At 49.8% G+C, this 50,529-nt stretch overlaps 1 protein-coding gene across 2 annotated transcripts; it reads right to left on the bottom strand.

Moving 5' to 3' along the window:
• Positions 1–30,116: 30,116 nt before the first annotated feature.
• On the bottom strand, positions 30,117–41,104 carry Pmvk (phosphomevalonate kinase). 2 transcript variants are annotated; one of them, XM_028890846.2, is made up of 5 exons: positions 40,776–41,104; positions 38,264–38,327; positions 34,522–34,674; positions 31,689–31,818; positions 30,117–30,613 (listed from the first exon to the last, which is right to left on the bottom strand). In XM_028890846.2, exons 1-5 carry the CDS (start codon positions 40,868–40,870, stop codon positions 30,477–30,479), a joined length of 579 nt encoding a protein of 192 aa, XP_028746679.1. In that variant the 5' UTR covers positions 40,871–41,104; the 3' UTR covers positions 30,117–30,476. The 2 variants fall into 2 exon arrangements, with proteins under 2 accessions (XP_028746679.1, XP_037062697.1); XM_037206802.1 differs by lacking the exon at positions 38,264–38,327 and having other exon boundaries at positions 40,776–40,844.
• Between the last annotated feature and the right edge of the window lie 9,425 nt (positions 41,105–50,529).

Raw genomic sequence — 50,529 nt, 5'->3', positions numbered from 1 at the left:
GGTTCAATTCCCAGCTCACAGCTGTCTACAATTCCAGTCTCAGGGGATCTGATTCCCTCTTCTGGCCTCTATGGACATTGCACACACATGATGCATGAACATACATGCTGGCAAAACACCCATACACATAAAAATTAAAAATAATAAATAAAGTACACCTAAAGTCTTCAAAAGTATACCCACAATGACCTGCTTCCTCCAGCTAGGCCCCACCTCCTAATAGCCCAGTTGGCTATGAACTCATCAATGGACCAATTGTAATTGATGAGGTTAATACCCTCATGATCCATTCACCTCTCAGGGTGCCTCCTCCTGAGACCAAGCCTTTGGTGCACTCGTCTTTGGGGCTGGGAGAAGACTTCAGATCAAACCACTGCAACTGTGAGACATTAAGTTCTTCCTCCTGAAACCAAGAACAAGCCATGGTCCCACTTTCTGCTGTCCATCTACTGCATGGACAGTTACAGCCACACAACAGGAAAAGAGAGGGCAGCTGGGGATGCAGCAGTAGATACCTATAACAAGAGAGAGAGAGAGAGAGAGAGAGAGAGAGAGAGAGAACAAGAGGAGGGAAGGAAGAAGAGATGGAGGGAGGGAGGGAGGGAGGGAGGGAGGGAGGGAGGGAGGAAAGCAAAATGTCCCCAAAATTCATGTGGAAGTTTTATCTATGTGGAGATCTTGATGAAATTGTACAAAAGGTTGTTGTGGAATATTTAACTGTGTAAAGATGTGCTACATTTGTTTATGCTGTGGAATATTACTATAACTGTGTAAAGATATGTTACATTTATTTATGCTGCAGAACATTACTTTAATTGTGTAAAGTTGTGTTACTTTTGTTTATGCTGCATTTGTTTAACAATGTAAAGATGTGTTGCTGTTTCACCTTGCCTGCCGAAGGCACCTAATTGGTCTAACGAAAAGCTAAACAGCCAATAGCTAGGCAGAAGAGGGATAGGCGGGGCTGGCAGGCAGAGAGAATAAATAGGAAGAGAAATCTAGACTCAAAACCTGCCAGCCAGGCAGCTACCAGACAGACAGATGTGGAAGAAGCAGGAAAAATAGGACATACAGAGAGAAAAAGTAATAAGCCCCTCAAGCAAAAGGTAGATAAAGAGAAACAGGTTAATTTAAGGTAAAAGAGCTAGCCAGAAATGAGCCTAAGCTAGGCTGAGCATTCATAACTAATAAGAATTCTCTGTGTTATGATTTGAGAGCTGGTTAGTGGCCCAAAAGAAAAAGACTGCTACAAAAGATACTAGAATGATATGTGAAATTCAACATGGTTAGAGGATACCAGATCAATATACAAAAATTGAAATAAGATCAGGCATGGTGACACATCTTTAATCCCAGCACTCGGGGGGCAGAGGTAGGTTGATCTCTGAGTTCTAGGCCAGTTTGGTCTATAGATGTAGTTCCAGACTAGTCAGGGGTATGGAGAGGAAGAGAGAGAGAGAGAGAGAGAGAGAGAGAGAGAGAGAGAGAGAGAGAGAGAGAGACCGTCTCAAAACTCAAATAATGTCACAGACAACAACTTCAAAAATATAAAATTGGTAAATTTGATTTTTTAAATGCACATTAAATATCCCTGATAGGCTCATGTGTTTAAACACTTGCTCCCTTAATGGTAGTGATATTTGGAAAGGTTTTGAAATCTTTAAAACAGTGGTTCTCAACCTGTGGGTCATAACTCCCTTGACAAACCTCTGTCTCCAAAAATATTTACATCACAAGTCGCAACAGTACCAAAATTACAGTTATGAAGTAGCAATGAAATTAATTTTATGGTTGAGGTCACCACAACAGGAGGAACCGTACTAAAGGGCCGCGGCGTTAGGAAGGTTGAGAAGTACAGCTCCCACTTGAGGTCTCTCTTAGTTACGGTTTCTATTGCTGTGATAAAACATCATGGCCAACAGCAACTTGGGGAGGAAAATTCTTCCCTTTCATCTCACATCTTAAAGTCATCACCCAGAGAGTCAGGGCAGGAACTCGCGGCAGGAACCTCGAAGCAGGAGCTGACACAGACGAGGCCGTGGAGGGGAGCTGCTTACTGGATTGTTCATCATGGTTTGATTTTTTTTTTATGGCACCCAGGAACTCTGGCCTAGGGGTGGGTGGCACCATCCACACTGAGCTGGGCCCTCCCACATCCGTCGTCAGTCAAGAAGGGGCACACAGGCTTGCCCACAGGCCAGTCTGGTGGTCGTGTCTCCTCCTCTGAGGTCCCTTCTTCCTGAGTGACCCCAGCTTGTGTCAGGCTGACATGAAATGGCCAGCACAGGTTTTCCAGTCTGACTTTGCTTCCTGCTTGCGCTCTGCTTCCAGGACTATTGACTTAAGGTGACAGCTGGCCTGGAGCTCCGTAAGCCAAAATAATCCTTTCTTCCCAAAGTTGCTTTTGTGGTATTTGCTCCCAGCAGAAACTAAACCGGGACACGCCCTGAGTTGGTCTGTAGGTTCAGTTCTAACTGAAATCACAGTGGCCTTTTTTGTAGAAATGCACTATATATAAATGCACTACCTAGAAGTACAAAACATTATGGAGCTGGGTACGGCGGCACATGCCTGTAACTCCTGCCTTTTGGGAGGCTGAAGTAGGAGTTCTTATCAGAAGTTCAAGTCCAGCACGGGCTACATAACAAGGCTGTCTCAAAAAATAAGACACTGCAGCTGGAGAAGATGGATCAGTGGTTAAGAGCACTGGCTGCTCTTGCAAAGGACCTCATAACCATCTGTAACTCCAGTTGCAGACCTGATGCCCTCTTCTGACCTTGGCAGGTACTGCACACACAGGCCACACAGGCATGCATGCAAAACACCTGCACATAAATAACTCTTGGAGGAGGAGGAGGAGGAGGAGGAGGAGGAGGAGGAAACAGAGTAGTGGAACCAAATGGTCCAGAAATAAATCCATACAAGTCAACAACTAATTTTCAACCAAGTTGCATGTAAAGGTAATTCAGCAGAGAAAGGATGCTTTTTCTTTCAGCAAACGATACTAGAGGGGTTGGTTTTGCATCTGCAAAGAGACTGCCTTTGCTCCACACCTCACACCATATCTAGAAATTAGCTTATGATGTGTCCAGGACTTAATCTCTCTAAAAACCTATTGTCAGAGACTACTACATACATCAGTGCAGAGGACCCAAGTTTAGTTCCCAGCACCCACTTCCAGTGGCTCACAACTGCCTGTAACTCCAGCTCCAGGGGACCCAAAGCCTTCTTCTGGCCTCTGAGAGCTCCTGCACCCACACCCCCATACACACCGCTACACATAAATAGGAATAAAAGACATATTGTGGGGTGGAGCCACACCTGGTAGTCCACACCTGCAATCTCAGAATTCAAGAGGCTGAAGTGTGTGTGTGGTGTGTGTGTGTGTGTGTGTGTGTGTGTGTGTGTGTCGGGGGAGGGGGGAAAGGCGGGTGGGGGAGGTGTCACAGCAAGTTCCAGGCTAACCTTGTCTACATGTTGTGTTCCAGGCCAGCCAGGTCACACACTTGTCTCTAAACAATCAGTTACATAGTTAGTTAAATACTCTTTGGGACCCACTTGCACATTGTAGCAGGCACACGTTTTCATGAGACAGATTGCGCCTCAGTTTCAAGGTGAAATTTTGCTCCACATAATCTCGTCTTTTGTGCCTACACTAGCTGATTCAGGAAGGAAAGATAATACCAACCTAAGCCAGCCAACACACGGATTCCCTCGGGCAGGGGAGATAACTCGAAACTTCTGGCATCTGCTCCTTCTCTGTCCATTAACTGCAAGGATCAGTATGCTCCCTGTTGCTGCGGGTGGTGCTCATCTTGCCTCCCACATAGGAACCAGCCCAAGGATAAAGTCAACACAGCAGAGAATGGATGAGTTCAGAGAAGGAACAAGAAAACAGCCAGAAGCCTGGTCAAGCCATGCCCGAGCTAACGGCAGTTCCGGAATCACCGGTTATCTGAGGTATGGGTCCTCCTTATTGCTGAAATCCACTTGAATTGATTTTTCTCTGTTCTTTGCAATCAAAACTAGCCTATTAACGTAGAACACAGTGCACCAGCCAAGATGACTCAGCCGGTAAAGGGGCTTGCCACCAAGTCTGACAACCTGAGTTCGATTCCCAGCACCCACATGGGCATGGCAAGCGAATGCGCGGGCAGGTGCACCCACACAATAAGTAAATAATGAAAACTGATCTTAATACATGAGCACAAAAGGTCTCCAGCAGGGAGAAATCACTTGAGCTTTGACTGATATGGTATGAGATCATCAGCAAACAGGAGAAGCAGGAAAGATCAGGGTTAGACTCTCAGGCATCTGGGCAGGCCCTCCGTAACCCCTGGTGACTCCTAAGGCAGCCAGGGGACTCCCAGGCTGGCTCACGGCTCCTTTCTCTGGGGCTCTCCCTTCTTCACACACCAGCACTTTCTCACCCCTGGTGCTTGGGGGAGATACCAAGAACAACTCGTTCTGCCCAGAACTGGAAAGAGCCCTGGGGAATTCGCTAGAGCAAACCTGCTAGGCCGCAAAGCACACCCAGCTGCCGGGTCAGCGTTGGCATTGAAGTCACACAGGGCCTTCAGAGTGCCTCTGGAGCCTGTGAAGGGACTCCACCCCACTGGAGCCCGGGCACCAGCAGACTTGGAATTTTACCAGCTGGGCAACACCTCAGCCCTCTTCCGGGGTCCCGAGAGCCTTTCATAGCAAAAGTCCTCATCCTTTGGAAATGGTGAGGATTTCTTGTGAAGGCAGTCCTCTGCTCTCGGGCTCACGTGGAATCTGGCCTTCGGCGTGACCTGCTAGCTGGCTTCTTCCACAGCTGCTTCTTTCCTACATGTGCAGCTCCGGCGGGTTACCCGGCTTGCTCAGTCCCGAGGCTAACACCCAGCAGGGACAAGACTCAAGCACAGACCTTTGGGGCCCATTTCTGCACCCTGTGCCACCTCTATTCTCATAAGAAAACTGTCTTCACCCGGCCTTCCCAGCCTCCATTCGAACAGCAGCAGCCCCCAGCCAAAGCGATTTCCACCCATCTGGAGACTCAAGGATCCACCGCCACCAAAGTCATTCGTGTGGGCCTTGAACCCCTGCCCGTGAAACGGCCATCAATTGCCTCACCAGCACCTGGACCAAGCACGAGCAGGTTGGCCTTCAATGTCCCGCCAACTGGGAGCCATGTGGTGGGAAACAGCCTACACACCCTCAAACCACACACACACACAGAGAGAGAGAGAGAGAGAGAGAGAGAGAGAGAGAAAGTGGAATAGGTGTGGGAGCTGAAGGGTCTAGCTAACCCCACACTCAGCTGGGACCATAAAAAAGCCTCTCATGGAAGAAAGGGTTCAGGGGAAGGGCAGCTTCCTACCTGCTCCCTGGGAAACAGAGCATAACCTCCCCAGGGTCGAAACCTGTGCACCACACTCAGAGTTTCCATCCTTCTCACAGGCTCACAGCAGCCACACTTCCTTTCCCACGCTGGTATCTCGGCCCAGCACCTACCACCCAGCATCAGCAGAACAATAGAACCGAGAGGCCTCCTAAAATTAGCCAGCCTGCCTCCGATCCTGCCAGGGCAGATCCAGCTAGGCCCCTCTGCCACTGCCCAGGGCTACCAGAGGACTTCCTGAGCTGGGGGTGGGAGGTCCCTCTCTTGGTCCGCCTCCTTCATCTCCCTGAGTCAGCTTCCATGGAGGACGCAAGCGTCAATGAGCAGGAAGATGAGGGTGGGAGGGGGGCCTGCAAGTGGAATGGAAGGTTTCCCTCTGAGAGGAAAGTTGGAGATACGCCACATCTGTCCCCAGCAGTGCCGCCGCCGCAACTTCTGAGGAACAGACATTTCTCCAGTCCACAAAGTCACAAGAAGTATGTTCCTTCTTCGGAGCGCCTCTGTTTCCCTACCACACCTGATGGTGTCACACTAATGGCCTTGCTTAGTAATTATGAGCAGGAGAGATGGCTCAGAGGTTAAGAGCACTGACTGCTGCTCTTCCAGATTCCCAGCAACCACATGGTGGCTCACAACCATCTGAAATGAGATCTGACACCCTCTTCTGTATACATACATACATACATACATACATACATACATACATACATAAAATAAATCTAAAAAAAATTATGAGCAGGAAAGTGCACTCTCTCAGGACGGCCCCCCCCTCCCTGCCACCAAGCCTACAATAAACCCACATCAAGGCCACCTGCAGCTGGGTGCCTCAGACCTCAGGAAGCCTAGGATACAGAGGTGAGACCCTATCTCAAAACAAACCAGCAAAGCCACATGTCGATGGTCGGAATGCACTGTCCCTATAAGGCTCATGTCTCTGAATACTTGGTCCCCAGGTGGTGGCACTGTTTGGGGAGGTTCAGATACTGCAGCCTCAGTGGAAGAGGCAGGTCACTGAGGGCAGGCTTTGAGATGGAAAATGCCTCACCTACTTCCGTGTGCTCTCCCTGCTTCCTGCTTGCGGATCAAGATATGAGCTCTCAGTGCCTCCCCCTGCCGTCACGCCTGCTGCCTGGGAGTCACCTTCGGAATTTCATCATTCCTTCTGGAACCGTAAGCCAAAAGAAACGCTTTCTTCTACAAGCTGTGTTTATCATGCCAACAGAAAAGCACCCAATATAGCCAGGTCCTCTGTTCTCTCCTAGGTTAGCAGTGCCACTCAGGCCCTGGCCCCATCTCTTCCCCTTCTCAACGACATGGCTCCTACCCACTTCCCTTCTCCTGTAATCAGCTGCTCCTACCTCACAAATCTGATGTCTGTATGTTCACCAGGGTCTTCCCGGCTTCAGACGCCCTCCCTGAGTTTCCTATCTCCTTCCCCACCCACCACCACCACACCGACCACCACCATCACCACCACCCCTGAGGCTCTCCTCCTGCCCACAGTGGAACCAAAGGAGAGCTGAAGGTCTGGGTTTCCACCTCCACCAGCGCATGCCCTCTCTACGACACACTCCGTCTCCTGAGATTGCTCAGCTGGAGTTGGGATCCTGCGCCTCAAACCAGAGGTGACCCCTCCTCAACATGTGGTCCCTCCTCCGTACCTTGTTGCCTGGGTCTCTCTGAGCCCCTTTCTCTTCCTGAGCCCTTATCTGTCCACAGCCCCTGAACACACCCAATCTCAGCTGGGTCCTTCCTGCTCCCTTGACCTCTACAGGTTGGAGGACCTTCACACTTCTTCCCGGGACCCTTATCTGTCACTCCCTGCGGGGATCACCTGGCCTGGCGCTTTAACCATGTCCTGGCTGCTGATGGCTGCAGACCTACACTGACGGTGCTGACCTCTGTGCCTCTCTGGAGTCCTGTGCTTGTCTATCTGATTGTCTACATGGCAGCTACCAGATGTGCGCAACTGATCCACCTGCATCTCGGACATTACCTTGAGTGCAACAGAACCCTGGCTTTCCTGTTCCTAAACCCAGGCCTCCCTGAGCCTTCCTTATCTAAATAATACTCCCATTGGCCTAGCTACACCATCCAAAATCTGTGTGTCCTGCGTTAGCCCTGGCCAGCCACCATGGACTCTCCAAATGGGTCTCTCTGGGCTCCCTCTCTTGTCTGGCTCAGTTCCCTGTTTGTCCAGTGAGCACGCTCTCCCAGATCATGTAACCCAGATTAAATCCTCCAAGCTTCCCAGCACATGAAAACTCAACCCTCAGGCCCTGGCTGTACCTCTACTCCCACCCCACTCCCTAACAGGCCCCCTCTCCAGCCTGCTCCTACGGTTTTTGTTTTTGTTTTTGTTTTGTTTTGTTTGCTTCTTCACTTGTTTATGGTCTGTCTCCCAGGATGAGACTCAAGCTCTGCAATGGCAGAGACCACATCACTCTTGTTCAGGGCTATGACCCCAGTGCTTAGGACTGCACATGCGCAAGGCTGATAGTCACCAACTATTCGTGGATTGGATAAATAAGAGGCCAAGACTGTCAGCCTTACTTCACTTTGTCAAAAGAGCTTGTTTGCTTCTGTGGTTCTGAGACTCAAACCCAAGACTTGGAACATACTGGGCAGCTGCTCTCCAATGAGCCACCTCCGACTGCTCCTAACGTGGTTTTTTGTTTGTTTGTTTAATTGGCAGAGTCAAAATTAGAACTTAGTAATCGAAATGATAAGGATGAAAAATGAGGGGAAAAAATGGGCATGGAGGGAACTTTCAGGGGGTGATCCAGCAAAGAGGGCTGGAGAGCCTGCTGACCAGACCAGTCAAGACGGCACAAACCCACCAGCGCCAGCACTACGAGGTTAGCCCAGCACCCTCGGGAGCCAACGAGAACCCTCCGACCTTCTGATGTGCCCTTGCATCTAGAAATGAGCCATCTTCATAGCTATCCCGGGATACAAGCAGCCAAGAGGCTGCAGGCGCGGCACACTGGGCTGCACGATCCTCTTGGAAGGGAATTTAGTACAAGTCAGAGACACGTGAGGCAGGAAAGGCTTCCCACACAGTTTACCCACGTAAAATGAAGGTAACTTTATCAGATAGCCTCACCCGGCTGCCTGTGGTTGCTGTTTGAGACAGGGGATCACAATCCTGGAACTCACTCTGTAGACCAGGCTGGCCTCAAACTCACAGAGAACTGACTGCCTCTGCCTCCCAGGTGCTGGGATCCAAGGCCTATGCTGCTACCACCTGTGTGCTTTGCTGGCCCCCTGTCCATGAGGTCCATTTAGAATTTTCCACTTGTGGCATTGTGTTGAGCCTCAAAAGGTTTTGGTTTTGAGTTCTTAGGATTCCAGGTTTTGAGAATGGGGGTGTTCAACCTGTAGTATCTACTGAAAGCAATCAGTGTTTGCCAGGCATAGATTTGCGAGCCTGTGATCCCAGCACTGGGAAGACCAAGGCAGGATTAGGGGTTCAAGGTCAGCCTGCACTATGAACTCCAGGTCAGCCTTGGCTATACACAGGTCCTGTTCCACAAAATCCAAACTAAACTAAAATACTGAACATTTCCACATCTGGAAGTTTATTCTGGAAAACTCTCACAGAAGCATGAAGAGATAAGTATACAGAAACACTCTTTCAGCGTTCTTTATGAGGGCAGAAACTTGGAAAGGACCCAAATGTCCATAAATAGGGGACTGGTTACATAAGGAATTACCCAGCCCCACAACAGGCCATACACTGCCCCTGGAGAGAAGGCCACAGATACATACACACGTTTCCAGAAAGAACCCACTGCATGGGGGTCAGAGGAAGACGCTGCAGGGTGGGAAGTATACACATTTTTGTTTTAAAACAGAAATAATACAGATGTGTATGTACTTTTTTAGAAGTATACACATTTTTTTTTAAGATTTATTTATTTATTATGTATACAATGTTCTGTCTGCATATATCCCCACAGGCACCAGATCTCATTACAGATGGTTGTGAGCCACCATGTGGTTGCTGGGAATTGAACCCAGGACCCCTAGAAGAGCGAGCAGTGCTCTTAACCTCTGAGCCATCTCTCCAGCCCCCACATTTTTGTTTTAAAACAGAAATAATACAGAAGTGTATGTGCTCTTTTAGCAATATGCACCAAACTGTTGATGATACCTGCCCTGGAGGATGTGGGACGGGGACTCCCTTGCAGTGTTTTGTATTCCTGCAGTGCTGGTGTTTGCGTGTCTGTACATCGCTCCTGTGATCAGAAAGCACAGGGGGCAGTCGAGGTGATGAACACTACCAGGTCAAGCAAGGACGGTGAGGAGGAAGGAGGTGTAGAAGGAGGGAGGGGGCAGGGGTAGAAGCTGAGATGCTGCAATTCACAAATGTGCCCGGGAGAAGCGTAGGCCCGGGGCTTGGAGGCTGACGTGGGTCTACAAGAATGAGTGCCTTGCCACAAAGTAAAGTCCCACCTCATTTCAATGCCCGTGACACCGGCATTGACACGGGACACCGTGACAGGTCTTCCCCCAGGTGGCAGCCCCCACTCTGGCCCTGCTTCTGGCCTTTCGGCTCCGGTGTGACAAAAGCTCCTTTTTGGTCATTCCCTACTGCATAGCCAAGGTCTGCCGGTGTCCCCATGAGCCAGAGCAAAAGGAAGAAGCAAAGCCAGAGCCAAAGAAAGGTTAATTTGTCAGATCCTTTGAAATAGCACTACAGAGCCTTTCTGAGGTCTTTTCTCCCGCTCTCCTGATTGGGCCATGGCTGTGTGAGTATTGCTGAGTTGGTAGAGCGTGCTCAGCACCTGCTCACAGTGACCGGAGGATCACTGGGCAACCACTGCCTAGTACTCTTAGGTCTGCGCACACGTGGGTCCCGATAAGATGCAGAAAGCCTGGCCCTGCTTCTTCCCACTGGTGAACTCGAGACACAGAACTCTAGAACTGGGAATAATTCCAGCCTTATATGTGATAAGACTGAAAATCTCAAGAAACAAACTTCCAAATATTGGCTCTCTGCACAAATTTTGCTCCAACTTTTTTATGTTTGATCATCAGTGTTTTTGCTTTTTTTTTTTTTTCCTTTTGAAGAAATAAGTTGATGTCTTTGGGCATGTAGGCTGGTAAGAAAACGCCTTAGATTTAAATATAAATGGGTAAATTTACAAACTAGAGAAAGCCAGGACTCATGATTCTAGAGGTTGAGATATCCACAAGTAAGGGAATAGTGAAGGAATAGTGAATAGTGAAGCTTGTTCCTTTTCAGATGTCTTCATGGGGCGGGAGGGTGAACAAGCCCTTCGAGTGAAGAGGAACCAGAGGTTCAGCACACACCCATGCCAGGAGCACGTGAGTGTGCCAGGAGCACACGAGTGTGCCAGGCAAAGTGCCACTGCCATGTCTATAGCCTGTCTCTGCCACCTTCATGTAATTTCACTTCTTTCATTTGGAGTCTTGTTTCACTGAGACAAGGTCTCTCCATGTCTCTCTGGCCTCAAACTCACAGAGATCCACCTGCCTCTGCCTCCCAAGTGTTGGGATTAAAGGCGTGACCACACCACGCCCTGCTCCCTTTTCTTTTGAAATGACATTCATGTGTTCGTCTGGTGTGTTTTTGTGTGTGCCGTCAGAACACAGCTGGTTTTCTCTTCCCACCATCTGGATCCCTGACTCGGGTTTCGCGTCAAGCCCTGTCCTTCATCACTGAATCCCATCCTGCTGTCTCTTAGACACCCCAGGCCAACACAACACAAATCAAGTGAACATTTTTTTAACCAGATAATCTGTGTTTTGTTAAAATAAAGACAAAAGAAATTAGTCTTGTTAAAAACTATATAATTTATTGATGATATTTGTCTTTGTTGCTTATCCAGTCATTCTTGGTCCGTTAAATAAGGCCCAGCATGTATAATAATAATTCATCAGTTTAGATATAATGGTAACTTTATGCTGCTTGCTTGATAATTTCATCATTACAAAAGCATATTTACCAAGGTCAACTTGTTCTATTTAACCATTTGTAGCTTATTTATAGCATTAAGATGTGCAGAAGTCTAGCATGCAAATCCTCAAATGTGTGAGGCAGGTGCCTTCCAATTTCGCTAAGGGGAAAGAAAGGAAAACAGCCCAGCAGCAAGCCCCCCCCCCCCTGCCAGAGACTGCCTCCAGGACCATCTCCCAGCAAGGTGCCAGACCCTGCAGAAGCGGATTCCTGACCCTGCCCACTCCCACTCCTTTCCCGGGACCATGGGCCCTGCTGGAGAAACCTGGCCCTGCCAACAGAGGGCAGTCTTGCTCCATGGCCCCAAGCACAGCAGTCCACACTGTTCACCAGGCCGACCCTAGCCCGGAACAGCATGAACTAGATAGACACGGGACAGGCACCCCCCTCACGCTGCCCAAGAGTCCCGAGAAACTCAAGTGGGGCAGCACCAAGTCCAGGTGACTGTGGAATGGGTGGCTTTCCCAGAGCGAGGTGTGGGCTGGTCCTTTGAGTCCTGCCAAAGTCACCTCGGGCCTCTGTTCCCCACAAACTGCTGAACCCACAAGAGCACCCAGATCCACAAGTTCAAACAGCCGCCTGTCTGCAGCTTGGAGTCCTCGAAATTCAAAAGTTCCAGAAATAGCTCTCCTTAACACAACGCCCTAAAGTGACAGTCTCAGAAACAGAGCTGTCTCAACGTACACAAGAGTGTCACCAACACACGTCTGGATCAAAACCAGGGCACGCAAAGAACCAGGACGGCACTTTCCCGGGCAGAGAGGACGACAGCCCTTAGCCTGTGTCACGGAAGGGCCCTGTTCAGTGCTCCTGAAGCAAAGGACTGCCTGGACTGGAAGGGAATTCAGAACAGCGCCTGTCTGCCTGCCTGCCTGTCTGTCTGTCTGTCTGGGTGTTTGTTTCTTGTTCTTTTGTTTGAGACAAGCTCCCATGTGGTCCAGGCTTACCTCACACACCTGATGAGGCCACGGTTTCTAAAGGAATTTAAACTATGTGTAGGTGTGTGCATGCCTGCATACGGTCTGTGCGTAAGTGCAGGTGCCCACAAAGACCCCAGTCGTCAGATCCCTGGAGCTGACTTACAGATGGCTGTGAGCCCCTGACAGGGGTGCTGGGAACCAAACTCGGGTCCTCTGGAAGAGCAGCGAGTGCTCTTAACCACGGGCCAGCTCTCCAGACCCCTAGGCCACCATTTCTAAATTTTAGAAGTTCTTTCCACTTTAATTTTTTTTCTTGTATTATTAGTGGGGGAGTACTGAGGGGTGAGGAAGAGAGGGAGAAAGGAATGGGGAGAAAGAGTGTAAATGCAGGTGAGGAAGGTCGGAGGACAACTTTTATGGGTCAGTTCTCTTCTGTATTGCTGGGACGGAGTCTCTCCTCTGATTTGGGCTACACCAAGGACTCCAGGCTAGAAGGCCCAGATAATTCTCCTGTCTCCACCACAGGCAGCTCTTTTTATTTCTTTTTATTTTATTTTCTAATCTATTTTCATTATTATCATCATGTGTGTATGTGTGTGTGTGTGTCTGTCTGTCTGTCTGTATGTATGAGTATATACACACATTTGTATGCCAGTGCCTGGGGAGACCAGGAGAGGGAATCTGACCCTTTGGTGCTGAAGTTACAGGCATTTGTGAGCCTCCTAACACCACTACTGGGATCCAAATCCAGTCTCATGACAGGGCAGCAAGAGCTCTTAACCACAGAGTGGGCTCTCCAGCCCCAGCAGCCAGCTTTTGTTTTTTATTTATCAAGAATACAGTGTTCTGTCTGCATGTATGCCTGCACACCAGAAGAGGGCATCAGATCTCATTATAGAGGGCTGTGAGCCACCATGGTGAAAGACCCTAGCCCTTCAGGCTTACACCCCCAAGTCTCAGGAAAAGAGAAACTTCAAGCACCAGGAAATGAGAAACTAAAAATCTAGTTCCAAGGGCAACCTGACTTAGCCATTGTTCAATTTCCCCTGCAACCATATAACAATGTAAAGAGATTTCTGTTAGGAGATGTGCTCAACTGTGACTGGGATAGTTGCAAGTGTTCCAGGAAGGACCACTGTGACCTTTGTGTAAACTCCACTCCCGCCCTGATACCCCCCTTGAGGTTTCAGGAAGAATGTACCTGTTGACGTAACTGTACCCCCTCTGTGATCACTCTGTACCCAGATCATGATCTTGTGAAACGAAATTGTATGGGAATTGTAATCTTGTGGTTTTTGTGGATTTTTCCTTTATAAGCCCTTATGGGGCTGCAGTAAGATGCGGCTCTTGCTCTTAGGAGCAGAGTTTGCCCTTCTATATAGAAGCTTAAATAAAAAACCTCTTGCTATTGCATCAACTGGACTGGAGTCTGGGTTCTTGGGGTGCCCACTTGAGACCCCCAGATTTTGGGGTCAAACAATGGGGTTGCTGGGAATTGAACTCAGGACATCTGCAAGAGCAGTCAATGTTCTGAGCCATCTCTCCAACCCCAGCAGCCAGCTTTTTAAAAGTGGGTTTTAGTTCTGGGCCTAGTGGCCCTCACCTATAGGGTCTCTGAGTTTGAGGCCAGCCTGGTCTACAGAGCAAGTTCCAGGATAGCCAGGGCTACACAGAGAAACCCTGTCTCAAAAACCCACCAAATAACAATAATTATAATAAAAAAAAAATAAAGTGGGTTCCAGCACTGGGCATGATGGTGTACACCTTTAACCTAGCACTTGGGAAACTGAGGCAAGTTTCTCTCTATGAGTTTAAAGCCAGCCTGATCTACATAGTGAAAAGGCAGAAGAAAAGTAAAAAGCAAGATCCCTGAAACCTCCAAGGTGGAGAGAATCCACTCCTGAGAGCTAACCTTTGACAGTGGCTCCGGTGGGCAGGTACACACACACACACACACACACACACACACACACACACACACTAAATAAATAAATAAATAAATAAATAAATAAATAAATAAATAAATAAATAAATGTAATCTTAAAATAAAAATAATAATAATAAAATAAGAAACAGCCCCTGAGCTGGCCGTGGTGACTCGTACTTGAAATCCCTGCACTCGGGAGGCTGAGGCAGAGGAATTGCTGCAAGTTTGAAGCCAGCTTGGGTTATATAGTGAGTCCCAAGTCACCCAAGCCTGGAGAGGCATAGCAACACCTTTCCTAAAATAGCTGTCCCAATGTGGGGTCTGTAAAGAATATCTGACTCAAAGCAGAGGCAGGCGGAGAAACTTGACAGGGCTGGTCGTTGAGGCCAGTGCACCAGAAGAGTCGGCCGGGGAGAGCCGGGAGCAGAGACTCCACCACAGAGACAGGAGGACCTGAGGAGGGTGGAGTTAAGAGAGGAGATGGGGGCATGAGCTGGGGTTTAGCTCCTCTGGCTTCTGACGCTTGCCTGGAGTCCAGCATGCTCACAGCACGTACCTGGAGGGTCCGAGTGGTGGGGCTCATTTGCCCCAAACAAGTGGTCATTTCATGATCACGGGCTTCTGACCACTCTCTAGTTCACCTCCTATCTCCACGGAACTAAGAGGGTTAGGGGAGAACAGTTAAGTAGTTTCAGGGGGGTGGGAAGCCTAGATAGCCAGTGCTGTGGACTTGCACAGCAAGGGCACTTCGCTCTTGAGAGGGACAGAGGAGGAATAAAAATCAAAGAAGGCAGTGGTGCAAAAGCAGAGAGCCAAAGCAGGATGAAGAGTGGTCCAGGCAGAACCACAGGGCTGCAGTGGTCCAGGCAGAACGGCAGGACTGCAGTGGTCCAGGCAGAGAACCACAGGGCTGCAGTGGTCCAGGCAGAGAACCACAGGGCTGCAGTGGTCCAGGCAGAACGGCAGGGCTGCAGTGGTCCAGGCAGAGAACCACAGGGCTGCAGTGGTCCAGGCAGAACGGCAGGGCTGCAGTGGCCCAGGCAGAGAACCACAGGGCTGCAGTGATCCAGGCAGAGAACCACAGGACTGCAGTGGTCCAGGCAGAGAACCACAGGGCTGCAGTGGTCCAGGCAGAACGGCAGGGCTGCAGTGGCCCAGACAGAGAACCGCAGGGCTGCAGTGGCCCAGGCAGAGAACCGCAGGGCTGCAGTGGTCCAGGCAGAGAACCGCAGGGCTGCAGTGGCCCAGGCAGAGAACCGCAGGGCTGCAGTGGTCCAGACAGAGAACCGCAGGGCTGCAGTGGTCCAGACCGAGAACCACAGGGGCTGCGGTGGGCAGAGAACAGCTAGAGTGGGCAGAGTATACAAAATGAAGGAAGGGAAATCAGAGCCTGGCAAGTTCCAGGAAACGGAACCAGAAAGCTCAGGGTGGGCAGGCACAGTGGTGAATGTCTACAGTCCGGACACTGAGCCAGCACTGAGATGGCGGGGGGGGGCAAAGGATGGTGAGCTCAGGCACATCTGGGCTACAGAGTGAATTCCAGGCCAGCCTGGAACACACAGTAAGATTTTTGTCCCAAAAGAACAAACTAGGACCAGTGAAATGTCTCAGCAGGTAAAGACACCTGCCACCAAGTCTGAACTTAAAAAATCTTAAAGAACAAAACCATGGGACCTGAGAGATAAGTTAAGAGCACTGGCTGTTCTTCCAAAAGTCCTGAGTTCAATTCCCAGCAACCACACAGTAGCTCACAACTGTCTATTACTGTAGTTCAATGGGATCTGGTGCCCTCTTCTGGTGTGTACAAATGCAGACAAAATACCCATATACATAAAATACATTGAGAGAGAGAGAGAGAGAGAGAGAGAGAGAGAGAGAGAGAGAGAGAGAGAGAGAGAAGAAGAAGAAGAAGAAGAAGAAGAAGAAGAAGAAGAAGAAGAAGAAGAAGAAGAAGAAGAAGAAGAAGAAGAACAAAAGCAAAGGAGTTCAGGACAGGTAGGGAGCCAAAATGGCCAGCAGGGGAATGAAAAGAAGCCACAGGAAAGGACATATTTCACATATAAAAACACTCCCTCCCCCAAACATAGGAAGTACCTAATTATACCTACAGGCCTCCAGAGGTCATTACATTCTGAGCCGAAAACAACTGACTAGAAGTCATAACCCTTGAAGCAGCTAACAGTGGTCCTGGGGTGTCCCAAAAACAAGATAGGAAAGTGACCATCTGTCTGGCCAGGACGGGGCTGTCCCTAGGAGGAAAGCGGAAGATGAGGCCCCAGCACACCAAGGAAGAGAAGAATCAGGGCACCTCCGAGGGATGCCGCTTGCCATGCCAAGCTCCTTCATCTCCCCTCAGGCCTGGAGGAAACGTCCTCCTATTGGTTCTCAGGAGAAGCACAACCAGCTTCACAGGCTGGAAGTCATTGCCCCCCTCCCCCCTCTCGCCTACCCTCTGGCTCCTGATGGCAGTGCCCTAGGTAAGATCCTTTACATCAGCAGCAGTACACACCGGGGTTGGTATTTTCTCCTTGCCTCCCCCAGCTTATCTGGGAACTCACCCAAGGGAAGAACTGGGTTTTGTTCAGACTTACAGATCTCGATCTGTGCCCAATGGGTGGTGGATCCTTCAAGTTCCGGGCAGGTTTTAAGCATCCATCCATCAATGAGCCCAACATTTACTCCCATAGAAGTGCCTGGCCCTGGAGGGCCTGCTTGTGCGGCATGTCTGGGCTAGTAATGCTGCAGGGTAGGGGACATAGGCATGGGGAGGTGTCCCTGGCAAACAGCCTGAGCAGGGTTACACGGATTTCTCATTACATTGACTGCCTTTTCCAGAAAGTACCAACTGTATTCACATGTTTCAAAGAATAAGACACAAAAACCTGAGCATAATAGTGCACATCTGTAATCCCAGGATTTGGGAGGCTAAAGCGAGAGGATTACCTCATATTCCAGACTGAGCTGCGGAGCGAGAGCCTGTATAAAAGGAAAAGGGATGGGGGCAGGCCTGGAGAGATGACTCAGCGGTGAGGAGCACTGGCTGCTTCTTCAGAGGACCTGGGTTCAATTCCCAGCACCCACATGGCAACTCACGACTATGTCTAACTCCAGTTCCATGGAATCCAATGCCCCCTGCCGGCTTCTTCGAGCACTGCACACACGTGGGCAAAATACCCTCACACATAAATATAAATAAATCTCAAAAAGAATTAAACAAAAATAGGAGAGAGCATTGGCAAGATGGTTCAGTGGGTACAGGCACCTAGTCAGCCCGGCAGCCTGCGGCCAACCCCCAGGGCCACAGAGGGGATGGAAGGACCGGACTCCCACAAATTGTCCTCCGGCTTCTGCAGTGTGTGGTGGAATGTGCGTACACCATGAATACATACAAAGGTACACATGCAAAGAGAATTAGAAAACTGGAGACCGGCGAGAAGGCTCAGTGGGTAAAGGCACTTAACACCAGGAACCTATCGAGGTGGAAGGAGAGAACCAACTCCCCCAGGTCATCTTCTGACCGTGCACACACACACACACACACCAAAAAAAAAAAAAAAACATGGCATGCACATACACACAAACAAAATAAATAGGTAAGTATTTTAAAAACTTAAAACTGGACTAGAAAAGAAATTCACTTCCAAGCCCTATCGGCATGGTTTAAGGGGAAAGAGAATGAATGGTCCCATGGAGCTAACGCTTACACTGCACTGCCTGTTACCACATGCCCCACACGTGGAACTGTCCTCAGTTCACGAGTGGGACCCACGGCTCAGTAAAGCAACCGAATTTGCACACTATCCAGACAAGTCCTGACGGGTGAGAATCCAGCCCAGCTGCCAGGGGCTGTGAGCAAAGTCACCTCGCCTGACTGTGGCCCTATTTCTTCCGTTTTCAATGGGAACAGGATTGTAGCTGCCGCTACATTCGGGGCAAACACACACAGTAAAACATAGATATGCCAGCCATGTGAATGTCTCCTGTGCCCACGGTGCCCCTGTCAGCCCTGCCAGCAAGGTTCTGGGGCCCTTCCTTTGCTCTGGTTCTCTCTGAGAGAGGACAGGTGCTGACGATGACTTTGACCTTGGCTCACTGCCCTGCCTGGCTTGCTTGGCCAATGCTCAACAGGATTTATAACGCAGTTCCTGGAACATCTAGGATCTACTTGGACAATGCCAATCGGAGGCAGCTGTCCAGAGGCCTCCCCTCCCCGCTGCGGGACCAGCCAGCCCTTGGGGAGACTTGGAGTGCCACTGGCTCTGATCTGGAAGTGCCTGGAAGCTTACCAGAAGCAGAGGGACATTGCTGGGAATGTTCCCACTCAGCAGACACCATCCACACCCAGATGGCTGGCAGCCACGGTGAAGGGTGGGGTCCAGCTCAGGCATCCCAGCCTCTTCCTCAGTGGAGCAGCAAGTCCAAGGCTGTGCCCATCCGTTCAGGGAAGTGACTGTGAATTCTTCATCTTGGTGCTACTTAATTCTTCTGATCAGGACAGATGGCATGGCCAAGTGGCCTAGTCTTCTGTGGGAAAACTGGGAAATCCCAGAAAACAAGGGTGGCCCCAGCTCCCAGAAACTCAGATTGGGCCTTCTCTGCCATCCTCGGACAGAGGGCACAGGTGTGTGCCCCCCAGTGATGCCATCATGGTGGAAGGACTCTGAGTGAGGACGCAAGAGACCTGGGGGCCAAGTCCTGTCATCGCCAAAATTACTGCCTGTCCGCCTGTCCTTGGACAGACCACTTCCCATCCTGCGCTTCGGTTTCCTTACCCTTGAGCAAGGGGTTTGCAGCTAGAAGGTGGAGGTCTGCCGTGATGCTTGGGACCAGTGACCTCATGTCCAGGTGGGGCCAGAACTAGTAACCATTCCAGAGAAAATCACAGAGTAAGAAGCAAGCGACAGGGCCACCTCTCAGCCGTCACTGCAGCAGGCTGAGCACCCAAGGAACTTGCCTTGGGCGGGATGCTCCCAAGACTTACCTGAAAGGAAAGGGTTAAACCTAAAGCCGCACAGGGAGGACTCACCAGGACACTTGGCTGTCACACAAAAGGGACTATTCAGATCCAGAATCAGGCCAGCAAAGTGACAGCTCCTGATCCCATATAATAAACGTTGCTAAATTCTAAGCCTCAAGTGAACAAGACCAGTGCCAGCATTCACCTCAGAGTCAAGGCCAGCAGGGTTGCTTAAGTGAGTGTATGAGTAGGTGACCCCCGGGTCCTTCCCTCCACGCCAAAGAACAGGGACCTGGGCGAAGCAAGCATCTGGCCGCCTTGTGCTGTGGCACTTCAGACAGGGGACTGCAGCCGGACACCAAAGCCAGGCACAGAAAAAAGCTTTGACACCGTGGACCTTGGTCTCTAGACCTTGTAAAATGAGAATTCAAGTAATCATCAGATGGTCACAGTGGGTTAAGTGCATAGGACATAGGTCCACGCAGTAGGGACAGTAAAAGGTCACCTGTGAAATAGATAATGGATTTTTATCGTGGTGGGCTGGGCGAGCTCGACCTGGCTTCTGCTGTTTGCTAGCACAGATTTTCAAGTAGTCAGGAATTTTTCTAGTCAGTCAGTATCAGACTGGGAACTTGAATTTTCCCTCGGTAAACTGAGCAGACCTATAATTCCAGTTACTTGGGTGACTGAGGCAGGAGGATCTCAAATTCAAGGCCTGTCTGGACTAGAGTAAACTCAAGGTCAGCCTGAGTAACTTGAAGTCTCTCTCTCTCTCTCTCTCTCTCTCTCTCTCTCTCTCAAAAAAAAAAAAAAAAAAAAGAGAGAGAGAGAGAGAGATGGGGAATCAGTGGCTGAGCACCATCTAGTTCCAGGATCAATCACCAGCAGCACAAAAAAGAAAAAAGAAAAAAAGAAACTAAGGCCCAGGGCGGCGGCTCAGTGATCAAGGCTCTGGCCACCGAGCCTGAAGACCTGAGTCTGATCCCTGAAACCTACATGGTAGAAGTGAGAACCAATTCCCACCAATTGTCCTCTGGTCTCCACTCCCCTCCCCAGAACAAAAAATAAATGTAATGACAATTTGTCTAAAAGAGGGAGAGATTGGCCTTACTGGCAGTATTTCTACCGTAGACATGGCCAAATGCTACATGTCCAGGCTCCGGGGCTTTTATAGGTTCCCGGAGAGCTGACTGTAAACATTTACAGTGTCTACATAAGACATCCAGTCAGCCTGATGTTGCTTCAAACCCCAGAACTTCCTATGCCCGCCCCCGAGAGGGGCTTCCATCTACTGTTCGCTATACCCATTTTCCCGTTTTCAAAAGCATTTGTTGAGACCTATTACGTACTAGGACCAAAGACTCAAAAAAAAAAAAAAAATCTCTTAATTGCTCCCAGTGGGTAGAGCACTAGGAAATAAAGACAGGGTGTCCTTGCTTTCTTCGAGTCACAGGGTTCCAAACCAAAGCATCCAGAAAGGGCACTGCAGCCGGAGTAACAGTGAAGGTGTGGGTGTGGCAGCGAAAGAGGAGTAAGTACTGTGCGGTGTTGTGCTGAGATAGCAAACTGGTAGCCCAGGCTGACTGCAAACTCTCTCACGGTGATTCTTCTGCCTCATTCTCCAGAGTGCTGGGATTACAGTTCCAAACCACCACACCAGGATAAAGGCAACTTTTTTTTTTTGGTTTTTCGAGACAGGGTTTCTCTGTGTAGCTTTGCACCTTTCCTGGAGCTCACTTTGGAGACCAGGCTGGCCTCGAACTCACAGAGATCCGCCTGCCTCTGCCTCCCGAGTGCTGGGATTAAAGGCGTGCACCACCACCGCCCGGCGATAAAGGCAACTTTTTAATTGCCTCTCTATGCCAGGCATGGCACACATGCCTGTTATCCCTGGACTTAGGCAGTATGGCCAGGAGGGTTGAGAGAGAGTTCAAAGCCAGCCTCCTCTACATAGCAAGTTAGATGCTAGCCTGGGCTACCTCTCTCAAATAAATAAATAAATAAAAATCCTTATCTAAGCCAACCTGATGGTAAATTCAGTTGTAAACCCAGCACTTTGCAGACAGATGCAGGAAGATTGAGAGTCGAGAGTTAGAAGCCAACCTTGGCTACATAGTGAGATTCTATTAAAAAATAAAAATAAACAAAAAAGACCCTGTTTCAGAAATCATTCACCTAACCATGTACAGAATCCAAATTTGATCTCTAGGAAAGAAAGAGAAAAGAAGGGTTGGGGGAGAAAGGGGAGGGGAAGGAAACGATCCTAGGAATTAATTTCGGGTAAATTTTAGTTGTGTTACGTTACAGGCAGGCTAAAAAGTACATCAGCCCTTCACCACAATTTAGCACCAAATTTCCTTTTGCTTCCAAAACCCAAACCTATGCTAGGGAAAAGGGAACTTGCAACATCGCTGAAGCCAAGTCTTGAAATCAAAGCGGAGCTCTCAAAGACATTTGAAGAACAGCCCGAAAAGCCAATGTGACAGATTCCGGGCCAATCAAACCTCCATCTCATTACTCACTGGTGTTTTCCTGGGGACAATGAGCAGCCGTTTTCCCCTTAGTACATGTCCGTGTTCTTTCTATCGTAGAGAATGCCAGGATTTGAATCTCAAAAAAGAAATCCAAAAGCATCCCGGCAGGGAAATGGGGTTACCTTCAAAAGAACAAAAGTCAACGTGTCCTTAAGACTCCTAGCAGACAATGGAACCAGGTCGTGAATCCCGTGCCAGCCAAGTCACTGCGCACGTACAGAGCCAACAGAATATCATTCTTTCACGTGCATGGGTTCAGAAACCCTGTCACCCCATATTATTTACATCTATTTTTTATATGTGTGTCTGCCCATGAGCACATGGAGGTCACAGGACAGCTTGTGGGAATCCATTCTCTCCTTCCACCATGTGAGGGCCAGGGATCGAACTTAGGTCATCAGGCCTGACCAGAACCTTTACCCTTGGAGACATTTCAGTGCCCTATTTTAATTTCCCATTGTTCATTAATAACAAATATAAATACGTGGTTTTTTGAAACAGGGTCTTATGTAGCCTCTGCTGCTCTCAAACTAGAGAGCTTCCTGCCTCAGGCTCACAAGTGCTGGGACCATAGGCATGTGCCCCCTAGCCCAGCTTTACAACTGATTGTTGCTTATGAGAGAGTTTCATTACATGGCCCAGGTTGGCCTCAAACACATGGCAGTCCTCTGCTTAACTTCCTAAGGATCCATTTACTGGTTCAAGTAACTTCTCTTGGATAGTCCATCAAATTTTTTTATTTTCTGCTTGTATGTATAGACCAGAGCTCGACCTGGGGTGTCTTTCTCGATTGTTCTCATTGTTTTTTCTACTGTTACTGTGTGGATGCTGTGTGCAGTTGCCAGGTGCTGGTGCACACCTTTAACCCCAGGCCTCGGGAGACAGAGGCAGGCATCGGGGTCTCTGAGTTTGAGTCCAGCCTGGTCTACATAGTGAGTTCCAGGACAGCCAGAACTACATAGTGAGACCCTGTTGAGGGGGGGGGGAGAAAAAAAAAAGAAGAGAGAAAAGAAAGTGGGGCCTGAAGAGAGGGCTCAGTGGTTAAGAGCACTGGCGGCCCCTGCGGAGGACCTGGGCTCAGTTCAGAACCTACGTGGTGGCTGACAGCCATCTGTAACTCCAGGGTCCACTCCCTCTTCATCCTCCGTGGGCACTGCACACACATGATGCACAGACACACATGCAGGCCGGACACATACGTCAAATGAATAAATATTCGGGGGGGGGCACTTTTTTCAAGATAAGGTTTCTCTGTGTCTCCCTGGCTGTCCTGGAACTCACCTAGTAGACCAGGCTAGCCTCAAACTCATAGAGATCTGCCTGACTCTGTCTCCCCAGTGCTGGGATTAAAGGTGTACACCACCACCGCCTGGAGAATAAACAATGTTTAAGTGTGTGTGTGTGCGCACATGTGCTTCAGTGAACAGCTTTGTGGAGTTGGTTCTCTCCTTGCACCATTTATGTGGGTTCCAGGGATCCAGTACAAGGAGCCAGGCTTGTGTGGTGGGTACCTTTGGCTATGGAGCTATTTTTCCAGCCCTCTACAGTATTTTTTGAGACAGTCTCTACTGAACCTAGAGCTCACTGACTGGCTGATGAGAAGGTACCAGGTCTCTGCCTGTCTCTGCCTCACTAGCACTGGACTACAGACACCCACTGCCTCACCCCATCTTTACCTGGTGCTGGGGACGCCACCTCAAGTCCTCTGGCTTGCACAGCAAGCTCTTGACCAACCACACTGCCTCCCAACTACTAACGATCTGCCGATTCTTATGTATAGATGATCAAGTTTTTCCAGACGTTGCTGATTCCTTTTATAAATTTTATCACATTTATTTATTTATGTATTTTGGGAAGCACACACATCCTGTTGTAATTGTTTTTGTACTCCTTTATTCTTTGGGGGCCACCACCCAGCTCCCAAATAAGCACAAGGAGGTTTATTCTTACTAATGAATGCCCGGTCCGGCCTTAGCTTGGCTTATTTCTAGCCAGCTTTTCTTAAATTATCCCATCTATCTAAAAGCCTCTGGGCTTTTACCTTTCTACATACCTTTCTTTATTTCTTACTCTGTGGCTTACTGTGTAGCTGGGGGCTGGACCCTGGAGTCCTCTCCTTCTCCTTTTGGTTCCTCCTTCTTCTCTTCCCAAATTTCTCCTCCTGTTTATTCTCTCTGCCTGGCAGCCCCGCCTATCCTTTCTCCTGCCTGGCTATTGGCTGTTCAGCTCTTTATTAGATCAATCAGGTGTTTTAGACAGGCACAGTAACACAGCTTCACAGAGTCAAACAAATGCAACATAAAAGAATGCAACACATCTTTGCATCATTAAACAAATGTTCCACAGCATAAACAAATGTAATACATCTTAAATAATGTCCCACAACATCTCACGGCACAACTGTGGGGGCCAGAGGACTGCTGTGGGATGGTCTGTATGTCAAATTGCTCTGATTGGTCAATAAATAAAACACTGATTGGCCAGTGGCCAGGCAGGAAGTAGGTGGGACAAGGAGAGAGAAGAATTCTGAGAAACGGAAGGCTGAGGCAGAGAGACACTGCCAGCCACCGCCATGACCAGCAGCATGTGAAGACACCGGTAAGCCACCAGCTACGTGGCAAGGTATAGATTTATGGAAATGGATTAATTTAAGATATAAGAACAGTTAGCAAGAAGCCTGCCACGGCCATACAGTTTGTAAGCAATATAAGTCTCTGTGTTTACTTGGTTGGGTCTGAGCGGCTGTGGGACTAGCGGATGACAGAGATTTGTCCTGACTGTGGGCCAGGCAGGAAAACTCTAGCTACAGAGGACAGCATACACAGGAGTCCAGTTCCCTCTTTCCATCATATGGGCTCTAGGGATCTAACTCGGGTTCTGAGCCTTGGTAGTAAGCACTTTATCCACTGACCCATCTCACTGCCCCAGATGTTGATTTCTTTGTCTTGTCTTACAGCACTGTCTAGAGCAGTGGTTCTCAACTCTCCTAATGCTGTGACCCTTTCATATAGTTCTTCATGTTGTGGTGACCCCCATTGTAGGTGGACTTTTCTTTCCCACCTGCCAGTTTCCAAATAACTGACATGGAGACTTAAATTATAAATGTTTGGCCAATAGCTCAGGCTTGTTACTAACTAGCTCTTACAATTTAACCCATTTCTGTTCATCTATGTATTGCCACATGGCTCGTGGCTTTATCTGTCCTCCAGCATGTCTTGCTCACTCTGCGTCTCCTGGTGACTCCTCTGACTCTGTCCTTCTTCTTCCCAGTGTCCTTAGTCTGGTTTTCCCATCTAACCTTTTCCTGTCCAGCTATTGACCTGTCAGCTTCTTTATTAAACTAATCACAGCATAATTTACACAGTGTACAGGATTTTTCCACAGCACCCAACCATAAAATTATATTGTTGCTACTTCATAACTAATTTTGCTACTGTTATTAGTCATAATATAAATATCTGATATGCAGGACATATGATATGTGAAAGGGTCATTCAACCTGTTATCTTCAGGTTTGGAGGTTGTTTTTTATTTTGTATTTATTTTATGTGCTTTGGTGTTTTGCCATAGGTGTTGGGTTCCCTGAAACTAGAATTACAGACAATGGTGAGCTGCTGCCATGTGGTTGCTGGGAATTGAACCCGGGTTCTCTGAAAGAGCAGTCAGTGCTCTTTACCACTGAGCCATCTCTCCAGCCTGGAGGATTCGTTTTTTCTTCCAGAAGTCCCGAATATTTTGTTATTTGTTTTTGTTTTCATTTTTTGAGACTAGGCTCCCAATGAGTCCAGACTGGCCTAGAACTCCCTGTGTACCATAGCCAGCAGTGGTGGCACACACTTTAATCCTAGCATTGGGAGCAGAGACAAGTGGGTCTCTGTGAGTTCAGGCTAGCTTGATCCAAGTGGAGTGAGCTTAGAGTGAGCTCCAAGACAGCCAGAACTATAGAGAGACTCGGTCTCAAAAAAACAAAAAACAGCCGGGCAGTGGTGGCGCACACCTTTAATCCCAGCACTCAGGAGGCAGAGGCAGGCGGATCTCTGTGAGTTCGAGGCCAGCCTGGGCTACCAAGTGAGTTCCAGGAAAGACGCAAAACTACACAGAGAAACCCTGTCTCAGAAGAAAAAAAAAGAAAAGAAAAAGAAAAAAAAACAAAAAACAAAAAAACCCACCTCACTATGTAGCCAAGGCTGACCTTGAACTAGTAACCTTCCTGCCTGCCCCTCCTGTGTGACGTGTCTGCAAGCATGTGCCATAACACCCCCTGTTTCAGTAGAGGGCTGCTTTCAGACTAAGGACATTTCCTTCTGTTTCTGGTTACCCAGAGATTTCGTCAAATATGAACATACAAATAAAATGCCAGCGAGGTCCTCTTTTCTGGCTGGAACTATGCAGGCCTTCACAGAGGAGAAAAAGAATGTTCCTGCTGTGCCAGGAACCTTTAGAAAAAGCAAAGAAATTTTGCCAAGTTGAAGGTCAAGCACCTGTAAAAAGAAGTTTCCTCAAAGGTTGCTTCAAGGAAGACAAGGGGGAAGCTTATCTTTGGAAAAAATCTAAGCACAGGGCTGGAGAGATGGCTCAGTGGGTAAGATGACTGCTTTTCCAGAGGACCTGGGTTCAATGCCCAGCACCTACATGGTGACTCACAATTCCGGTTCCAGGGGATCTAATGACCTCTTCTGGCTTCCACAGGCGCCAGGCACACACATGGTGCACAGATACACACGCAGGCAAAGTACCCACACATATAAATTAAATTAAAGGACAAAAAGAAAAGAAAAGGCTAGCCACTATCACAAGGAACACAGGCCAGTGTGCGGAATTGAGATCCGAAGAGCCGGGATGGCAGGAGATGCTGACTGCTTCTGCGTGCCGGTGTAGCCCAAACTGGCCTTTGTGGTCAGAATCAGAGGCATCAGTACATGAGCCCAGAGGTCTGAGACATGTCGCAGGTTCTTCATTTGAGCTTGATCACCGCTGTCCAGCTCAACAAGACTCCAGACAACATGCTGAGAATTATGGAGCCACACATCGCCCTGGGTTCTCCAACTTGAAGTCAGTAAGCGAGGAAATCTGCAAGCGTCGTGTAACCTCGATAAGCAGATCGCCTTGACAGGTGCACTGGATTGCGTGGTTTCTGGGTAAATGTGCCACCGTCTTCATGGAGGATCTCACTCGTGAGATCTAGACTGTTAGAAACGCCTCAAGGAACCAAGGGAAATCCCGGGGCCCTGTGAGCTATCCTCCCCAGGAAGCAGAACAAAGGTGGAGAGGCTGGCAGCAGGAGAGAGCAGGGGAGCAGGGGAGAGCAGGGGAGAGCAGGGCAGCAGGGGAGAGCAGAGAGCAGGGGAGAGCAGGGCAGCAGGGGAGAGCAGGGTCAGGGGAAGGGTGGGCTAAGTATTTCCCACAGTGCGTTTGTAATCTGGTCAGTTAATGAACAGTGGCTGCTCGGCAAATTGGAGGAACATGCCAGTGAGAGATGCCCCAACTAGATGCTATGGGCATGAAGGGATATATGTGGCATGATGGGCATGTGTGTAATCTATGGGCATGATGGGCATGTGTGTAATCTATGGGCATGATGGGATATATGTGTAATCTATGGGCACGATGAGACATGTGTGTAATCTATGGGCATGATGGGACATGTGTGTAATCTATGAACATGATGGGACATGTATGTAATCTATGGGTATGATGGGGCATGTGTGTAATCTATGGGCACGATGGGACATGTATGTAATCTATGGGCACGATGGGGCATGTGTGTAATCTATGGGCATGTGTGTAATCTATGGGCATGTGTGTAATCTATGGGACATGTGTGTAATCTATGGGCATGTGTGTAATCTATGGGCATGTGTGTAATCTATGGGCACGATGGGACATGTATGTAATCTATGGGCACGATGGGGCATGTGTGTAATCTATGGGCATGTGTGTAATCTATGGGCACGAGGGGGCATGTGTGTAATCTATGGGCATGATGGGGCATGTGTGTAATCTATGGGCATGTGTGTAATCTATGGGCATGTGTGTAATCTATGGGCATGTGTGTAATCTATGGGCATGTGTGTAATCTATGGGCACGATGGGGCATGTGTGTAATCTATGGGCACGATGGGGCATGTGTGTAATCCCAGCACCTGAGTGGTAGAGACAGAAGGAGGGGAAGTTTAAGGCTAGCCTCAGCTACCTGGAAAGGAGGGAAAGGAGGCACCAGCACACACCTTCCCACTGAAGGCTGCCCCCGGGAGACAGCAGTAAGCGCAGGCCCGAAGTCACTTGGCGTCCAGGATCCACTGGCTCTACCCTGTCCAATTTGTCCTCCTGGGCTTCTTCACTGGAGAACAAATCCTCCTGTGGCAGAGCCCAGGCCTGACTAACAGCTGCATCCTGAGCTCCTGGACCCACACTGGCCTACGTGGGTGCCAGAGAAGTTCACGCGGGAGAATACACGAAGCTATGCTACACAAGCCAGGCTGAGCAAAGGCGTTCATCCGATCATGTGTAGGTGCTTCTGGAAGTCTGACTTGGATCCACCCAACACCTCTGCTCCTCTTTGGAGCTGATGAGAATATGCCTTGACTCCCAGGGGGCTGTCAGTCACCCCCATCTACCACACAGACACCGCGGCTCTCCCCAGCCTTTATTCCTTGCTCAGAACCTTATGACAGCCTCTTAGCCAGTCCATTTGCATGTGTTCCCTGTACCTGTCAAAAGCATCAATGTTGCCCTTCCCGTCGCTGTTGTAGACTATTATGTCAAGATGTGTTACTTTTGTTTATGCTCTGGAACATTCGTTTAATGATGCAAAGATGCGTTTGATTAAATAAAATTCATCTGCGGTCGGGAGGCTGAGTCAGCAACTAGCTGACAGGAAGTGGTAGGGAGGAGCCAGGTGGAGAAGGGTTTATGAGGGGGGGGTGCAAGGAGAAGCATGGGGGGCGGGGGTAGGGAGGGCAGGGTTGGGGGGAGGACGTGAGCAAGGAGAGGTGAGCTACTTGTTATTCAGCCTCTCTGAGGAGCAGAATTCCACCTCAACCTTTGAATCTTGAATTCTTCAGAGGGACAGAGATTTAGTTAAGTTCCCTTCCTAGCTCAGAAAGAGCCAGAGCCTGAGGGAACAGAATTCCCTCAGGCCGCGGCTCCCGCAGCCTAAGGCTGCTGGTGGCGGCAGAGTTACAGTTGCTGATTTGGACCGCTGTGGCTTGAAAGGCAGCAGCAGTTAAATAAAAGGACAAGACACCTCTAGTCAGATACTCAGTCTTCCCTCGCAGGTCCACTGCCCCACCCCCACCCCCACCCCATCACAATGACTGGCTGGTCCCCTCCAGGGGAGCCGGTCTTCCCTGTATCTCAGGCTGTGCCCGAGGGTCAAGTAACCCTGTTCTCCCAGAAGCACTGCCCCTCTCTCTTATAAAGCCCTATCTGCCGCCCTTAGACTGTGCCCCATGGGAGAGGGGTCCTCCTTGAGGCCAGAAAGTACTACTGACCCACCATGCTAAGAGAACATTTTTCTCAATGACAAGTGCCAGTGTTTAAGTCCAGTGAAGGGTCTCTGAAGTGGCTGCCCAGGCGTGAGGGTAGGGTATGGACTCCCAAAGGTCCCAGGACCTATAGCAAACATGGCTTTCCAAGAGGACACTCCAGCTGGCGGCGGGCGCAATCCAGCTCTCGAAGTTAGTAAGCGGTAGTCTGGCCCTCTGCTAAGGGACGGAGGTTCAGTCTGGAGAGACAAACCCACCCCGCAGCTGGAAAAGGCTAAGACCCATCCTTGAGGTCAGGTGCCTCTGTGTCTTGATTTCACGACTCTCGTGAACACCCACGCCCAATATACAAGAGGTCCCCACTGGGTGTGACCTGTTTGTCATCTTTAAAATGAGGTAAGGGATATAAAAATACCAGTCTAGCTGGGCAGTGGTGGCACATGCCTTTAATCCCAGCACTTGGGAGGCAGAGGCAGGAGGATCTCTGTGAGTTCGAGGCCAGCCTGGGCTACAGAGTGAGTTCCAGGAAAGGCACAAAGCTACACAGAGAAACCGTCTCGAAAAAACAAAAAAAAAAGAAAGAAAGAAAGAAAGAAAAAATACCAGTCTAAGCCGGGCAGTGGTGGCGCACACCTTTAATCCCAGCACTTGGGAGGCAGAGGCAGGTGGATCTCAGTGAGTTCGAGGCCAGTCTGGTCTACAGAGTGAGTTCCAGGACAGCCCTGACTATTACATAGAGAAACCCTGTCTCAAAAACAAGAGGGAGAGGGAGAAAGGGGGTGGGGGAGGGCTGTCCTAGGCTTTAGGCTCAGGTCAACCTCTGCAGGATTCATTCTAGCCAGGTGCAAGGCAGAGCAGGGACCCACACCTATCCCGGCACCCCCAGCGCTTCTAAGATACAGGGAAATAAGAGGTCTCCATCTTTGAGCTGTGTTCCAAGGAGGTTTATTAGGATTCCAGGGCCGAGAGCACACACACAGGGAAGCAAAACCATCACAGGCCTGGTCATCCACGGGCATGGGAATGCTCCTGCCTCAAGTAAAACCAACGCACCCTCCTTTGCCCTGAAAGCGTCCTGAAGAGGAGGGCATCCCCTCCAGGGGAGCCAAGCACACCAGAGGTTTCCAAACTTGCCCACTGCTCACAGCATCCTTCCCATACCTCTGGAAATGGAGAGCCAGACTGTCTGCTCTCCGACCTCAGCTAGGACTAGGGAGCCGCATGTGGCGGGACCAGCGTTCGCCCAGTGCAGCCGTCTCTGCTCGCCCCTGACGTCTGATCACTAAAGTTTGGCACGAATATATTCCAGCAGGTTCTCCAACTGGTCTTCCAGGCACTGCTCATCCCCGTGGTTCTCAATGACCCAGTCAAAGTTCCCGAAGTTGTCCAGGCCACACTCTGACTCAGCATCATCCACCCCTGGGAGAGAGAGAGGAGAGGAGTCAGGCCCCAGCCCTCCCCAAACCAGGCATCCACTCTGTGCCTCCCCCTGAGAACCTCTGTGAGCAGCTGCGGCCTCCCACCACCGGCCGAGCTCCCAGGCAGTCCCCGAAGAAATCACTCTGCCCTTGCTGTTGTCTACAGAGAGCAGACTGGGTCATCAAAAACTACAGACTACCCAAAGGGGCATCGTCACACTCTTAGGCCAGGCTGGCATGTGCTGGACTGGGGTCTGCTGGGAGGCTGTGTCCTCAGGGTTGGAAGCGGGGTGAAGGTGTGGCTCCTCCTCCACCTTCATGGCCTTGAGAAGGAGACTAGACCTTTCTGGGCCAAAGCCCTCATCTGCCATGAGGAACAGCAGCAGCCTCCGGGCAGTGGTAAAGTAATGAGTAACAGGAAGTGTATAAAGCACCAGACACAGGCCGGCCGCCAGAGCGCCCAGCAGATGCACGGTTAGTAGCAGTCACGATCATTAGATCTGAGGGTACTGCCCGGCATGGTGGCACATGGCTTTTGTCTCAGCACTCGGGGAAGCAGAGGCAGGTGGATCTCTGGGAGTTCCAGGCCAGCCAGGGTTACACAGAGAAACCCTGTTTTGAAAAACCAAAAAATAAATAAATAAATAAATAAATAAATAAATAGATCTGAGTGTATCCAAAGAAGAGTGATCTGGGGCAGTTCAGAGGCCTGAGCTGTACTTCACAGCTGCCTGGGAAACTTCCTGTCCAGCCCCCTGATGTGTCAATCAAACAGAAGCAGGGTTTGTTCAGCTTGCTCACTCACAGCCACTGTTAGCCCCCACCAGGTTGGGAAAGCCAAGTCTTAAGGACCACAGAATAGAGCCTGGCCAGAGAAGTCCATGGCCTTGAGAAGACAGCCAAAGAAGATACCCTACGAACTTGACCTTCTACCAACCCATCCCTCAGGCCTTCGATTCCCCTTCCCAAGCTCTCGCCCACTCTCCCCAGGCCTGCTGGGGGGGGCAAGCAGGAGACCTAGAGCACAGGGGTGGCGGAGCCGTGTGCTGAGCCTCGGGGTGTCATCTGCAGCCTACCTGGCGTGAATACCCAGCCCCGGTGCTGGCGGCTCTGTTCCGAGGCTACGACGCGGACTGTCTGGGTCACGGCCCCATAGGCCTCCTGAAACCACTGGACGTCAGACCCTCTCCGTGTGTCACTCACCAGCTGCAGAGGAGAGACACAAACGGGTGACCGTTAGGACAAAGCGCTAGAGGGGGAAAGAAGTGGGGGGTAGGGGGGCACGTGCTATAGAAACCAGAAAAATAGTGCAGCTCCCTGAACAAACGCTTCTAAGTCCTGCCACCCGCCGGACAGCTCCATCGCCCGGCTGTGGTACTAAGTAAGGGGCACTGAGTGTACTTACTGTGCACTGGCCCTGTGCCAGGCACCGAGGACGGAGTCATAAACAAAACACACCTCGCCCTGCTCTCTTTGCGCTGGCACGTACCACACAGCAGGAGGGACCCGAGATACGCAGCAACTTCTCCAATACCCAGGGCCCACCGCACAGATAGATGAATGTCAGCCCAGAATGGCTGAAACGTAGTTCCTCAGCTCCTGACCTCGCCGCTCCTGACCTCTCCGCTCCTGACTCTTCCTATCTTAGAAAAAAACGACAGCTGCCCAGAACGAAACCCTTGTCCTTCTACCCCATACCCAACTCATCACCCACCCCACTCCTGCCGGCTCTATCCTTAAAATCCATGTAAAACCGGCCCCTTCCCAAGTCTCTCACAGCCCTGAGCTCCAGCCAGGCACCAGCCTGTCCCACGGGCCGCTCTAGAGGCCCCTCTACTTCCCCCGCTCTCCAGCAGCCAGAGCAGGCCTGTTACATCCTTTGGTTTCCAAACAAGGTCTCCCTGTGCAGCCCTGGCTGGCCAAGAAATTGCTGTGTAGCTAAGGCTGGCATTCAACTCCCAATCCCCCTGCCTTTGCCTCCTGAGTGCTGGGATTACGGCCATGAACACCACATCTATAATCCCAGGTGTGTGTGTGTGTGTGTGTGTGTGTGTGTGTGTGTGTGTGTGTGTGTAGATAATTCGAAGGATTCAGTTTTCTCCTTCCACCATGTGGGTCCTGGGGATCAAACTCAGGTCTTCAGGCTTGGCAACAAATGCCGTTATGCACTGGGCTATTGCACCAGCTTCTACCTGGCTTTTTGATGCGGGTTCTGGGGGATCTGAGCTGCAGGACTTTACCCACTGAGCCATCTCCCCAGCCCCAGGGCCTCAACCACACTCCCACCAAGAACTATCTCCAGATACTAACACATGCTCTACCATTGGCCTACACCCCAAGATGCCTTTTAATTCCTAAACTGTGTCTTTCCTCTTCTCAGAACCCCCACCCCAGTGACTTCTAGACTCTTCCAAAGCCTCACAAGGTCTGCCTTAACCTCTCACAACCACCACATGGCTGTCTCTCAAACATATCAAGAACAGGCCTCCAGCCTTCACATTCTGGTCCCTCTTTCCAGAAAGCTACTTCCCCAACTACCCATCCAGCTCACGCCTTCATTTCCTTTAGGTCACGCTCCAAGCTCACCTTATGACCTTCTTCTCTGAGGCCCTTAAACAGCAGTCCCTCCCCAGACTGCCCACACCGCCATCTGTCTTGTTCTGTTCCACCTGGCATCGACTACATCTACTCAGTACCTGTCTCCCCAACTCCCAGCTAGAACATCAAGTTCCCTGAAGGTAGTGTCTTCATCGCATTTTACACCAACACATCCTCAGGACCTGGACAGGTGCCTGGCACAAGGAAACACTCCAGCACAGTTAGGCCAGCATAGCTGAACTGAAGATGATAGGCAGATCAGGCTCAAGTCATCGCTATCTGGGAGATTCAAAGCCAGCCTTGTCTTGAATGAGACCTGTCTAGGGGAGGGAAGAAGGAATAATGGGTATCCAGGAAGGCTTCCCCATGGAGGTGACGTGAAAACTGCGGGAGTTAACCAGGCAAAAAGGACAGGAAAGTGCAGTCGGGCAGGAAGAAGACACACAAAGGCATGATCCAACAGGCGTGGTGAGACATGCATTGATCAGCACTGGGAGACAGAGGCAGGTGGATCTCTGTGAGTCTGGGGCCATCCTAGTCTACAAAGTAAGCTCCAAGCCAGTCAGGGCTACAGAGTGAGACCTTGTCTCAAAAAAAAAAAGGTGGAAAAGAAGAAAAGGGGGGTGCTGGAAAGATGGCTCAGAGGTTAAGAGCACTGACTGCTCTTCCAGAGGTCTTGAGTTCAATTCCCAGCAACCACATGGTGGCTCACAACCATCTGTCATGAGATCTGGCACCCTCTTCTGACCTGCAGTCATACATGCTGTATACATAATAAATAAATAAATCTTAAAAAAAAAAAATCCTTTAAAAAAAAGAAGAAGCGAGCAGAGCAGCGATCTCTGTGAGTCAAGCCAGCTGGCTACAAGTAAGTCCAGAAAGCTCAAAGCTACAAAAAAAAAAAAAAATAAATAAATAAATAAATAAAAATAAAAAAAAAAAAAAAAAGAAGAAGAAAAAGAAGCAAAGCATGATCGCATGATTGACAGAAGAGAAGCAGGTGGCCACAGCGGTTAGGAAAGGAAAGGCTGCAGGAGCCTGCATCAAGGTCCAAAGTTGCATCAAAGCTTAGACTTAGCTCAGGAGAGCGGTGGGGAGCCACCAGCGCAGGCTAGACAGGCCAGTGATTCGTGGCTTAATTCTTAAAGAGTCCCGTGGCTTCCAAGCAGAAATGGGTCACTGAGGCAAGAGACACCAGCAAGAGACGTGGAGATGTTAGAGACTTGGACACTAGGGGGCAGTGAAGAAGAGAGATGGCCACAGCAAAGGACTGGGAAGACGGGTTTTGCGAGCCACGACTGACCCTCTTACCCAGACAGGCTGGGACACGCCTTCCACGATCTTCCTGCAGAAGAAGCCTGGGTCGGCCTGGCGCTTCTCCTCCCCCCAGCGGATCATGTCCCTCCGGTAGGCCTCCTTGTAGGTGCTGGCATCCAGGAGTCTCTGGAAGTCCAAGCCATGCTCCTGCCCAAAGCACAGTCCATCTATGACACGGTCTTTCCTAAAATGGGAAGAACCACCCTCCCTTCACAGGCACTAGCCAGCTGGGAGCAGGGTAAGAGGAAGAGAACGCTGCCCAGGGGGAGACCTGAAAGCTGGGGGGTCTCAGGACAATTCCAGAAACTGTTTGAAATGTGTGGTGTAGCTCTTCTCTTCTGAGGGTTTCATTTTCCCAATTCTTTCTGGCTTCAACTAATCTTGAAATTAGTTGGCATCCCCTGGGCACAGCCTCAGCCTTCAACCAAAGCGGGGAATTTGAAAAACGAAAGCAAAACCGCATTCCAACCAGAAGCCTTGTATCCTGGCATCATCTGCCTCCATGGCAAACTCCAGAGAGGTATCTTCCCCTTCCCCTCATCCATCCCGAAGGTCCTGGCACTTGGCTGAGACAACATCACTCCATTTGGCTCTGGGCATTCCTAGGCTCTTGTACACCCAGAGGACCCCTTAGGCAGGAGGGACTACCCTGACCCCCCGGAAACTGCTTCTACACCTGCCTTCCACTTTCCAGAGACAATGACAAGCAAAGGATCCATCCAGATGGCTACAGAACAGAAAGGGGTTCTCAAAAATATCATCCATAGCCAGGCGGTGGTGGCACACACCTTTAATCCCAGCACTCAGGAGGCAGAGGCAGGCAGAGCTCTGAATTCAAGGCCAGTCTGGTCTACAGAGTAAGTTCCAGGACAGTCAGGGCTACACAGAAAAACCCTATCTAGGAACAAAAAAAAAGAAGAAGAAAGAAAAAGACAAAATCATCCAGAGGCTGGAGAGATGACTCAGAGGTTAAGAGGTCCTGAGTTCAATGCCCAGCAACCACATGATGGCTCACAACCATCTGTAATGAGATCTGGTGCCCTCTTCTGGCCTGCAGGGATACATGCAGGCAGAACACTGAATACTTAATAAATAAATAAATCTTAAAAAAACAAAACAAGCCGGGCGGTGGTGGCGCACACCTGTAATCCCAGCACTTGGGAGGCAGAGGCAGGCGGATCTCTGTGAGTTCGAGGCCAGCCTGGGCTATCAAGTGAGTTCCAGGAAAGGCACAAAGCTACACAAGAGAAACCCTGTCTCGAAAAACCAAAAAAAAAAAAAAAAATCACCAGTTCATATTCTGGTTTCCCCTACTAACTCAATGAAGAGAAACCTGCTCTCCTGGGCTCTCCGTGTCCTGGTGACAGTGGCCAGTGGCAGACGATGTTCAGCCCTACTTACGATCTGTCTATTCTCCTAGCCAGTGGTGATTCCCACTAACCGAAGAAGAAATCAATGTGTCAAGAGATTCCCTCTGGGGTTCAAGTTGCTGGGGTGGGGGCACTGCTGGAATGATGCTGAACCACCGTCAAACATCAAGGACCACCAGGCCACCGGGGACCCCCTACGGCGTTTTGAAAACTGCCACCTCCTGAGTCTGGGGAGGTAGGTCAGGGATGGATTGGAGCACTTGCCTAGAGTTTCTGGGGTCGAAGGCTCCATGCCCAGCACTAAAGACAAATACAATACACTGTCAGCAGGCCTGGGCAGAGCCTAGCTTAGGAACTTCAGGAGCAGACAGTGGGTTTGAAGCTGCGCCCCAGGCCCCACGAAGGAGGGCTGCACCCCTCCCTCTGCCTTCCTTCCTCCTCCTGGCCTTGAGGAACTCCTCCATCAGCTTCACTGGGAAGAAGTCTCCCAGAGAAAATGTGGAATCAGACTCTGAGTCTCCTTACCCCGCCAAGGTCCCTCAGGCTGCTACCCTATGACGAGGCCAGCCGAGCTGGTAGAAATCTGGGGAGCCAGGGCTGTAGATCCACCTGAAGGAGAGGAGGTGAGCACAGGTCCCTGGAAGGGTGCATGCACCAGGCTCAGCACCCAGCGCTGGTGACCTTGGTCTGCTCACTGCGTGCAAACCTGACCTTGCCTCTCTGTTCTTTCCCTGGAGTCTAAGATGCTGGGAGTTCCTATGTAGTTTTCAATCCCATTTTAATAATCAATAATTGTATCTTTTCTATCCACATGATTTAAAAGTCAAAAGAGGCCAGACTTGGCGGCCCATGCCTTTAATCCCAGCACTCAGGAGGCAGAGGCAGGTGGATTTCTGTGAGTTCTAGGCCAGCCAGAGACCCAGTTTCAAAGTAATAATAGATAGCAACAACCAAAATTCAAAAGAGATGCGTTCGTTTACAATAAAAATCTCTTTTCCTCCCTCCCTTCCTCCCCTCCCCGAGGCAGCCAACACTACAGTCCCATGGTGGCTTCTCCAGCACCACAGGCCTGCATCCCTCATAGCTGGGACAGTGCTCAAAAGGACAAGCACCTCATATATGTGCTGGAAGAAGAGCTGGATATATGAGCAAAAATACTTACAATGCCTTGTGTTTTCTTTTTCCCCTTGAGACAATGTCTCACTCTGTAACCCTGGCTGGCCTAGAAGTCTCTTTGTAGACCAGGATGGCCTTAAATTCACAGAGATCCACCTGCCTCTGCCTTCTGAGTACTGAGATTAAATGCATGCACCACCGTGTATGATTCTAATTCTCAGTTATTAGTATGGTTTGTCCCACCAAATCTCCGTTCAGCCTTGTCCCCAGTAGGGTGGGTATTGGGGGGCCTCTGAGGTATTGTGGCTCTCAGGGAGGACTAATGAGTTCCCACTCTTATGGGACTGGATTGGTCACCCTAAGTGTAGGTTATTTTATAAAGGGATCCAGGCCTCTCCCCTCAGTTGCTCTTACCACGTGACCCTTCTTTTATCCACTGTCCTTCCACCATAAGGTCCTCACCAGAAGCTAAGTGCATGTTCTTGGACCTTCAAAACTTGAGCTATAAACCCCTTTTCTGTACAAAGTACCCCACCTCAGATATTGTGTTACCCCAAAACAAACCGACTAGCACAGCAACACACTGCACTTAACAATATATCTTGACAACGCACGTGACTAAATTCCTTTGGGGGAAGAGGTATGTGCATACATTTGGAGGTCAGACATCTACCTCGGGTGCTGCTCCGTCCACCTCGGGGTGGGGGTGGGGGGTTAATTTTGTTTCTGAGATAAGGTTTCTCACTAGGACCTGCAGCTGACCAATTAGGCTAAGCTGGCTGGCCAGCAAGCCCAGAGGTCCGCCTGCCTCTGCCTCCCCGGTGCTGGGATTACAAGTGTTCATGGCCATGCCTGGCTTTTTACGTAGGTACTAGGGACCCAGGTCACAGCAAGCATTTTACCAACTGCACTATGGCCCCAGCCCTTAATAATTCCAGGGTTGCATCAGGTCAGCGGAGTGGGAGAGTATGGTGGCATGCCATAGTTTTCAGTGAGAGGATGATAACACAGATCCTTATCAGTATGGTGGGCCAGTCTCGCAATGGACCCCTATGAGTCAGGGGGCATCAGGGCTGCCAACTCAAGTGTCGACAGCCCTTCCTGGAGCCTTTCTTTTCTGTTTGTTCTAAAGGCAGGGTCTCATATCTAGAGTCACTGGGACCATGCCAGTGATTCAAGCAGCAGCCACAGCTCCAAAACTCAAAAGCAGGCTCCTCCCAGCCCCCCAGATGCCACAAGCCACCACCTACCCGAGCATACTGCTCCTTGAGTGGACCAGAGAGCCGCAGGACAGCACAGATGTTACCTCCAAGTCTACGGGACAGGGAATCAGAACCCAGTTAGCCTAAGCTGCCAAGAGTCTCCGGTGTCTAGAAGAGGAGTCCCGTGCCTCTGTTGCTCCTTTCTACCATGGGAATCTATCAGGCAGGTCTCCCCTTCCCTGACCCTCTTTGCTCAGCTATAAAATGAAAACAATGAAGATAACATCGTCTGCCCTATCACTCAGACAGGATTATTATGAGAGTCAAAGGAATATGAAGGAGCCCTGAAACTTACAGGTAGAACTTATAAATAAGTGCCGTGGGAGGTGACATTCTGGCTGGATCAGGTTACTGCTGGGACCCTAAACTCATTCTCTCAGAGCCACAGAGACCTTGGTATAAACTGACCCGGCCACCACAACTTTAATAATTTGTGCTTTCAGTTACTCAGTGTACTTAGCAACCATCTACTGGGTGCTATACTAAGTCCCAATATCCACTTGGCACTGAGATGCTCACAGATGCCCTTAAGCACCTACATGGTGAAACAGGTGCTTCCCCTTCCTTCTTTTTTTGATGTGTGTGTGTGTGTGTGTGTGTGTGTGTGTGTGTGTGTGTAGGTTACAAACCAGTCTGTTTTGTTTTGTTTTTTGAGACAGTGTTTCTCTGTGTAGACCAGGCTGTCCTTGAACTCACAGAGATCCGCCTGCCTCTGCCTCCCAAGTGCTGGGATTAAAGGCGTGCGCCACCACTGCTCAGCCCAGATCAGTCTTGACAGCAAGTGCCTCTACCTGCTAACTACCTCACTAGCCCATGTTTCATGTTCCAGATGAAGAAACTGAGGCTGAGTGAGGTTTAGTTAGCTAAAAATAACATTTGTTGGTAATGAAAACAGTAAATAAAAATAGCCAACATTTTATTCCTGGCTAAGAATCATTCTAATTCATGTATTTATTCATTTAATCCCTCTAGCCACCTTATATAATGCCCATTCAGCAATAGGCAAGACTGGAGTAGACCAGGTAAGAAGTCTATAACAGATCATACACTAAATGCTGAGCCATGAGTTCCCAGAAGTCTAAAAAAGCTGGATGTGGGCCAGGCATAGTGGCACATGCCTTTATTCCCGGTACTTGCTGTTCTTGCAGACCAAGGTTCCATTCCCAGCACCCACTCGAAGGGTCACAACTGTTACTCCAGTTCTGGGGATCAGATGCCCTCTTGTGGCCTCCAAGAACACCTGCACACACCATGCAGACACACTAACACAAACACAGACCTATAAAATAAATAAATCTTTAAAAACAACTAGAAAAGAAGGACAGAGTGAGTGAGTGAAAGGTATTACTTGGCGGCAGACACAACTGAATTTGAACCCCAAATTTGCTCCTTTATGACACTGGTAAATTTTGACCTTTTTTTGTTTTGTTTTTGTTGTTGTTATTTTCAAGACAGGGTTTCTCTGTGTAGTTTTGGTATCTGTCCTGGATCTCACTCTGTAAACCAGGCTGGCCTTGAACTCACAGAGATCCACCTGGCTCTGCCTTCCAAGTGCTGGGATTAAAGGCCTGAGCCACCACCAACCAGTGTAAATTTTAACTTTTTTTTTTTTTTTTTTTTTTTTTTTTTTGGTCTGTTGTTTGGTTGGTTTTTGGTTTGTTTGTTTTTTGAGACAATGTTTCTCTTCTGTGTAGCCCTGGCTGTCCTGAAACTTGCTCTGTAGACCAGGCTGGCCTTGAACTCAGAAATCCACCTGCCTCTGCTTCTGGAGTACTGGGGTTAAAGGCTTGCACCACCATTACCCAGCTTTTAACATTTTTTTAATAGTCAGAATCTCACCATGTTGTCAACTCTAGCCTTGAATTCCTAGGCTCGAGTGATTCTCCTGCATCAGCCTTCCCTGCAGCTGGACTACACACACACACACACACACACACACACACACACACACACACACACACCAGGTTTTAGCTCTCTTAAGGGCCCCCTGCTTCTGCATCTGTGACTTGGAATTGCTAATAACACTGCTTGACAAAGAAGCAACGTGGGTTAAATGAAATGATATAAACGCTCAGTGCCTGGCATAAAATATTCAATAACTCCCTGCAGTTACAGGTGTTCTGGGCAGACTGTCTTTGGAACAGACCCGCTCAGACGTGGGTCTTGAGAAAACCCTTGGAGTCACTTTAGTCTGCTTATCTGTACCAGTTACCTCAACACGGTCGTAAAACAGGAATGACACACTGAAGATGCCTGGGTAGTGTGTGCAATTCATGTTTCTTGAAGAGAGACCTACAGCTTCAGAGCTCTGCAGAGGCTGGCCCCTGGTTCTCTGAGGAGGTCGTGTGCAGGCTGCTCTTTCACTGACGGTGAGGATCTACCTCCTCCTGCCCCGCGTCCTCCCGCTCGGCCCCTCCTGCCCTGGGCGAGCTCCCTCCATCATGCCCACCACTTGCGGTAGCTAGCGCCCATCCTCCGGCTTCCCTACACCCGCGGACACCTGCTCTGCAGCGTCTCGGTCACGAAGTCCTTCCCGGATTTCCTCTTCCCGCTAAACAGCAGCACCAGTCGCGGGGCGCCTCCGAGAGGGGCCATGGGGCCACCACGCTTCACCAGGCCCAAAGCTGACACTTCGGACCCCTGAATTCCAGCCGAGCACGGAGTGGACGCGTCCAGCCGGAGCAGAAGGGAGGAGGGACCCCGCCCCTTCTTCACACCACATTGCCCAAGTCGAAACCAGCGCGCAGAGAAAGGGCGAGAGAACCCGGAAGGAAAAGAGCCTTACAGCCTCGTATCCAAGGAGTGCCCCCCCGCCAGCACGCACTTAGAACAGCCCGGTTCCGCCCACGAGTGACGTCGCGACCCCGCCTTCTCGGCTGACATCCTAAACCCAGGTAGACGCGGCGTGGGAAGACGGTCCTCAGAGTCCCTTCCACACAACCCTGCAAACAGAAAGAAAAAGAAAAAATAGTAATGTTGAAGGCATTTTCAAGTCTGCCTTTTTATTTGTGCGTTAGAATGCATGCACTAAAGCAAGCATGTGTTTGCCCCACACTAAAAATAGCTCTTTCCAAAGTAACCAGACAATGACATGATGGGGTGTGTTTCGTGGCGTCATGGCGAGGGAGGGGCTTAGTAGAACGCAGACTATTTCATTGTTGAACAGGTTGTGTAACTGCGGAGGCGGCCAGCAAGAGCTAAGTAATCTCTGCATCTCTGGCGGTGGTGACGCACGCCTTTAATCCCAGCACTCAGGAGGCAGAGCCAGGCGGATCTCTTGTGAGTTTGAGGCCAGCCTGGTCTACAGAGCGAGATCCAGGACAGGCTCCAAAACTACACGGAGAAACCTTGCCTCGAAAAAAAAAAAAAAAAAAAAGAGCTAAGTAATCCTTTTTCAGCCACATTCTCCTCTCCAAAGGTTTTTGGTACATCGGTGACATCAGTAGTATAGGTTTAAGAAAGGGCTTTGACGCCATCCTGAACAAGATTACCCAATTTCCTCCGGAGTCCAACATGCAACCAGGAATTGAGAGGCAGAATTAGGGGTGCTCTGACACCCACTTGCTGTTGTCTGTAGATAGAATTTACTGCCCTGCATTTTTCTGAGCTTGTCAGAATAGAGCCTGCAACCCATGACTGCCCCCATTTTATGGACTCCATAAAGTCTTGTGAAGACCCAAGTGAAGCATGAAGAAACCTCTGGGGGAAAAAAAAAAGCATTCTTTCCCTGTGTGTTGGAAAGAGGCGCGGGGCTGGAGATAAACCAGCGGTTAGGAGCACCGGATGCTCTTGCAGAGCGCCTGCCTGGCCGCTCATAACCAGCTGTAACTCCAGTTCCAGGGGACCCGACGCCCTCTTCCAGCCTCTGTGGGAACTACATGGTCTTGCGTGGTACACGGACATACAGGCAAAACCCACAGAAATAAACAAATCACTTTAAAATAAAGAGGACCGGGAGCAGTCAAGTGCATCAGAATTGCGATCCTGGGCGAGGGATGCCGCTCAACTGGTCGCGTGCCTTCCTAGCGCTAGCCTGAGAGTGTTGGAAGCCCTACCTACTAAGTGGTGGCCAGCACTAAACACACTGGGTTTGGTGGCCTGTGCCTGTACTCCTCACTAGCGCTGGAGGTGGAAGCAGTCAAGTTCCAGGCCAGCCTGGGCCACAAAATATTAAAATAAAGAGAAGGGAGTGAGAGGCTGGGGGAAGGTAAATAGAGGACACATGGCCCTACAACAAAATACTTTGTAAATTTTAAAGTATCCAATCACAGTGTGTTGTTTTACTTATTTTAAACACTTTGTAATGTCACAGTTTGTGATTCAACACGTTTTCTGGCCCATCTTCAATAAACCTTTCTCTGGACCTCACTGAAAGCCAGCTCTTACCAGGCCAACAAAGCCTATACCTGGTGAAGTCACTAAAATCATCAGAACTTCCACCCAGAGTTCCCCGTTTGCCAGACATCACTCACCTCTCCCTCCAGCCCCACCCTAAAATCAAACCTCCCTTGAATTCTGTCCCAATCACAAAACTTCCCACAACTCCTTTTTTGTTTGTTTTGGTTTTTAAGACAGGGTTTCTCTGTGTAGCCCTGGCCGCCCTGGAACTCTCTCTGTAGACCAGGCTGGCCTCGAACTCACAGAGATCCGCCTGCCTCTGCCTCCCAAGTGCTGGGATTAAAGGCGTGCGTCACCACCTCCCAGCTCTCCTAGCCTCCTCACAGGTGGTTCCTTCCTGCTGCCGGCTTCACTCTGCCCCCCCCCCCCCCATGTCCTCTCCAGGGCATTTCTCCTCTCCTAGCTCTCATAGCTTAGCATACAGTTGAGTCTGTGGCCGTTCCCCATGCTTCACTTCAGGCTTGTACTTCCCTACATTTGGGAATTCCTGGCTAGGCTGTGGGCCTCTCCGCCTCCGTCCTAATGCCCCTCCCCCTGCTGGCTCATTCTCAGCCACTGGCTCCCAACTGCTTTTCCATCCAGTCCCTGTCATCGTCCTTAGTGACTCTGCCACTCTCTTGGCCAGTCCTCTCCGCAGACCCCAGGACACACCTGGACCTTGTCAGGCCCAGAACCCTTTCGATCTGCCCACTCATACGGTCAGCCACCCTTTAAGGTCACTTTTCTCAAATTCTCTGCAAAGCAGCCTGGCCCAGGGACTTGAGATGCCTTGTACAAACAAAACAAGAGAAAATTGTTACCTCAAGTTAGTGAGTTGCTCTCTTCAGCTTCGTTCAAACATAATTCCACACAAATGACCCAGGAGGCAAAGCCAGCTAATTTCTCTTAACTGCTTTTGTAAAAGTACTCCTTCCCTCCCCTCCTAAGGGTATCATATTCTCTCTCTCTCTCTCTCTCTCTCTCTCTCTCTCTGAACCCGCCTGCCCTCCATGTTTCTGCCTACATTAGCTATTCTTTATAAAAAGCTTTTATATTCCCCGGGTGTGGCGCACGCCTTTAATCCCAGTGCTAGGGAGACAGAAGCAGGCAGATCTCTGAGTTCCAAGCCAGCTTGGGCTACATAGTAAGACCCTGTCGAAATTTTTAGAGTAATTCTGGTCTGGTAAATACTTTTCCCGACAGGGTTTCTCTGTGCAGCCCTGGCTGTTCTGGAACTCACTTTGTGGACCAGGCTGGCCTTGAACCCAGAGATCCACCTGCCTCTGCCTCCCGAGTGCTGGGATCAAAAGCGTGGGCTGCCGCCTCTGCCGCCACCACGACAATTTAGTAAATACTTTTATGCCCATCCCTTACACTGGTGGTTCCTACAACAGAATGGGTCATGGAAATGGAGAGGTCTGCTTCAGGTTGAGACACCGACAGGCCTATTTAAAGGAGATCTGCTGGCTATATCTGTTAGTTATTTAGCTGCGTTGTGTTCTTACCCTGCAAGGAAGTGTCACGAAACACGACAGAATCCGCTTATAAGAGTTTATTAGAGATAAAGGGATAGAGAGTGCAGGCCTGTAGGAGAGACACGTGAGTGGGGAAGAGGAAGAGGAGAAGAGGAGAAGGCCGGGAATATGGCGCTCCGCTTTAAAAACCGGCTGGGGGCGTGGCCAGGTCATGTCACTACTCCACGCATGTGCGTAGATCACATGGTCACGTTGCACGCTTACGTAGCCATGTAACGTCACGGATTCTGGTCACGCGAGATGCCTTGGCCGGAACTTGCTAGGCGGAGGTGTCCGGCCTGACCGGAATTGGCTAGGCGGAAACGTGTCCACCTGGTAAATATGACCGTTGGGGGGGGGGCGTGTTGTGAACCCTTCAATATCCATACACTCTACCGTGTGAGCCCTTGGGGACCCGACCATTTCACGCTCCAGAGCCCAGAGGATGGAGCAGCTGCACTTGGTGTTCCTTCCCACCATTCCTTTATGCAACAAACTCCTACTCATACTGCAATACCCGCATGTCTCTCTCTGAAGTTTACTTCCTAACTCCTCTGACGACCCACTTTGTTTGTTTGTTTGTTTTGATCTTTGGAGATGGGGTCCTGCTATGTGGCCCAGGCTGCCTTCCAACTTGAAGTCCTCCCGTCTCAGTGTTCTGGAATTAAAGGCAGTTGCCACCACCCCCAGCTGATACCCTTCTTCATTTCTTCTTCTCTTTCTTTTACATGCATGAGAATTTTGCCTGCATGTATGTCTGTCTATGCACCATGTGCATGCCTGGAGTCCTCAGAGATCAGAAGGGGGCGTCAGATCCCTGGGGTCTGTGGACAGTTGTGAGTCACCATGTGGGTGCTGGGACTCAGACCCAGCCCTCTGGAAGAACAGCCAGTTCTTAATCCCTGATCTCTCTGGCCCCTGATAACCCATTTTCCAAGTTCCTGGTCCATCCTACATTTGCCTACATTACTGCATCTTATTTTGTAACTATTATTTTACTCATTCCTCCATCCTCGGAGAGCTAATACTCCATATTTACTGAACACTTACTGTGTGGCAGATCGTTTCTCGCCTAATCAAAAGAGCGGCTGAGGGCTGCAGACATGGCTCAGCAGTTAAGAGCACTGGCTGTTCTTCCAGAGGCCCTGGGTTGGATTCCCAGCACCCACGTGGTGGTTCGCAGCCATCTCTAACTCAGCTGCAGGGATTCTGACAGCCTCTCTGGCCTCCACAGGCACATGGAGCACAGCATCCATGCAAGTAAAACACTTCTACACATAAATGAAATAAGAGGCTGAGAGACTCGTCTTAAGGTCTAGACCTCTAGATAATTGGACCAGCTCTGTCTGACTCCAAAACCAGATGTTTTCCAGGCCAGGGCAGCCTCCTGGACAGGCGTGTCCAACCTCCGCAGGCTAGGCTAGCCCCTTCCTTCTGCTTCTTCCCCTGCAGCTGCATTCCATGCTTTCCTTATCTGCTTAAAAGCACATCAAGCGGTACCAAGGTGGGGTCAGGCACAATGTGGGGTGGAGTGGGGTGGTATCCCAGATGACTGATAAGAACAAGGCCCACCAGGCACATGCTTGAGTCCCAGCACTCAGGAGGCAGAGGCAAGACCACCTGGTCTACAGAGTGAGTTCCAGGACACTCAGGGCTGCATAGAGAAACCCTGTCTCGAAAAACAACAAAACAAAAAACAAAAAAAGAAAGAAAGGAAGGAGCAAAAGAACGGCTGCTCCGTGGGGGAGACGGGGAGGCCAGGACTTTCCCCGAGGTTAGAAGGGACCTCTAGGGATCTACTCAAGGCTAGGACTGCACAACCCGGTACCCAGTTGCTCAAAGTCCTGGGGCAGCCCCTTGTGGTCTCTCCTTTCCCTTCGCCTCTCCCATCCCAGTCCTGAGCAGGTCCAGCCCCCAGCCTGTCCTGCTGCTGCCCCCCTGTGGTCACAACCACACTTTTCTGCAAAGAGCTAGCTCAATTCCGAGTCTAAATTCAAAGCTCAGTGTGTGTGTGTGTGTGTGTGTGTGTGTGTGTGCGCGCGCGCGCGCGCGCGAGCGTGTGTACGCGCTGACAGGTCGGGGTACACTGAGGGAGACCAGGAAGGAGGAACAGGAGCACACTCACACTCAGCCTTGAGCTCAGCTACCCTGGACTCCTGGTCCAATCTGTCCTAGCAAACTTTGGGAGCCTGCATAAGTTGTTCTCTCTGAGCCTAACACCACCTCTGAAAGGATGCTCAGTATAGGCTCTTCCAGACCTCTTACCCACAAGCCGGAGCTGGTAACATGGCAGCTGGTAGACAGGGGAGACTCCAGAACCAGGAGCCCAGGGAGTAGGGGGAGAACCTCTCTTTGTCTTCTTCACCAAGTGGCAAACAGGATGCATAGGTCTAGGGAGAGGAGCCAGAATGGGCTGAACCCCAGTAGGTCTGAAGTTCAGGAGGAACGCTGGCCCAGAAGGCCGAGGCCCTGGGTTCTAGTCCAGGCCTCTGAAAAGTAACAGTAATAACTATGCAGTGTAAGTTCAGATCTGATTACATCCTTGACTCTGTGTGGGATGGGGAGGGCCAGGACTTCGGTTCAAATGTTGCCTAGACCACTGCTCTCCCACGTCACCCCTAACTCATGTAAACCATAGCCAACTCTTAATTTCTCTCTCTCTCTCTCTCTCTCTCTCTCTCTCTCTGTGTGTGTGTGTGTGTGTTTCTTTCCCTATTAAAATAGTCTTACCTCCTTCTGTATCTAGTTCTCAGTGTGCTAAAATGCACAGAAAATTTGAAAAGTTAATGGCCCCTGTTAGTCCCTCCCTCCAAAGATGCCTGGATAAGAGCCAACAGCCACAACAGCCACACTCCAGGGCAGGCAGTTCAGCTGGGCCCCCCAGCGCTTTCCTCCCACCCCAAGGCCATGTGGCTTCAGGTTTCAGAACAGCATCTCAGTGATGACCTCAGGAGATGACTCAGCCTGCTCTGCTGGGTGCCCCCCTTTAGGGTCAGTGAAGGTTAGTGTCCTGGGTTGGTAACAACGTCTACCAAGGGTGCATCCCCTACCCCACCCCCTCCTAGAGGAATGAAGGGGAGGACGATGTCATGGTCTAGAGGCAGGGCATCAAAACTTGGTGGAGGCAGAGGTTGGCCAGCCCTATTCCTAAGCCCATATATCATCAAATCAAGCCAAGCACCTCCCCACCCGTCCCACCCCACCAAACCAGCTTTTGCTTTCCCCCATTTCCCAACCTTGCGTGAAGGCACAGTCGTCCACTTGTCCCAAGGCTAGGAGGCCAAGTAACCTTGATTTCTCCTTGTCCCCATTCCATCCAGGCTGGCCCGTAAAAATAATTTACAGCCTACAACAAGCGCACATCAACTCCACCCGCTCCCCATCTCTCCGCCCATCCCCTAGGCTCCCACCCTCCCTGAATGCTCACCCATCTTCCCTCGCCCTCCAAAGCCTTTGGGAGCACCCCACACACACACCATTCTCATATGGAAGAGTCCCCCTTGGCCCACAGGCGGGCTTTGAACTCCTCTGCCATAGGTTGTTCCTTCCCCCGCCCCTCCCCCAGCTCACCTTTGCCCTCCCCGAAGTCGCCTCCCCCACCACCAAGATCTTACTGTCTTTCACCATCTGGCTCGGAGGCTACTCTCCAGGTCCTCTCCATGCGCCAGCAGAGGCTTCCTGGCAGCATTAAGCAAGTACTGTTAGCATTTTTGCTTGTGTTAAACTGCTCCAGTTAGCCTGAAAGGCAAGAACCAAGGGCTGTAGCCAGGCCTGAGAATCGGTGCCCTCAGTTTCCCCTAGGAGTCAGAATTAAAACAACCACTGGCTTTGTTTGGGTTTTACTTTGAAGTTGCAGATGACTGCGAGGCACCCTGTGGGTGCTGGGAATCGAACCCTGGTCCCCTGGAAGAGCAGCCAGTGCTCTTCACTGCTGAGCCACCTCTCCAGCCCCAGCAGCAATTCCGCTGGCCCTCCGTATCAAACAGTGAGCTCCAATCTATGGAGTCAGCCCACTCCACCGCAAAATATTTGAACAGTAGACGTGGTGGTATGCACTATAATCCCATAAGCAGGACGCTGAAGGAAGAGGAGCCTTCCAGGTCAGTCAGCTTGGGCTACACCGCGAGAATCTGCCTCAAAACTGAAAGAGAAGGCCTGTGAGATGGCTCCGCAGGTAAAGGCACTGGCCACCAAGTCTGACAACTGTTCCTTCCTCCAACCCCCACATGGCAGGAGAACCAACTCTTGTGCAAGTTGTCCTCTGACCTCCACACACAATGTAGCGTCGAGACGCTCTCCACACCTATAAATAATAAAGAAGGAAGAAGGAAAGAAGGAAGGGGAAAAGAAAGGAAGGTAATTTTTTAAAACAGATTTATTTATTTATTGTGTATACAGTGTTCTGTTTGCATGTATGCCTGCAGGTCAGAAGAGGGCGCCAGATCTCATTACGGATGGTTATGAGGCACCATGTGGTTGCTGGGAATTGAACTCAGGACCTTTAAGAAGAGCAGCCAGTGCTCTTAACCTCTGAGCCATCTCTCCAGCCCTGAAAGGAAGGTAATTTTAAAATTAAAAGAAAAGTGGGGCAGTGTGGTGGTGCACACCTTTGTTCCCAGCACTCAGGAGGCATATAGATATCTGTGAGTTTGGGGCCAGCCTGGTCTACATAGTGAGCTCCAGGATAGCCAGGGCTATGTAGAGAGACCCTGTGTCACAAAATAAAAAAATAAATAAAAATAATAAGAAGGAAAATGCCACGCCTTTAAATCCCAGGACTAGGGAGGCAGAAGCAGGTGGATCTCTATGAGTTTGAGACATACCAAGTTCTAGGACATCCAGGACTTTACAGCAAGACCTTGTCTTAAAACAACAACAAAATAGTGTGTGTGTGTGTGTGTGTGTGTGTGTGTGTGTCTGTCTGTCTGTCTGTCTGTCTGCCCCCCCCCCCTCCACGGCGCAGCGCATGCCTTTAATCCCAGGTGGATCTTTGAGTTTGAGGTCACTGGTCTACAGAGTGAGTTCCAGGACTGCTGCAAGCCGCAGAAAAATGTAATGGAATTCAGCTACTATCACAAAAACTACTACTTGGAAAAGTCAAGGACTTCTCCAAAGGTCAAGCCATGGCTTAAGAAGTCTTGGTGGGGGCGGTGGGGGCGCACGCCTATAATCTCAGCACTCGGGAGGCAGAGGCAGGTGGATCTCTGTGAGTTCGAGGCCAGCCTGGTCTACAGAGCTAGTCCAGGACAGGCTCCAAAGCTACAGAGAAACCCTCTCGAAAAAAACCAAAAAAAAAAAAAAAAAACAACTTTTGGGCGCTCACCAACCTAAGACAGAGCGCCTGTGGGCCTGGGGAGGTGTCTCCATGATGGGTAAGGTGACCTGCTGACGTCCCACACAACCTAAGTCAGAAGCTCATTTTTTAGTAAAAGGGGGACCTGTAGGGTCCTGGCCCCTGTTTTGGGTAACTGTTGTCTTGCTTGCTGACCTTGACCTTGATATCCTCCCTATGCTAATTCCCTGCCAGGTTCCACCCACCTGAATGCTTAACGGAAGTTCCTTGTCTGTGTATCCTATGTAATGGGCGTTAACAGGTTAGATGCAAGATTGTAAAACATCGGTAGCGAACTTCTGCCCTCTGGGGTCTCCCATTGTGCTGTAAGCCTGTATTTAAGACCTCTTCCCTCCTTCAATAAACAACATTCAGCATTAAATTAAAAAAAAGAAAATAGTACATACATTACAATATCACACTGTGGGATTCCACAGTGACTCCAGCTTGTGACTTGAGTCCATCTTGACTCAAGATCATAGAGTTCAAGCTTGTTTTTGCTTCTTAGGGTTGAATAACAGGATGATTGGCCAAAGGCATGGTTACTAGATGTTTTGAGAATTAAGGACGTGTTTACATTTGTTTGTTCCTTGAACCATGGTAAGGAAATCTTTTGCCCCTCCTTGCTTTGGATATAAAAAGGCTATGAGAAATAAATTCGGGACTGTTGCAGTATTCACTGAGAGCCCTCCTGATTCTAAAAAAAAAAAAAGAAAGAAAAGAAAAGAAAGAAATATTTCCCTACCAACTAGCTATCCCAAGCAGATGAACTTATTATGGAAAATAATCATTAAAGAGGATATCATAAAGAGAAGTAAGTGAAAGGGAAAAAAAAGAAGTCTTATTTTTTGCGAGATATATATATCTCACAAAACCAATATATTGGTTCCTAAATGATTTATGATTTTCTTGCGTGCTTCCAAGAACTCCTAACAGTGTATTTGTCTAAAATGCCTATCAAGCATCCAAGGCCATAAGAAACAACACCTGTCTCCTAGGTCAGGCGGATAGCTTTATTTCTTGTGCAATTT

Source organism: Peromyscus leucopus, chromosome 6, assembly GCF_004664715.2.
Source record: "Peromyscus leucopus breed LL Stock chromosome 6, UCI_PerLeu_2.1, whole genome shotgun sequence".
Lineage (NCBI taxonomy): Eukaryota > Metazoa > Chordata > Mammalia > Rodentia > Cricetidae > Peromyscus > Peromyscus leucopus.
Note: the sequence above shows the minus strand (reverse complement) of the source record. Positions and strands in the feature narration are given on the sequence as shown.

Coding starts and splice junctions, on each gene's coding strand:
- Pmvk (XM_028890846.2), bottom strand. CDS start 40,870: ATGGCCCCTCTCGGAGGCGCCCCGCGACTGGTGCTGCTGTTTAGCGGG. Junction 38,328..40,775: donor ACCGAGACGCTGCAGAGCAG/GTGTCCGCGGGT, acceptor CCTGTCCCGTAG/ACTTGGAGGTAACATCTGTG. Junction 34,675..38,263: donor TCAAGGAGCAGTATGCTCGG/GTAGGTGGTGGC, acceptor TGCTTTGGGCAG/GAGCATGGCTTGGACTTCCA.